The sequence below is a fragment of the Salmo salar genome, unplaced genomic scaffold (assembly GCF_965601325.2).
Source record: "Salmo salar unplaced genomic scaffold, fSalSal1 ptg000136l, whole genome shotgun sequence".
NCBI lineage: Eukaryota > Metazoa > Chordata > Actinopteri > Salmoniformes > Salmonidae > Salmo > Salmo salar.
In genome coordinates this window covers 1,720,021-1,792,109 of record NW_027675321.1, presented here as the reverse complement: position 1 = coordinate 1,792,109, position 72,089 = coordinate 1,720,021, and the positions used below count along the sequence as shown (strand labels likewise).

The following is a 72,089-nucleotide window of genomic DNA, read 5'->3' as shown; positions in this document are numbered from 1 at the left end:
GCAAATGTAAGGGATTAAAACGTCATAACGAATCATGCAAAAACATGTACAGTTGACAGGAATGTTAGTTAATGTAGAGACAAACGATTATGCTTTTTTTTTTTTATCGTAAAGTTCATTTACGAAAATCGCGATTTAGCAAGCTAGCTGACTAGCTAACATTAGCCAACTAGCTGACTAGCTAACATTAGCCAGCTTGCTGACTAGCTAACATTAACCAGCTAGCTGACTAGCTAACATTAACCAACTAGCTGACTAGCTAACATTATCCAGCTAGCTGACTAGCTAACAATAGCCAGCTAGCTAACATTAGCCAGCTAGCTGACTAGCTAACTTTAGCCAGCTAGCTGACTAGCTAACATTAGCCAGCTAGCTGACTAGCTAACATTAACCAGCTAGCTGACTAGCTAACATTAGCCAGCTAGCTGACTAGCTAACATTAACCAGCTAGCTGACTAGCTAACAATAACCAGCTAGCTGACTAGCTAACATTAACCAACTAGCAGACTAGCTAACATTAGCCAGCTAGCTGACCAGCTTTATGGGTGTTGTGACATGAGTATGAAATTGTCATTCTGGTTGTTTTAGGGACTCCTGAAACAACCAGCAAACCAGGCTGTCGTTTTGTGAAACAGTGGATGTATAGAATCTAGCTAGCTGAAGAATTTACTCCAAATTGAATGTACAATTGTGTTAACTTGCCTTGCTGATATTTGCCATGCAGATAGATGAAATAACGTAGCTAGCTATGTTCTTGCTTATTGTGCAGTGGATGATTAAAATACCTGTATGCCTATGGATGTGTAGCTAGCTATCTAGCCGATCTGTGTATGGACCCAAACGTTTGGTATACATATTAGTTCAGAACCTATGAACCTCAGCTATCATAGCCAGTTGTATCAACTTCAAAACAGCCTGAATGACATTAATGAAGCCTATGGATTGAGTAGAATATAATATAACTTTGTGCCAAGGATGCAAGTCGTATATACATGTAGTTATTACCATGCATGAGATCCCCACATTGTAGCCTGTACATTTAATATATTCACTGATCATGTACTCTACCTTGGCAAATAAAGGTGCAGTTTAGGTATGAATGTCTTTGAGATTATTTTTCAGTCATATCCAATACCAGGAGTATCAAATTCCAGTCTTTGAATGACGCTGTGTCTGCATGTATGTATTACAATTATACACTTCAACAGTGTTTACCAATCTTGGTCCTGGGACATCAATGGTTACACATTGTAACTAATAGACAAGAAACAGGATTTAACTAGTTAATTCATATATACAGAAATATAATGTTAAAAAACAGAACACTACACTTCCTATGCATCATGTAAATACTCTAACACTGGTTCATCTCAACATCTAATGTCCTTCATCTGCATTGATCTGATAAACACAGGATAGGTGGAGTATTTCATCACATTACACTTCATTTCAACCAGTAGAGAATGTGAAACGCTTTATTGAAAAGCTCATTATCCAAGTGTTATAAATACAAGTTTAATCTGTACTTCAATGCACATCTGTTGTGCATTATAAAAACAGAGGAAGAAAGAGGAGGTGGTGAGAGAGGTGTAAAAGACAGAAAGGGAAAGAGGTAAGCACATAGGAGCAGGGAAGGCAGCACATGATTAATGAATCACAGTGCTACATAAATATTCTCTCAGTTCATCACAATTACATAATAGTGTCTCTAGTCGGCCCAAAGGTTCTTAAAAGCAGGTGAGGTGGCGATGATGGGACTGGGGGTTGGTATCCTCTCACATCAAAACATATCTGCAGACGAGGGACAGATGGAGAGAGAAAGAGAGCATGTTTAAACCTTGTTTTTATTTTTTATTCTAACATTGTTAGTCATCAATCAGGAGGTGAAATGCAAAACTGACCTTGGATCATTAACTCTGGGACTACTGCATTTCTATCTGTATTTCAATGTAAAGCATCTCTTTAATAATACTTCCTGTATAATATAAACTGACCTGGGATCATTAACTCTGGGACTACTGCATCTCTATCTGTATTTCAATGTAAAGCATCTCTTTAATAATACTTCCTGTATAATATAAACTGACCTGGGATCATTAACTCTGGGACTACTGCATCTCTGTCTGTATTTCAATGTAAAGCATCTCTTTAATAATACTTCCTGTATAATATAAACTGACCTGGGATCATTAACTCTGGGACTACTGCATCTCTAGCTGTATTTCAATGTAAAGCATCTCTTTAATAATACTTCCTGTTGACCTGACCAAGTGACCTCTCACCTCTGATCATGCTGTGCCCTCTATGTAGCCAGTTCAAATCAAATCAAATTTATTTATATAGCCCTTTGTACATCAGCTGAAATCTCAAAGTGCTGTACAGAAACCCAGCCTAAAACCCCAAACAGCAAGCAATGCATGTGAAAGAAGCACGGTGGCTAGGAAAAACTCCCTAGGAAAAACTCCCTAGAAAGGCCAAAAACCTAGGAAGAAACCTAGAGAGGAACCAGGCTATGAGGGGTGGCCAGTCCTCTTCTGGCTGTGCCGGGTGGATATTATAACAGAACATGGTCAAGATGTTAAAATATTCATAAATGACCAGCATGGTCAAATAATAATAATCATAGTAGTTGTCGAGGGTGCAACAAGCACGTCCGGTGAACAGTTCAGGGTTCCGTAGCCGCAGGCAGAACAGTTGAAACTGGAGCAGCGGCATGGCCAGGTGGACTGGGGACAGCAAGGAGTCATCATGCCAGGTAGTCCTGAGGCATGGTCCTAGGGCTCAGGTCCTCCGAGAGAAAGAAAGAAAGAGAGAAAGAGAATTAGAGAGAGCATATTTACATTCACACAGGACACCGGATAAGACAAGAGAAATACTCCAGATGTAACAGACTGACCCTAGCCCCCCGACACATAAACTACTGCAGCATAAATACTGGAGGCTGAGACAGGAGGGGTCAGGAGACACTGTGGCCCCATCTGATGAAACCCCCGGACAGGGCCAAACAGGCAGGATATAACCCCACCCACTTTGCCAAAGCACAGCCCCCACACCACTAGAGGGATGTCTACAACCACCAACTCACCGTCCGAAGACAAGGCCGAGTATAGCCCACAACGATCTCCGCCATGGCACAACCCAAGGGGGGGGGGGCGCCAACCCAGACAGGAAGACCACGTCAGTGACTCAACCCACTCAAGTGACGCACCCCTCCCATGGACGGCATGGAAGAACACCAGTAAGTCAGTGACTCAGCCCCTGTAAAAGGGTTAGAGGCAGAGAATCCCAGTGGAAAGAGGGGAACCAGCAAGGCAGAGACAGCAAGGGCGGTTCGTTGCTCCAGCCTTTCCATTCACCTTCACACTCCTGGGCCAGACTATACTTAATCATAGGACCTACTGAAGAGATAAGTCTTCAGTAAAGACTTAAAGGTTGAGACTGAGTCTGCGTCTCTCACATGGGTAGGCAGACCATTCCATAAAAATGGAGCTCTATAGGAGAAAGCCCTACCTCCAGCCGTTTGCTTAGAAATTCTAGGGACAATTAGGAGGCCTGCGTCTTGTGACTGTAGCGTTCAGATGCAGGAGGGGTTCACCGACACAGCTGATATAACCTAGAGGATTTAGGGAGAAGAGGAGAGAGGGATGAAGTGAAGGAGAGAGACTGTTATTGAGAAAATAAGGTAGTTAAAGCGACAGTGTTCAACAGGAATCTGTGTGTGGCCTCACCTGGTGTCCACACCACACTAAGTGGCTGCAGAGTACTTTATGCTAAAAAACATGAACGGACACACGAGGACAAACAATACAGCGTAGTTATAGAAATAATGAAGTGTCTTACTATTCTCCATGGTTGGCCCTCTTGCCTATTCTTTGAAGGTGGAAGGAGCCACAGTTATACACCTGAACCTGCTTACTGCACAACACAATCCATCAATCAGATTGATACATGAGTGTGTAGGTGTGGGTTATAGGGTGTCTAATTGTTCTACATTTTTTCAATATGGGTGATTTAAAATAGCCTGTTTTGTTTCTGTACAGACATCACACCTTTACCTAAACAGCACCCTCACCTGAGAAGTAGAAATCAAAGGGAGAGAAATTGGGAATTGAATAACTGCAGTTGACATAGCTCAGTAAATGGAAGAATACTCTTATTGCAATGTGAATGGCTCTTAAAAGAGCTTTTGGTTGTGCATAGTGTAGTCTATGGTGTTGTCAGGGAACAACACCCTCTTTGAAGAAGTAGGAGGTGAAGATCTCCTGCACACGGATTGCCTCTCTTGCTGCGTTGTTGGACCCCATCCTTGAAACATCCTGCAGAGCAGCAGACTCCTCCTCTGGCACACGGCGGCGAGCTGCAGATCCCCTCCTGGTCCTCGTGTCCATCCTCATGAAGTTACGCAGGACACAGGTAGCCTTCACACACCTGAATTCCTCCAGGAGGCAGTCCCAGATGACCCTGGTCACCCAACCTTGCAGTGCCCTACACGGTAACTGTAGGCAATCGTTATGAAGGAATCTCCAGTTACAGGGTCTCTGTAGGAATATGGAAGACAATGTAATTATTAGACTGTTACATCACCAGGTCATTGTGGATTACTAAAGTATAATATCCCTGATAACAAATCATGATAACATTGGATTGATAGATGCATGGGCACACATATGTACATGTGTAGCATGTGACAATAACAGGATCATATCAAGGATGGCATCACAAATGAATACATAAATACCACTTGAAGCTTGAAGATGAGTTTGAATCATTTGAATCAGCTGTGCAGTGTGAAGGCAAAAACAACAATGTGCCCCTCTGAGTCCCCAGGACTGAGAACCACTGCTCTTCATTGGGACCTCTTCATATGTAGACTGGCTTTCATAGAGCTCTTTATCTGAGGACAGAAATCCTCACAAGAAACAGACTTCATTATTGTCAAATTACACCACACTGAATATTATGTTACTATTATCTCCGTCCTCACTTCTAGGGACAGGAACTACACACAAGTACCTGCTCTATCCAGAATAGCCTCCTCTCTCACTGACAGTTGGGGCTGCTATCCTTTCACCCTCCTCCATGGCTGTTAGCTAGCTACCTACAAATGCATGTGGAGTTTGTTTTTTACAATGATAAATACATCAAGATAGCTAGCTAAAATGAAGTTAGGTAGCTGGTGATATTTAATTCTATCTATACAGAATGTGATATTTAATTCTATCTAGCTATCTATCTATACAGAATGTGTAGTTGGCTAGATAGCTAGCTCATTTAGCAGCTCATTTGAGTTAGCCTGCACTGTAGCTAGTTAGCTAATAATACATCGGGTTTTTTTACATTTTCAAAATCTATTTACTTACTTACTTGAATAGGTTCTTCCAGCCATGTGGACAACTGGAAACAGGGCAGTAAAGTTTGTCACCAGAGCGTTTTAGAGGATATTACTATTGAACTATGTCCCCATTTAATAACCAGACCTTCATACAAACTTGCTCTGCTGAATTCTTGACGGAGTCACAATGGGTGGCCTAAGAGGCATCTAGTCCATCTGCTGACTGGACGCAGTTCAGTAAAATGTACATTTTATCTTCAGACAACAAGTTAAAGGGGTCAAATACTTATTTCACTCATTAAAATGCAAATCAATTTATAACATTTTTGACATGCGTTTTTCAGGATTTTTTGTTGTTGTTATTCTGTCTCTCACTGTTCAAATAAACCATTAAAATGATAGACTGATCATTTCTTTGTCAGTGAAAGTGTAAGTGGGCAAACGTACAAAATCAGCAGGGGATCAAATACTTTTTCCCCCCACTGTATCTCAGTCTATGCTGCTCTAGTAGTACTACACTTTAATAATGTTTACATATCATTTCTCATCTCATATGTATAAACTTTGTCTCAGTCTATGCTGCTCTGACATTGTTTATCCATATATTTATATATTCCTAATTCCATTCCTTTACTTAGATTTGTGTGTATTAGGTATTTGTTGTGGACAAGCATTTCGCTACACCCGCAATAACATCTGCTGAACACCTGTATGTGACCAACAACATTTGATTTATTATGAAGGTAATTTGTGTCAAATTTACTTTGCCCCTCATTCACCCCACCTCTTTACATTGCTTATGCATATGCAGTGGCCTGACTGTATCCAGACTATGTCAAAGGTCCATCCTGGTAGATCTGAACCTAATGCAGCTTGGAGTGATCAGAAGTCACATTTAGGTGCCAGGTGTAACTGAGGCTGTAGATGCTCCATATACATTACTTTGAGTGTTTTATATAATATGACTAAATGTGTTTCTGTGTTGCAGGGACAGTCAATAAATGGAACAGCAAGGCCACAGAACATGACATAATCAGAGCTGTGGGAGACCACCTCAAGCCCCTGGTAGAGCCGGGGGTGGTGTTTACCACTCCACCACGCCTTCAGCAGGCTGGAAACGTGGGATTGATACAGTTTTTCATACTAAGGTGGACCAATAGTTTGTTGATTGGTCAGTCATTGGGTTAATTTGTTTTACAATATGTTCAAATCAAATCAAGCTTTATTTATACAGCACATTTCAGACATGGATGGAACACAATGGCTTCACAGGAAAAAACTATGAAAATAATCAGAAATATTTAGTACACAAATATGAGGATAAAAAACAATAATAACAACTGAAAGACTAATGAGCATTGTAAGGAAATGCCATTGATTAAAATATCAACAATATGATGCAATATCCAACCCAAAATATAACTTGTTTTTTAGGAGGGGCTCTGAAAGACACTATGGGGGTGTCCACTGAAAGTTGACTAGTAACAACAACTGGGACATAAAAGACACCCACCATGAGACCCACTAAATCTGCCCAAGAAGAGGCAAACAAAAGAAAAACCCACACCAAACTTAAAGACAGGAAGCAAACCAAAAAGGTGGAGCAACTAAAGGTGTTGACTCTCCACATGTATCAAGACAACTGGAGCACTGGGCCAGACACTCTTAAATAGAACCTGGACCAGCTCAGGTGAAACACCTTCCCACTAACGAGATGGACAAGCCAGCACAGGTGTAACACATACTGACTAACGAGGTGACACCAATCAGTGCGTCCTACGTGCTAACGAGCTAGACGGGCTAACGAGCTAGACGTGCTAACGAGCTAGACGGGCTAACGAGCTAGACGGGCTAACGGAGCTAGACGGGCTAACGAGCTAGACGTGCTAACGGGCTAGACGTGCTAACGAGCTAGACGTGCTAAAGTCCAACCTCAAAACATAAATGGAAAAACCAAAGCCTGTAACACCTTTCCCTTTAAGACAACAAATATATCCTATATTTCTTTTGGACAAGTTTGCTCACCACCAACAGAAAACAACTTCCATTTCACATTATAATCAACTAAATGTATTCCCTTCTACAATATAAACATGGTGTCTACTGGCTGTCAACAATTAAAAACAAGAAAAAACATTTCTAAATAATATACAGTATCTTTTCTCCTTCATCTTTCGTTCTATACAATCCTTCCTTAGCTTCTAGAACTCTCGTCCTCTTGGAACGAGCCCAAACAAAACTCATCTCCAATAGGACACAGACATGTCTGATTTCAAGAGGAAACTCCTGCAATATCCGTAGTAACTTTCCACCTCACTGCAGAGTTTCTCTCTCTTTTCAGGGTTCACTAGATAGGCATGTTGTTGGATCGGGGCCCAGTCCCCAATGTCATGTTCTAGTACATTTGGTTTGGCACATCTGGGAATGAACTCTGATATTCTAAAAACAGGGCAACAATGTCAATATAATTGTACCAAAAAAATTGTCAGTTGGTTGCATAAATAATTATGATTACTAAATGTTACATGAAATGTAAATATGAAATAGCCCCAATGTCAAAACACAGTTTTAACGTGTCCAAATCAATAACCAATACGCAGAAACAGTTTGGGATGAATTGAAAACCTAAAAATAAAATGTGCTATATACACAAACATCTGCCACAATAATCATATTACTTGTATTTTTTTAAACAAGCACCTTATAAACTGCACAAGCACCAAAAACACTGTTGTTTTGACAAGTAGCAATAAATCACTGATATCCATTAGGGGGGAAATCAGGTTGTACGTGCTGTTGAAACTAACACAACTAAAAAACACACATGGAAATGGGAGATATATTTCACCTCACTGGTTAGAGGACAACCTGCAGAAGACAGTCAGCTACATTTTGGAATGATACATTTACATTTAGGGGTCGCTAAACAAAGGAACACTTACTTGTCATAACTCATCGATGTCATAACTCATCGATATCATGTTGAAATCAATTGCGCGAGAGGAGGGAGATGAGGTTGCACGTCCTGTAAAAACTAACAGCTCCAAAACCACACGGAATCTGGGAATAATGTGTACATCACTGGTTAGAGGACAATTTGTAGAAAACAGCTATCTACATTTTGATTCAAGTGGGTCACCAATGCTGTAAATGTAACACAGCTCTTTTTTTGTTAGTCACTTTTTGTTAAATCACATAAATAGTACTCCTCCAATTCAGAGCCTGGATTTCCCCCCTGAGGCTAATATCCATATCATGTTGAAATCAATAGAACAGGGGACAAACGTTTCGGCTTCTACATTGTGACATCATTAAAATATATTGATATCATTTAACAACTCCTTCATGTATTTTCTGATATTTGATCAGAGGTCTTTTATCAGATTATCTCTGGTCACAGCTATAAGGTTTCTCTCCTGTCTGTGTTCTCTTGTGTACTGTCAGCTCTCCAGATCGACCAAAACTCTTCCCACATTGATTACAGTTATAAGGTTTCTCTCCTGTGTGTATTCTCTGGTGCACTGTCAGAGAGCCAGACCTACTAAAACTCTTCCCACATTGATCACAGCTATAAGATTTCTCTCCTGTGTGTATTCTCTGGTGTCGAGTCAGTGTGCTAGGTGCAGCAAAACTCTTCCCACATTGATCACAGCTATAAGGTTTCTCTCCTGTGTGTGTTCTCTGGTGCACTCAGATCTCCAGATTGACCAAAACGCTTCCCACATTGACCACAGCTATAAGGTTTCTCTCCTGTGTGTGTTCTCTGGTGTAGAGTAAGATTTCTATACGTAGTAACACTCTTCCCACATTGATCACAGCTAAAAAACTTCTCTCCTGTGTGTGTTCTCTGGTGTACTGTCAGACCAGTAGATGAAACAAAACTCTTCCCACATTGAGTACAGCTATAAGGTTTCTCTCCTGTGTGAATTATCTGATGAATTTTAATGCCTGATGAGGAGGTGAATCTCTTCCCACAGTCAGAGCAGCAGTGAGTTCTCTTCCCTGTGGATCTCTGCAGGTGTTTCTTGAGGTGTTCTGATCTGGAGAGACTCTTCTCTTCCTCGTCAGCATCATGAGGTTGTTGAGGCTCCCCAGAGGATCCACGATAGTCCCATATCTCTCCTGTGTGAACAACAAAGTCAGACAGATGATTTAAAGGCCCACAACAGCGGTAATCCACTGTAAAAGGTGATGCCAACAGCATAGCCATGATGTTATACAACAATTGATATCTGTAATGAATGTTAACATGATTTAACAATTGTCTTAAAATGAGCAAGAATAGTCATATTTTGTCTTGTTTTCACATTAGTAGTAACATCTAAGATTGTAGGCTAGAAATAAGTTATTCATGTTGTTGAAACTCGAAGCAGTGTGCCAGACGACTTTTGGTCTCCAATATAGGCCCCTTTCTGTGTTAGCTAAAATTGCGGCATGAGGGCGATGCACATGCAATTTGGTTGTAGAAACTCCTCCCTGCTAATGAGGAAACCACTAGTTATGGATGTAGTATGTCTGGTAATGAGGAAACCACTAGTTATGGATGTAGTATATCTGGTAATGAGGAAACCACTAGTTATGGATGTAGTATATCTGGTAATGAGGAAACCACTAGTTATGGATGTAGTATATCTGGTAATGAGGAAACCACTAGTTATGGATGTAGTATATCTGGTAATGAGGAAACCACTAGTTATGGATGTAGTATATCTGGTAATGAGGAAACCACTGGTTATGGATGTAGTATATCTGGTAATGAGGAAACAACTAGTTATGGATGTAATATATCTGGTAATGAGGAAACCACTAGTTATGGATGTAGTATATCTGAAATGGTGAGCAAAGATTTTAGTTTTTCACAATGTATTCTGAATGTGAATGGGGGAAACTCAGGGGAGTAACCTCCATTACCAGGTTGCTTATGAGTTCATTTCACACTACTTTGGATTATAATTGTAAGGCTTGTTTGAATTTCCTGCTTAATATAATGTTTGTGTCGTCATCGCAAATCAACCACTTTGTACTTAAAAAACACTTCAACCAGTAAAATGCTCTTTGGCTTTTCCATCAGCCTGACAATGAGGGTTTGTACACTGTTTGCCAAATTGGCCCATAACTTCACCTAACAACAATCATACCTATGTAATGAACGAAGAAGCACTTTGGTTGTTGTTGCATGACATACATAGTGTCCTCTAGGACCCATAACAATAACATAGACCTGCTGTAGGACCCATAACTTCACCTAACAACAACATAGACCTACTGTAGGACCCATAACTTCACCTAACAACAACATAGACCTACTGTAGGACCCATAACTTCACCTAACAACAACATAGACCTACTGTAGGACCCATAACTTCACCTAACAACAACATAGACCTACTGTAGGACCCATAACTTCACCTAACAACAACATAGACCTACTGTAGGGCCCATAACAACAAATATAGGAAAATAGCTCTGTGTGTTGAACAATAGCCTATCCATCAAGGAACAGTTCTCTACACATTATGAGCAAAGTAGGGATGTTGGATCCAACGTGGAGCGTATCTCTGTGTCCAAACAGACTAACGAGACCCTACTGTAAATCAACCAGACAATAACACATTATAAACATCCATTTGTTAGGGATGTTGGATCCAACATGGAGAACGGCATAACTGTCTTTACCAGAGTAATGAATGAAGAAGCACTTTGGTTGTTGTTGCATGTTGTGGCTTCTGTCATGTGACTGTCATTCAGAAAATGATTTCCTGGATCAGCTGATGATAGTTGAACATGTGACTGTAACTAAACAGCTACAGTATTAAGAATGATGTGTAATTATTGAAGAACTGCGTTAATGACAGTATCCATTTGGGTGTTGTCAATAAAGTTAAGGTGACTCTCGGTTAGAACCATTGGATTTAGTAAACTCTGAAATGATTTAGTATTTCTGTGCCCATGAAAACTGTTTTCCCAGCGTAACATAAGGAGACACTAAATGTTACGTAGGTAGAGAGCATTTCAGAGATCTGAATACAAAAAAACTGTCCTAACAGGACAATAACCTAAACCACAAGGCAAAATCTACACTGGAGGAGCTTACCAAGATGACATTGAATGTTCCTGAGTGGCCTAGTTACAGTTTGGACTTAAATCATCTTGAAAGTCTATAGCAAGACTTGAAAACGGCTTTCTAGCAATGATCAACAACCAACTTGACAGAACAGGAAGGATTTTAAAAAGAATAATGAATATTCACATGAAGATCAGTCTCCTATTGGATGACATCACGACTTCCCATCAAGCCAACTCCTTGGAGACCTTACTATGACATCACTCACTCCTTCTAGTTTGCAGTTGTCTAAAAAAACACTATTTTGCTCAAAACATTTATTTGTTTCCCATTAGTGTGTTTATACTTTACTGTATTTATATATCACTTTTCAACAGGAAAAGTTAAAAAATCCCTGGAGGACGTCATGAACAATTCATACAGTACAAAAACATATTTGAGTGTAGAATGCCCTTTTAAAAATCACACATTAGTTCAACAACTGCAGAGTTTGTGTCCCTGTTATATAAGATATTACTCACTGTATTTACTGGTGTTAATCAGATCAATGTCCCTGTTTTATTAGATAGTACTCACTGTATTTACTTGTGTTAATCAGATCAATGTCCCTGTTTTATTAGATAGTACTCACTGTATTTACTGGTGTTAATCAGATCAATGTCCCTGTTTTATTAGATAGTACTCACTGTATTTACTGGTGTTAATCAGATCAATGTCCCTGTTTTATAAGATATTACTCACTGTATTTACTGGTGTTAATCAGATCAATGTCCCTGTTTTATTAGATAGTACTCACTGTATTTACTGGTGTTAATCAGATCAATGTCCCTGTTTTAAACTGTTGGGGATAGGGGGCAGTATTTACACGGCCGGATAAAAAAACGTACCCAATTTAATCTGGTTACTACTCCTGCCCAGTAACTAGAATATGCATATAATTATTGGCTTTGGATAGAAAACACCCTAAAGTTTCTAAAACTGTTTGAATGGTGTCTGTGAGTATAACAGAACTCATATGGCAGGCAAAAATCTGAGAAGATTCTTACCAGGAAGTGGCCTGTCTGACAAGTTGTTGTCCATCTTGCCTCTGTTTATTGAAGACTGAGGATCTCTGCTGTAACGTGACACTTCCTATGGCTCCCATAGGCTCTCAGAACCCGGGAAAAAGCTGAATGACGTAATTCAAGGCCCAGGCTGAATCACATTATCGAATTGGGCAAGTGCTCTATCAGAGGGCCATTAGACGAGGCTCGTGCATGAGGGGATAGCATGCTTTTACTTTCTCTCTCGTTGAATGTAAACAGACTTTGCCGGTCGGAATATTATCGCTTTTTTATGAGAAAAGTGGCATAAAAATTGATTTTAAACAGCGGTTGACATGCTTCGAAGTACGGTAATGGAATATTTAGAATTTTTTTGTCACGAAATGCGCCATGCTCGTGACCCTTATTTACACTTCAGATAGTGTCTTGAACGCACGAACAAAACGCCGCTGTTTGAACATAACTATGGATTATTTGGGACCAAACCAACATTTGTTATTGAAGTAGAAGTCCTGGGAGTGCATTCTGACGAAGAACACCCAAGGTAATCAAACTTTTCTAATAGTAAATCGGAGTTTGGTGAATGCTAAACTTGCTGGGTGTCTAAATAGCTAGCCCTGTGATGCCGGGCTATCTACTTAGAATATTGCAAAATGTGCTTTCACCGAAAAGCTATTTTAAAATCGAGTGCATAGAGGAGTTCTGTATCTATAATTCTTAAAATAATTGTTATGTTTTTTGTGAACGTTTATCGTGAGTAATTTAGTAAATTCACTGGAAGTGTTCGGTGGGAAGGCTAGTCACATGCTAGTCACCTGCTAATGTAAAAAGCTGGTTTTTGATATAAATATGAACTTGATTGAACAGACATGCATGTATTGTATAACATAATGTCCTAAGATTGTCATCTGATGAAGATCATCAAAGGTTAGTGCTGCATTTTGCTGTGGTTTGGGTTTATGTGACATTATATGCTAGCTTGAAAAATGGGTGTCTGATTATTTCTGGCTGGGTACTCTGCTGACATAATCTAATGTTTTGCTTTCGTTGTAAAGCCTTTTTGAAATCGGACAGTGTGGTTAGATTAACGAGAGTCTTGTCTTTAAAATGGTGTAAAATAGTCATATGTTTGAGAAATTGAAGTAATAGCATTTCTAAGGTATTTGAAAAACGTGCCACGGGATTCAACTGGCTGTTGAGTAGGTGGGACGCAAGCGTCCCACCTAGCCCAGAGAGGTTAACACAGTGTCCAATGAAGGGCCAGATGTATACAAAATGGTGTCGTCTGCGTAGAGGTGGATCAAGGAATCACCCGCAGCAAGAGCAACATCGTTGGTATATACAGAGAAAAGAGTCGGTCTGAGAATTGAACCCTGTGGTACCCCCATAGAGACTGCCAAAGGTCCGGACAACAGGCCCTCCGATTTGACACAATGAACTCTGTCTGAGAAGTAGTTGGTGAACCAGGCGAGTCAGTCATTTGAGAAACCAAGGCTATTGAGTCTGCCGATAAGAATACAGTGATTGACAGAGTCGAAAGCCTTGGCCAGGTTGATGAAGACGGCTGCACAGTACTGTCTTTTATTGATGGCGGTTATGATATCGTTTAGTACCTTGAGCGTGGCTGAGGTGCACCCGTGACCAGCTCGGAAACTGGATTGCACAGCGGAGAAGGTATGGTGGGATTCAAAATGGTCAGTGATCTGTTTGTTAACTTGACTTTCAAAGACTTTAGAAAGGCAGGGCAGGATGGATATAGGTCTGTAACAGTTTGGGTCTAGAGTGTCACCCCCTTTAAAGAGGGGGATGACCACGGAAGCTTTCCAATCTTTAGGAATCTCGAGAAGATGGAAGAAGAAGGAGATTTTGTGGAGGCTTGGGGAAGTAGCTGCGGGGGGTGGGGAGCTGTTAGTGCAGTACGCCACAGGATGTTTTTGTGCTGGTTGAGGGCAGTCAGGTCTGGAGTGAACCAAGGGCTATATCTGTTCTTAGATCTATATTTTTTGAAAGGGGCATGCTTATTTAAGGTGGTGAGGAAATTATAATTAAAAAAACAACCAGGCATCCTCTACTGACGGGATGAGGTCAATATCCTTCCAGGAGACCCGGGCCAGGTCGATTAGAAAGTCGTGCTTGCAGAAGTGTTTTAGGGAGCGTTTGACAGTGATGAGGGGTGATCGTTCGACCGAGAACCCATAACAGATGCAGGCAATGAGGCAGAGATTGCTGAGATTCTGATTGAAAACAGCAGAGGTGTATTTGGAGGGCAAGTTGGTCAGGATAATATCTATGAGGGTGCCAATGTTTACGGATTTAGGGTTGTACCTGGTGGGTTCCTTGATAATTTGTGTGAGATTGAGGGCATCTAGCTTGGATTGTAGGACGGCCGGGGTGTTAACCTGTTGGGGCTAGGGGGCAGTATTTTCACGGCTGGATAAAAAAACGTACCCGATTTAATCTGGTTACTAATCCTACCCAGTAACTAGAATATGCATATACTTATTATATATGGATAGAAAACACCCTAAAGTTTCTAAAACTGTTTGAATGGTGTCTGTGAGTATAACAGAACTCATTTGGCAGGCAAAACCCTGAGACATTTTCTGACAGGAAGTGGATACCTGATGTGTTGAATTACCTTTAAGCCTATGCCATTGAAACACACAGGGGTTGATTAATGTTTTGGCACTTCCTATTGCTTCCACTAGATGTCACCAGCCTTTACAAAGTGTTTTGAGTCTTTTACTGTGAGATCTGACCGAACAAGTGCCATGGAACGGTGATGGCCGATTAGACTCTGGCGCGCGAGTTCATGTTGGGTACCCTCGTTCCAATACGTTATAAAAGAGAATGCATTCGTCCACCTTGAATATTATTCATGTTCTGGTTAAAAAAGGCCCTAATGATTTATGCTATACAACGTTTGACATGTTTGAACGAACGTAAATATATTTTTTCCCCTCGTTCATGAAGTGAAGTCCGGCGGGCTTAGATCATGTGCTAACAAGACGGAGATTTTTGGACATAAATGATGAGCTTTTTTGAACAAAACTACATTCGTTATGGACCTGTGATACCTGGAAGTGACATCTGATGAAGAGAATCAAAGGTAATGGATTATTTACATAGTATTTTCGATTTTAGATCTCCCCAACATGGCGGCTAGTCTGTATCGCAACGCGTATTTTTCTGGGCGCAGTGCTCAGATTATTGCAAAGTGTGATTTCCCAGTAAGGTTATTTTTAAATCTGGCAAGTTGATTGCGTTCAAGAGATGTAAATCTATAATTCTTTAAATGACAATATAATATTTTACCAATGTTTTCTAATTTTAATTATTTAATTTGTGGTGCTGACTTGACTGCCGGTTATTGGAGGGAAACGATTTCCTCAACATCAATGCCATAGTAAAACGCTGTTTTTGGATATAAATATGAACTTGATAGAACTAAAAATGCATGCATTGTCTAACATAATGTCCTAGGAGTGTCATCTGATGGAGATTGTAAAAGGTTAGTGCATCATTTTAGCTGGTTTTATGGTTTTGGTGACCCTGTCTTTGAATTGACAAAACATTACACACAGCTATTGTCAATGTACTCTCCTAACATAATCTAACTTTATGCTTTCGCCGTAAAACCTTTTTGAAATCGGACAACGTGGTTAGATTAAGGAGATGTTTATCTTTCAAAGGGTGTAAGATAGTTGTATGTTTGAAAAATTTGAATTTTGACATTTATTTGTTTTCAAATTTGCCGCTCTTGAAATGCACCTGCTGTTGATGGAGTGCACCACGGGGGGGACGCTAGCGTCCCACCTAGCCCATAGAGGTTAAGCATATCCCAGTTTAGGTCACCTAACAGAACAAACTCTGAAGATATATGGGGGCAATCGATTCACATATGGTGTCCAGGGCACAGCTGGGAGCTGAGGGGGGTCTGTAACAGGCGGCAACAGTGAGAGACTTATTTCTGGAGAGATTCTTTTTTTTAATTAGAAGCTTGAACTGTTTGGGCATGGACCTGGGAAGTATGACAGAACTTTGCAGGCCATCTCTGCAGTAGATAGCAACTCCTCCCCCTTTGGCAGTTCTATCTTGACAGATAATGTTGTAGTTGGGAACGGAAATTTCAGAATTTTTGGTGGCCTTCCAAAGCCAGGATTCAGACATGGCTAGGACATCAGGGTTGGCGGAGTGTGCTAAAGCAGTGAATAAAATAAACTTAGGGAGGAGGCTTCTGATGTTAACATGCATGAAACCAAGGCTTTTACGGTTACAGAAGTTAACAAATGAGAGCGCCTGGAGACACACAGGGCCTGGGTTAACCTCTACATCACCCTAGGAACAGAGGAGAATGATGAGAGTAAGGCTAAAGGCTATCAGAACTGGTTGAATAGTGCGTTGGGAACAGAGAATAAAAGGAGCAGATTTCTGGGCGTGGTAGGATAGATTCAAGGCATAATGTACAGACAGGGGTATGGTAGGGTGCGGGTACAATGGAGGTAAACCTAGGCATTGAGTGATGATAAGAGAGGTTGGATCTCTGGAGGCACCAGTTATGAGGTCACCGCATGTGTGGGAGGTGGGACAAAAGAGTTCTCTGAGGCATGTTCAGTGGGACTAGGGGCTCCGCAGTAAAATAAAACAATGATAACTACCCTAAACAACAGTATACAAGGCATATTGACATTAGAGAGAGACATAAAGCGAGGCATAAAGCAATCACAGGTGTTGATTGGGATAGCTAGCTAAGACAACAACGGGTAAGACAACAACAGTTAATCAGCTAAGATAATAACTGGTAAAGTGGCGATGAATGAGCAGAGAGGGTCAGTTAACTACATACGGGGCCTGAGTTCGAGGCTGTGGCCGACAGATAAACAAAACAAACAAAATGGAGTACCGTGATATTTTTACATAGTTGACAATGGCAATAAAAAAAAAATCCCTCCCTCTAGTCAGGTTATAGTGATGACTGGCTCCCTCCCTCTAGTCAGGTTATAGTGATGACTGGCTCCCTCTAGTCAGGTTATAGTGATGACTGGCTCCCTCCCTCTAGTCAGGTTATAGTGATGACTGGCTCCCTCTAGTCAGGTTATAGTGATGACTGGCTCCCTCTAGTCAGGTTATAGTGATGACTGGCTCCCTCCCTCTAGTCAGGTTATAGTGATGACTGGCTCCCTCCCTCTAGTCAGGTTATAGTGATGACTGGCTCCCTCTAGTCAGGTTATAGTGATGACTGGCTCCCTCCCTCTAGTCAGGTTATAGTGATGACTGGCTCCCTCTAGTCAGGTTATAGTGATGACTGGCTCCCTCTAGTCAGGTTATAGTGATGACTGGCTCCCTCCCTCTAGTCAGGTTATAGTGATGACTGGCTCCCTCCCTCTAGTCAGGTTATAGTGATGACTGGCTCCCTCCCTCTAGTCAGGTTATAGTGATGACTGGCTCCCTCCCTCTAGTCAGGTTATAGTGATGACTGGCGCCCTCCCTCTAGTCAGGTTATAGTGATGACTGGCTCCCTCCCTCTAGTCAGGTTATAGTGATGACTGGCTCCCTCCCTCTAGTCAGGTTATAGTGACGACTGGCTCCCTCCCTCTAGTCAGGTTATAGTGACGACTGGCTCCCTCCCTCTAGTCAGGTTATAGTGATGACTGGCTCCCTCCCTCTAGTCAGGTTATAGTGACGACTCCCTCCCTCTAGTCAGGTTATAGTGATGACTGGCTCCCTCCCTCTAGTCAGGTTATAGTGACGACTGGCTCCCTCCCTCTAGTCAGGTTATAGTGACGACTGGCTCCCTCTAGTCAGGTTATATTGATGACTGGCTCCCTCCCTCTAGTCAGGTTATAGTGATGACTGGCTCCCTCCCTCTAGTCAGGTTATAGTGATGACTGGCTCCCTCCCTCTAGTCAGGTTATAGTAATGACTGGCTCCCTCTAGTCAGGTTATAGTGATGACTGGCTCCCTCCCTCTAGTCAGGTTATAGTGATGACTGGCTCCCTCTAGTCAGGTTATAGTGATGACTGGCTCCCTCCCTCTAGTCAGGTTATAGTGATGACTGGCTCCCTCCCTCTAGTCAGGTTATAGTGATGACTGGCTCCCTCCCTCTAGTCAGGTTATAGTGATGACGGGCTCCCTCTAGTCAGGTTATAGTGATGACTGGCTCCCTCCCTCTAGTCAGGTTATATTGATGACTGGCTCCCTCCCTCTAGTCAGGTTATATTGATGACTGGCTCCCTCCCTCTAGTCAGGTTATAGTGATGACTGGCTCCCTCCCTCTAGTCAGGTTATAGTGATGACTGGCTCCCTCCCTCTAGTCAGGTTATATTGATGACTGGCTCCCTCCCTCTAGTCAGGTTATAGTGATGACTGGCTCCCTCCCTCTAGTCAGGTTATAGTGATGACTGGCTCCCTCCCTCTAGTCAGGTTATAGTGATGACTGGCTCCCTCCCTCTAGTCAGGTTATAGTGATGACTGGCTCCCTCCCTCTAGTCAGGTTATAGTGATGACTGGCTCCCTCTAGTCAGGTTATAGTGACGACTGGCTCCCTCCCTCTAGTCAGGTTATAGTGACGACTGGCTCCCTCCCTCTAGTCAGGTTATAGTGATGACTGGCTCCCTCCCTCTAGTCAGGTTATAGTGATGACTGGCTCCCTCCCTCTAGTCAGGTTATAGTGATGACTCCCTCCCTCTAGTCAGGTTATAGTGACGACTGGCTCCCTCCCTCTAGTCAGGTTATAGTGATGACTGGCTCCCTCCCTCTAGTCAGGTTATAGTGACGACTGGCTCCCTCCCTCTAGTCAGGTTATAGTGATGACTGGCTCCCTCTAGTCAGGTTATAGTGATGACTGGCTCCCTCCCTCTAGTCAGGTTATAGTGATGACTGCCTCCCTCCCTCTAGTCAGGTTATAGTGATGACTGGCTCCCTCCCTCTAGTCAGGTTATAGTGATGACTGGCTCCCTCTAGTCAGGTTATAGTGATGACTGGCTCCCTCCCTCTAGTCAGGTTATATTGATGACTGGCTCCCTCTAGTCAGGTTATAGTGATGACTGGCTCCCTCTAGTCAGGTTATAGTGATGACTGGCTCCCTCCCTCTAGTCAGGTTATAGTGACGACTGGCTCCCTCCCTCTAGTCAGGTTATAGTGACGACTGGCTCCCTCCCTCTAGTCAGGTTATAGTGACGACTGGCTCCCTCCCTCTAGTCAGGTTATAGTGACGACTGGCTCCCTCCCTCTAGTCAGGTTATAGTGACGACTGGCTCACTCCCTCTAGTCAGGTTATAGTGACGACTGGCTCCCTCCATCTAGTCAGGTTATAGTGACGACTGGCTCCCTCCCTCTAGTCAGGTTATAGTGATGACTGGCTCCCTCCCTCTAGTCAGGTTATAGTGATGACTGGCTCCCTCCCTCTAGTCAGGTTATAGTGATGACTGGCTCCCTCTAGTCAGGTTATAGTGATGACTGGCTCCCTCTAGTCAGGTTATAGTGATGACTGGCTCCCTCCCTCTAGTCAGGTTATAGTGATGACTGGCTCCCTCCCTCTAGTCAGGTTATAGTGATGACTGGCTCCCTCCCTCTAGGTCAGGTTATAGTGATGACTGGCTCCCTCCCTCTAGTCAGGTTATAGTGATGACTGGCTCCCTCTAGTCAGGTTATGTTGATGACTGGCTCCCTCCCTCTAGTCAGGTTATAGTGATGACTGGCTCCCTCCCTCTAGTCAGGTTATAGTGATGACTGGCTCCCTCCCTCTAGTCAGGTTATAGTGATGACTGGCGCCCTCCCTCTAGTCAGGTTATAGTGATGACTGGCTCCCTCCCTCTAGTCAGGTTATAGTGATGACTGGCTCCCTCCCTCTAGTCAGGTTATAGTGATGACTGGCTCCCTCCCTCCCTCTAGTCAGGTTATAGTGACGACTGGCTCCCTCTAGTCAGGTTATGTTGACGACTGGCTCCCTCCAGTCATTTGTGTGTTTTAATTATTTAATCAAACAGCGTGCTTAAAGCATCAGACAAGTTCAGTACATATAGTTGATTTTATTAAAACACATGGGGTGATTGGTAGAAAGAACAGATGACTCTTGGTTGACCAAGATTTATTTTAGTTGGGGACAGCACTAGAACATGATGTTGGGGCTCCAGAGTGGCGCAGCGGACACTGCATCTCAGTGCTTGAGGCTTCACTACAGACACCCTGGTTCAAATCCAGGCTGTATCACAACCGGCCGTGATTTGGAGTCCCATAGGGCGGCGCACAATTGGCCCAGCGTTTTCCGGGGTAGGCAGTCATAGTAAATAAGAATTTGTTCTTAACTGACTTGCCTAGTTAAAGAAAGGTTACATTTAAATACATTTAAAAAATAGAGTTTCATGACAAACCATTTTTTACAAATCCGGCAAGGCACCAATTTTGAGAAGGGTTTAAAACAAAGGTTTCAAACCAATTCATGAATGTAATTGAATCTAGGTATGTCTTGGTAGCTTTTCGGTGAAAGCACATTTTGCAATATTTTGAGTAGATAGCCCAGCATCACAGGGCTAGCTATTTAGACACCCACCAAGTTTAGCCCTCACCAAAGTCAGATTTACTATACAAAAAATGTTATTACCTTTGCTGTTCTTCGTCAGAATACACTCCCAGGACTTCTACTTCAATAACAAATGTTGGTTTGGTTCAAAATAATCCATAGTTATGTTCAAATATCCTCTGTTTTGTTCGTGCGTTCAAGACACTATCCGAAGGGTAAATAAGGGTGACGCGCCCGACGCGTTTTGTGACAAAACATTTCTAAATATTCCATTACCGTACTTCGAAGCATGTCAACCGCTGTTTAAAATCAATTTTGATGCCATTTTTCTCGTAAAAAAGCGATAATATTCCGACCGGGAAACCGTGTTTTAGTTCAAAGACAGAGAAAATAAAAACATGGGGTCGCCTCGTGCACGCGCCTCAGTCTCATTGTCCTCTGATAGACCACTTACCAAAGGCGCTAATGTTTTTCAGCCAGGGGCTGCAAAGACATCATTCAGCTTTTTCCCGAGTTCTGAGAGCCTATGGGAGCCGTAGGAAGTGTCACGTTACAGCAAAGATCCTAAGTTTTCAATAAAGAGAGTCAAGAAGCCCAAGGAATGGTCAGAGAGGGCACTGTCTGTACAGAATCTTCTCAGGTTTTTGCCTGCTTTGGATAGAAAACACCCTAAAGTTTCTAAAACTGTTTGAATGGTGTCTGTGAGTATAACAGAACTCATATGGCAGGCAAAAACCTGAGAAGATTTCATGCAGGAAGTGGCCTGTCTGACAAGGTGTCGTTCATCTTGCCTCTGTTTATTGAAGACTGAGGATCTCTGCTATAACGTGACACTTCCTACGGCTCCCATAGGCTCTCAGAAGGCGGCAAAAATCTGAATCGTGGCAACAACAGAAAAGCAGATGCGGAAACGAAAAAGGCAGGTCTTAAACCGCAGCCGTCGACACAGCAGTTCTTAAAATTGGAAGTAAACATAGACAAAGCTATATTAAAATTGTCAGTCTAGAGCACCAGTGAAAGGGATTTCAAAATGGGAGAAGTTAGGAGCAATTTATATAAGGACGGTATTTGGTATCATGATAAGTTACCAATACTACCTAAGTCATTGTTTAGAAATGCGGCAAGATTGACACAAGGGCAGAGCCATGTGTCAACAGGGGGATAGTATAGCAGGTTCGGAAAAACTTTGTAGCCTATTGGATAACAAACTACTTAAAAAAAACATTTTTTTATAATAGATAAGTATATTAAATGGGAAGAAGCGGTCCCAACTTACTGGGTGGACACGATTAGGGTAGTTGGGATATAGATATATATATAGAAACAGATGGAGTATAATGAAGGCCAGGGTTTTTGACTGTAATCCAGAGCAAGGGAAGTATTGCTTGAAGATAGGAATGACCATTAAAAGCATAAAGAAAGAGGATTTAGGGTTAGGGTATGTTGGCCTTGACCAGATCATAGTCGACACTGCAGTACCATTCCGAGTAGTAGAGGTTAGGACAGGAGATAGTTCTACCGCCAGCCAGAATACCAGTAGTACCCCTGATAAAACGGACATTACCCGTGTAGTCATCCAGAGCCAAGGACCGGTGAGGATAGTTCAGACAAAAGATCTTAAGGAAGTGATTGAGGTGGAGACTTGGTTTGGGGATTCCAACCTATGGCTGGAATGGATTCAGTATACAGCTAGATCAGTAGCTAAAGAAGAAGGTTATGCCTGCGCAACAGCCAAACTTCAGTTGACAACCATCCCCTTTCTACTCGATGGAATTAATTTACCAAGGGGAATGGCCTGAATGGTAAAGCTGTTCATGAAGGCAAGGAAGCCAGACAGTTGCACTGATCTGCATTATCTGTATCCTATGCGCCCATTAGATCCAGACTTCCCCCTTTCACAGTCGCAGGAGGAGACTATTATTGTGTGGCTCGACACAACACACACGGATGGAACGTAGGGGAAGTAAGAACATGCAATAGGACAGAGAATGTTACAACTGACGAGACAATGAGGGACCTGACTGGGTGGTTGAGTTCCGAGGACTTTAGTAAGATAAAAAGGCAGAGAGCGAATGTCTGGTGGTTGTGTGGAGGTATGAAGCTGTGGCCAAACCTGCCTGCAAATTGGACTGGTATTTGTGCATTGGTACAGTTAGGCATGCCCTTCACCCTTATACAACACAAAGACCTAGTGCCAGGTGAAAGAGAGGGGAGGAGTGCTCCGTCAGGGTCCTTTGATGATATAATTTACATTGATAGGATTGGGGTTCCAAGGGGGGTGCCTGATGAGTTTAAAGCTAGGAATCAGATATGGGCTGGATTGGTATCAAGTCTTTTTTGGTGGTCGACTCTCAATAAAAATCTGGATTGGATAAATTACATTTATTATAACCAACAGCGTTTCATCAACTATACCAGAAAGGCAATTAAAGGGTTAGCAGAACAGACAGCTGTGACCACTTTGATGGTATTGCAGAATAGAATAGCTTCGGATATGCTTCTGGCTGAAAAGGGTGGTGTGTGTGTGATGTTCGGATCTGAATGCTGTACTTTCATTCCTGAGAACACAGCTCCAGATGGATCAGTGACCAAGGCCCTGGCCGGTCTAAACAATTTAGCTCAGGAGTTAGCAGAATATTCCGGGGTGGACACGGCACTCACGGGATGGTTTGATAGTACGTTCGGAAAATGGAAAAAGGTTGTAATCACTGTGTTGTGGGCTGCTTTCACCTGTATGACTGTGTTGATATTATGTGGTTGTTGTTTGGTCCCTTGTGCGAGAGGTCTCATTTCCAGGGCTCTGGAGAGATCGATGACGGAGCAGATGGTGAGATACGGACCGATTCCAAGTTCAGACCAGTGGGATGACAAATACCTAACGCCGAGCCTGGTGGAGGATTCATTCAATTACGAGGAGCCCATGTTAGACGAGACCATCTTTAATGTTTAGGAAGACTGTTTCTCTAAATGAAGGTCATAGCAAAAATCCTAATCCGAAGAGTTATGACTGGACATAGGCTTAGAACAGTCATTGATAAGTATGTAATGAAATACATGTATTTGTTTTTTTTGATTTAGTTTGATTTTGTGTGACATTTCTGAATCCAATAAAATTAGATGTGTTATAGTGTATGTGAAATATTTAGCCAATAGGGTGGATTGTAGTGGAAATAATATGATTAAAGGTTTGACTAAAGGATTTCACCCTGAAAAGGTATAACCGAGTGATTATAAGATGAATGTACTAATGTGTGTGTGTCGGAAAAGTTGAAGCTTAATGATTTAGCAATGTAAGCAACCAGACAGCAGACAACTTGTGACCACTGTGAAACTGATAACAGGAAGAAGGTCTCCCCACCCAGGGAGGGGAGAAACCTTTAGGCTTGCAGTAGATTATGTAACATGGGGCAGGATATGATAAGCAATGTATGAGATGGAGAAGACTTGTAAATAAGCATTGACAGTGTTAAAGAAGAGGAGGGGCATTTGTAAGGGGTATGACATATGGTATGACCAAATGTCAGGTATAAAAGGCTGTGTACATTGTATGATATTCAGAGCTCTCATAAATAAACATTCTGACCAATTGTAGGCTGGCTCTCCGTCTGCTTCATCCAACCAGAATCTTACACCCTCTGGGGGGCAGACTGAGTAGTTTAATTGAAGTTCGGTTTATGAACATTGGGAACAGAATTCCCATGACAATTTGGTCCTTCGAGCCGGATTCCAACATCTGTCCCTGTCTTCCTAAGGTAACACGCCGAAAACCGTGTACGGGCGGGTGATTGACTCGTAAATTGTCCTGTCCCCTGAAATTGGGGTTCCATATCAGGCCGGTAAATATCTAAGGTCGACAGGGACGGTGACGGAATCCAACCTACATTGCCTTTCCCAGCCTACAAGACAAAGGTCAGTAAATCTTTATTTACGCGGATTTGGGGGAATAATACCTGTATGATTGCATGTAGTGGATAAGGGAGTTAGTGTAGTCTAGGTGTTAAACGCCAAAATATCCGTTGGGGCATACTAACCTGGTGACCTGTCTTTAGAATATTGTGTGGAGAACCCTGATATAGGTAGTATTCTATGCAATTGGAAGAGAGGAATTGGGTGTAGAGCCATCCTAGGCAAGGTGTGGGGGGGTCCGTGATGACCCTAGGTATCTGTGGCCACTACCAATGTAAACTATCTAATGTTGAGACCTAAAGGTTAAACTGGTCGATATACATTAGGCAAGCTAATGCGCTTAGATCTAAAGGATAACTGATCTAGAGTATATTAGCGGGGAGGGTAGTCGAGATCTAACAGGGCGCAAAAATTGGTCTGACTATTCTATGGAAGGAGGAAGCACACACACATAGATTGTGAAAAGCACATACACAGAGATCGTGTGCATAGAGTGTGAGCACCCACACAGAGAGGAGTGATAAACACATAGATTGTGATACACATAGAAGGTTTAAATGGAAACAGAGTAAAAGTATATATACATAGATTTAAGATAATAACAGATTATAGAAACACACGCATAGATTGTGCAGCCTAATAATAAATAGTTATTGAATAACCATGGGTGGCAAACCCTCAAAGGAGGTGCAGGAATTAACTGGAGATGAGCAGTATATGGAGTTAAATGTTATAAAATAAATATTTATTTCAGTTTAATGTGGAGAAGGAAGTATGAATTTGATGGAAGTTTGGACATAGAAAAGTCGGGACTAATGATAAGAAAGATACATAAGGTATGTGGGGACAAGACAGGGAAACAGCAGGTCGAGGGTTAGACATAGCCAGGGTGTGGCTGTCTGAAGCCTGGAGAAGAAGGTGAGAAGGCAAGTCTAGAGAAAGAGAGAGAGAAAGTTGAAGAAGGATATCAGCAGCGAAAAAATTATGTCCGTTTGAGATAGGTTTACTGACCAGTTAAAAGTAACTTGTGTATGTGTGAGACCTAATAACTTATCAAAAGTCACAATAGTAATTATTCCTAAATTCTGAGAAGGGGAAAAAGAGACAGAAACAACGAGGAAGAGAGCAGAGGGTGAAAAGAAAAAGGAAGTTACTAAGAAAGTTGAAAAGTTGGTTTGGCAATTTACATGTTACTTTTAACCTGTTGGGTCTAGGGGGCAGCATTTGCACGTCTGGATAAAAAAAATGTACCCGATTTAATCTGGTTACTAATCCTACCCAGTAACTAGAATATGCATATACTTATTATATATGGATAGAAAACACTCTAAAGTTTCCAAAACTGTTTGAATGGTGTCTGTGAGTATAACAGAACTCATTTGGCAGGCAAAACCCTGAGACATTTTCTGACAGGAAGTGGATACCTGATGTGTTGTATTGACTTTAAAGCTATCCCATTGAAAGACACAGGGGTTTAGGAATATTTTGGCACTTCCTATTGCTTCCACTAGATGTCACCAGCCTTTACAAAGTGTTTTGAGTCTTCTGGAGGGAGATCTGACCGAACAAGAGCCATGGAACGGTGATGTCCCATTAGACACCTGGCGCGCTACTTCATGTTGGGTACCCTCGTTCCAATACGTTATAAAAGGCTATGCATTCGTCCACCTTGAATATTATTCATGTTCTGGTTAAAAAAGGCCCTAATGATTTATGCTATACAACGTTTGACATGTTTGAACGAACGGAAATATATTTTTTCCCCTCGTTCATGACGAGAAGTCCGGCTGGCTTACATCATGTGCTAACGAGACGGAGATTTTTGGACATAAATGATGAGCTTTTTTGAACAAAACTACATTCGTTATGGACCTGTGATACCTGGAAGTGACATCTGATGAAGAGAATCAAAGGTAATGGATTATTTACATAGTATTTTCGATTTTAGATCTCCCCAACATGACGTCTAGTCTGTATCGCAACGCGTATTTTTCTGGGCACAGTGCTCAGATTATTGCAAAGTGTGATTTCCCAGTAAGGTTATTTTTAAATCTGGCAAGTTGATTGCGTTCAAAAGATGTAAATCTATAATTCTTTAAATGACAATATAATATTTTAACAATGTTTTCTAATTTTAATTATTTAATTTCTGACGCTGACTTGACTGCCGGTTATTGGAGGGAAACGATTTCCTCAACATCAATGCCATAGTAAAACGCTGTTTTTGTATATAAATATGAACTTGATAGAACTAAAAATGCATGCATTGTCTAACATAATGTCCTAGGAGTGTCATCTGATGGAGATTGTAAAAGGTTAGTGTATCATTTTAGCTGGTTTTATGGTTTTGGTGACCCTGTCTTTGACTTGACAAAACATTACACACAACTCTTGTAAATGTACTGTCCTAACATACTCTAAATTTATGCTTTCGCCGTAAAACCTTTTTGAAATCGTAAAACGTGGTTAGATTAAGGAGATGTTTATCTTTCAAATGGTGTAACATAGTTGTATTTTTGAAAAATTTGAATTTTGACATTTATTTGGATTCAAATTTGCCGCTCTTGAAATGCACCTGCTGTTGATGGAGTGCACCACAGGTGGCACGCTAGCGTCCCACCTAGCCCCAAGAGGTTAAGTCTTGGACATTTCATAATTGTGAAGTCGAAAGAGAAGAGAAAGTTGAGAAGTTGGTTTTACTCTTACGATAGAGGAAAGGCAGAACGTTGTTGGAGTAGAGGTTATATATTTTTTAGATTGTTTAGTTAACCTGTTTAGGATAGGGGGCAGTATTGACACGGCTGGATAAAAAACATACCCGATTTAATCTGGTTACCACTCCTACCCAGTAACTAGAATATGCATATACTTATTACATATGGATAGAAAACACCCTAAATTTTCTAAAACTGTTTGAATGGTGTCTGTGAGTATAACAGAACTCATTTGGCAGGCAAAACCCTGAGACATTTTCTGACAGGAAGTGGATACCTGATGTGTTGTATTACCTTTAAACCTATCCCATTGAAAAACACAGGGGCTGAGGAATATTTTGGCACTTCCTATTGCTTCCACTAGATGTCACCAGCCTTTACAAAGTGTTTTGAGTCTTCTGGAGGGAGATCTGACCGAACAAGAGCCATGGAACGATGATGTCCCATTAGACACCTGGCGCGCGAGTTCATGTTGGGTACCCTCGTTCCAATACGTTATAAAAGAGTATGCATTCGTCCACCTTGAATATTATTCATGTTCTGGTTAAAAAAGGCCCTAATGATTTATGCTATACAACGTTTGACATGTTTGAACGAACGTAAATATATTTTTTCCCCTCGTTCATGACGAGAAGTCCGGCTGGCTTAGATCATGTGCTAACAAGACGGAGATTTTTGGACATAAATGATGAGCTTTTTTGAACAAAACTACATTCGTTATGGACCTGTGATACCTGGAAGTGACATCTGATGAAGAGAATCAAAGGTAATGGATTATTTACATAGTATTTTTGATTTTAGATCTCCCCAACATGACGTCTAGTCTGTATCGCAACGCGTATTTTTCTGGGCGCAGTGCTCAGATTATTGCAAAGTGTGATTTCCCAGTAAGGTTATTTTTAAATCTGGCAAGTTGATTGCGTTCAAGAGATGTAAATCTATAATTCTTTAAATGACAATATAATATTTTACCAATGTTTTCTAATTTTAATTATTTAATTTGTGACGCTGACTTGACTGCCGGTTATTGGAGGGAAACGATTTCCTCAACATCAATGCCATAGTAAAACGCTGTTTTTGGATATAAATATGAACTTGATAGAACTAAAAATGCATGCATTGTCTAACATAATGTCCTAGGAGTGTCATCTGATGGAGATTGTAAAAGGTTAGTGCATCATTTTAGCTGGTTTTATGGTTTTGGTGACCCTGTCTTTGAATTGACAAAACATTACACACAACTATTGTAAATGTACTGTCCTAACATACTCTAAATTTATGCTTTCGCCGTAAAACCTTTTTGAAATCGTAAAACGTGGTTAGATTAAGGAGATGTTTATCTTTCAAAGGGTGTAAAATAGTTGTATGTTTGAAAAATTTGAATTTTGACATTTATTTGGATTCAAATGTGCCGCTCTTGAAATGCACCTGCTGTTGATGGAGTGCACCACGGGTGGCACGCTAGCGTCCCACCTAGCCCATAGAGGTTAAGAAGGGGAGGTTCATAGATTTGAAGTACAGTGAAATTATCATCATTATTAGGTTTTGTTTGTAGTGAACTTTTTGGTTATACACACACATGGAATCGTTGAAGTTTTATTTTCTGAGTTTTAATTAAATATGTGATAAGGGAATGTCTGGGAACCTGGGATCCAACATGTATAAAATGTCTGATGGTTTTTCTTTAATTTGTCTAATATAATAAGAAACACCATTTTGAAAGGGTGGTATGACTTTTGACCTCTTTCATGGCACCCCTTTGTGGTCTGATCAGCCTCATGGGAGGGCCATTTGGATGATGAATTTAAGGTCATTTGTAATATTGGTTTTAAGGAAATTTGTATAATTGATAATGATGATGGAGTTTAAAGTTCTTAGACACATTGGTAATTTGAACCAATGAGAAGACAGAATGACGATAAGGGTACAATAATTTTTCTTTGTGGAGTAGTTCAGATTAGTGAATTTGATCTGATTATGTTATTTGAATATCTTTTGACCAGTAGTGGTATTTTTATACATTATAAAGCTACGTTTATCTGTGGTTGGAAGCAGTGTAAGGAATTTAACACAACAAGGTTGTGAAATTGCCATAATATTATTATTATATTTAGCCAGAATAAGCGTAATAACGGTAGACTTAGGTTAACCTCTTACATCTAGACGTTCCGCTAGCGGAACACCTGCTCCAATATCCAATGATAGGCGTGGCGCGAATTACAAATTCCTCAAAAATACAAAAACTTCAATTTTTCAAACATATGACTATTTCACAGCATTTTAAAGATAAGACTCTCCTTTATCTAACCACACTGTCCGATTTCAAAAAGGCTTTACAGCGAAAGCAAAACATTAGATTATGTCAGCAGAGTACCAAGCCAGAAATAATCAGACACCCATTTTTCAAGATAGCATATAATGTCACAAAAACCCAGAAGACAGCTAAATGCAGCACTAACCTTTGATGATCTTCATCAGATGACACACCTAGGACATTATGTTATACAATACATGCATGTTTTGTTCAATCAAGTTCATATTTATATCAAAAAACAGCTTTTTACATTAGCATGTGACGTTCAGAACTAGCATACAAACTTCCGGAGGAATTTGCTAACATTTTACTAAATTACTCACGATAAACGTTCACAAAAAGCATAACAATTATTTTAAGAATTATAGATACAGAACTCCTCTATGCACTCGATATGTCCGATTTTAAAATAGCTTTTTGGTGAAAGCACTTTTTGCAATATTCTAAGTACATAGCCCAGCCATCACGGGCTAGCTATTTAGACACCCGGCAAGTTTAGCCTTCACCAAAATCAGATTTACTATCATAAAACTTTGATTACCTTTTGTTGTCTTCGTCAGAATGCACTCCCAGGACTGCTACTTCAATAACAAATGTTGGTTTGGTCCAAAATAATCCATCGTTATATCCGAATAGCGGCGTTTTGTTCGTGCGTCCCAGACACTATCCGAAATGGTAAATCAGGGTTGCGCGCATGGCGCAATTCGTGACAAAAAATGTCTAAATATTCCATTACCGTACTTCGAAGCATGTCAACCGCTGTTTAAAATCTATTTTTATGCAATTTATCTCGTAAAAAAGCGATAATATTCCGACCGGGAATCTCCTTTTCGGCAAACAGAGGAAAAATCACAAAGACGGGGGCGGCCAGGTCACGCGCCTAAACCCACAGTCCCTTGATCGGCCACTTGAGAAAGGCGATAATGTGTTTCAGCCTGGGGCTGGGATGACGACATTCTGTTTTTTCCCGGGCTCTGAGCGCCTATGGACGACGTAGGAAGTGTCACGTTAGAGCAGAGATCCTTAGTAAAAGATAGAGATGGAAAAGAAGTTCAAGAAATGGTCAGACAGGCCACTTCCTGTAAAGGAATCTCTCAGGTTTTGACCTGCCATTTGAGTTCTGTTATACTCACAGACACCATTCAAACAGTTTTAGAAACTTTGGAGTGTTTTCTATCCAAAGACAATAATTATATGCATATTCTAGTTAATGGGCAGGAGTAGTAACCAGATTAAATCAGATATGTTTTTTATCCAGCCGTGAAAATACTGCCCCCTAGCCATAACAGGTTAAGAAGGTAGAGCAGGGCTTTATTATGGACAGACTTCTCCCCATCTTAGCTACTGTCGTATCAATATGTTTTGACCATGGCAGTTTACAATCCAGGGTTACTCCAAGCAGTTTAGTCACCTCAACTTGCTCAATTTCCACATTATTCATTACGAGATGAACAGGTGAGCAGTACGCGTCTATGAAATGAGAGCATGAACAGTGTGAGGACCGTTAAAACGTCTTAGGGCTAGGGGGCAGTTTTCGGAAGTTCAGAGATTCTTGCGAGCCCAAAGTAAAATGCCTGTTACTCAGGCCCAGAAGCTATGCATAGAATTGGTAGATTTGGAAAGAAAACACTCTGACGTTTCCAAAATTGTTCAAATAATGTCTGTGAGTATAACAGAACAGATATGGCAGGCGAAAACCAGAAGAAAATCCGACCAGAAAATAAATAAATAAAATCACAGGCTCATAGTTTGTAAAGCTATTGAAAACTCCTATGTCCGTCACCCAGATTGCAATTCATAATAGCTTCCACTAGATGTCAACAGTATTTATTCATGGTTTTGAGGCTTCTATTTTTAAAAATAAATAAATATTTACACTTTCAGTGAGCTGACTGCTTGGGTCACATCAGTGTTTTTGTGCGCGATGGAGAGGGTGCACACTTGCGTATTTGTCATTCCTATTGAACACAGTACTTTCCGTATGAAATATTATAGTTTATTTACATTTTAGACAACCTGAGGATGATATAGACACATTATTTGACTTGTTTGGACGAAATTTACTGGTAGCTTTTAGAACTTCTTTGTCTGCATGTTGAAGGAGTGGATTTCTGAAGTCACGGCGCCTGGGCTCTGGGCCCCAGGGCAAAATTATTGCCCCCCCCCCACTCTGGGACCTATGGTTGCCACCAGTCTGCTTGCCGTTCTCAGTTATCGTCAGGTACTGTATGTGGATGATCAGGGCTTTATTCAGAAAAAGTTTCTTGGGCTACCTTGATTTGCCAAGTGGGCGAGATTTGAATTCCGTGTTTATCTTCATGGACAAACTTGTTGTTCAAACCTACGATGGCTCAGCTTCAAGGGAACGTATCTGCTGTTTGTATTTCCAGCTGAGTCCTCTCCTGTTCCATGATTTAACAAGCGATGACCACTCCACTACCATTGTCAACTACCTCCTCACATGAACTGGAAGCCACGTCTCATGTGGCCCACTCATCCACTGGCACATTGAATGTTTCCTCTCCAAGCACTGTGAGGGAACCCCTGTCAATTTTCTCTCATTACTTTATGTAGAGTCAATCACAAACACAATCACATTATTACACGTCTATGATTTTACTCCTTGCTTGGACTAACTCATTCTTAGCTCTTTTGTCTCACTGTGTAGTGTTTTTGTGTTATTGTCTTCCCAATCCTGTCCTGCACTGGTCAAGCCTCTGAACACCTCAACTCATGCCTCATACCCTCATTCAATCACTGCTGTGATCCCTTCCCAAAATGGTGTAAGTAGCCCTCTCATTCCTATTCCCCATAATATTGTACTATAAGTGTCTTTATTAAATGCTTTAGGTTAAAATAATTACTCTTTGACAATTTTAGAAACACATTTTGACGTCTCTGTGGGTCTCCCATCCTCCTCAACAACAGAAATGTCTAATAACGTCTAATACAATTCATCATTAATAATTCTGCAAGTTTTCTGTGTTCAGAAGCCTGATTCTACTCACTGTGGTAGTGTGGAAGTGTTGAGCTGTATTATTTGACCTGTGGTCCTGTTGTCCCCAGTTCCAGTGGTGAAGATAATGTCTTAATTGAGCTTCTTGTCTGTGACTGAGATACGTAATCTGCACATTTACTAAAACGTCAGCTCTCATCTCTCCCAATGTTCTCAATGTCAAACCATGAAGGCCGGGTAGTTTTTTTTCATGATTGCAACCCAGGTCGTTTTAGTCGGCTGGCCCTCGCTAAATATTCGTCGCCAGACCCACTGGCTCCAGGTCATCTACAAGTCTATGCTAGGTAAAGCTCCGCCTTATCTCAGCTCACTGGTCACGATAACAACACCCAACCGTAGCACGCGCTCCAGCAGGTACATCTCACTGGTCATCCCCAAAGCCAACACCTCCATTGGCCGCCTTTCCTTCCAGTTTTCTGCTGCCAGTGACTGGAACGAATTGCAAAAATCGCTGAAGCCGGAGACTTATTGCTCCCTCACTAACTTTAAACATCAGCTATCTGAGCAGCTAACCGATCGCTGCAGCTGTACACAGCCCATCTGTAAATAGCCCATCCAATCTACCTACCTCATCCCCATATTGTTTTTATTTACTTTTCTGCTCTTCTGCACACCAGTATCACTACTTACACATCATCATCTGCTCATCTATCACTCCAGTGTTAATCTGCTAAATTGTCATTACTTTGCTACTACGGCCTATTTATTGCCTTACCTCCTCACTCCATTTCCACACACTGTATATAGACTTTCTTTTTTCTTTTGTGTTGACTGTACGCTTGTTTATTCCATGTAACTCTGTGTTGTTGTTTCTGTCGCACTGCTTTGCTTTATTCTTGGCCAGGTCGCAGTTGTAAATGAGAACTTGTTCTCAACTGGCCTACCTAGTTAAATAAAGGACTTGTTCTCAACTGGCCTACCTGGTTAAATAAAGGTGAAATAATAAAAATAAAAAGATCCTATATCATAATGAATCAGATTACATGGAGAGGGGGGACCTGATCCTAGATCGTAATGAATCAGATTACATGGAGAGGGGGGACCTGATCCTAGATCATAATGAATCAGATTACATGGAGAGGGGGGACCTGATCCTAGATCATAATGAATCAGATTACATGGAGAGGGGGGACCTGATCCTATATTATAATGAGTCAGATTACATGGAGAGGGGGGGACCTAATCCTATATCATAATGAATCAGATTACATGGAGAGGGGGGACCTGATCCTAGATCATAATGAATCAGATTACATGGAGAGGGGGGGACCTAATCCTAGATCATAATGAATCAGATTACATGGAGAGGGGGGGACCTGATCCTATATCATAATGAATCAGATTACATGGACAAAGGGGACCTGATCCTAGATCATAATGAATCAGATTACATGGAGAGGGGGGACCTGATCCTAGATCATAGTGAATCAGATTACATGGAGAGGGGAGACCTGATCCTAGATCATAATGACTCAGATTACATGGAGAGGGGGACCTGATCCTAGATCATAATGAATCAGATTACATGGAGAGGAGGGACCTGACCCTAGATCATAATGAATCAGATTACATGGAGAGGGGGGGGACCTGATCCTATATCATAATGAATCAGATTACATGGAGAGGGGGGACCTGATCCTAGATCATAATGAATCAGATTACATGGAGAGGGGGGACCTGATCCTAGATGATAATGAATCAGATTACATGGAGAGGGGGGACCTGATCCTATATCATAATGAATCAGATTACATGGAGAGGGTGGATCTGATCCTAGATCATAATGAATCAGATTACATGGAAAGGGGGGGACCTGATCCTATATCACCTTCCCTATACCCCCTCCTCTCCCCTACCTTCCCTATACCCCCTCCTCTCCCCTACCTTCCCTATACCCCCCCCTCCCCTATTATGTTGCATTATCATGTTTATTTGTTTGAATCTTGTCTTTGTTTGTGATCAGGTTAGACGAGAATGACTCCTCAACCCAAGAGGCCCTGGAGCAGCTGTGATCAGGTTAGAAGAGAATGACTCCTCAACCCAAGAGGCCCTGGAGAATCTGTGAGAGAGCATCAGTGTTGAAGCATTTGGGGAAATTTAAAGAAGGTTTCCTGGAAAAGAGGATTGACTGTTACGTAAAGGGTCAGAGCCACTGAGTGGACAAAATATTAAGGATACCTTCCTAATATTGAGGTACGCCTGGTCAGTTTGTCATGAAAAGAAAGGTGTCCTTAATGTTTTGTGTAAATTACATAATAATTATACATTTATGGATTGTTTTATGTAGCCTATTGTTTTCTATTTATTCAACCTGCCATCTACCCACCTGGGGACTGAGGGTTATGAGAGAACCCCCACATCACTAGCTTCTCTTTATTCAACCTGCCATCTACCCACCTGGGGACTGAGGGTTATGAGAGAACCCCCACATCACTAGCTTCTCTTTATTCAACCTGCCATCTACCCACCTGGGGACTGAGGGTTATGAGAGAACCCCCACATCACTAGCTTCTCCATATTCAACCTGCCATCTACCCACCTGGGGACTGAGGGTTATGAGAGAACCCCCACATCACTAGCTTCTCTTTATTCAACCTGCCATCTACCCACCTGGGGACTGAGGGTTATGAGAGAACCCCCACATCACTAGCTTGCATGTTCTGCAGCCTTGTAAAGATAAGGAGGGGACGACTGGGAGGCAGGTTGGCATTTATTGTCATGAATCTTGACCTGGAGGCAGGTTGGCATTTATTGTCATGAATCTTGCCCTGGAGGCAGTTCAGCAAAGTATCCCCTATTTGGAACAGGTACAAAGTAATACAATCCGATTTTAATCCTAACCTCAACCACACTGCTAATCCTTCCCTTAAATTAAGACCATAAAACAACATTATTTTCCACAGCCAATTCTGACTTTGCAGCTGACATATCTAGAGGAAATCCCACAGTTCTGCCTCCAGGTCAAGATTCATGACAAACGTCAACATGAGACAGGGAGAAGCAATGTAAAATCAATAACAAAATTGTTTCCACAATTAACATGCTTTTTCTTGTTTCATGTATGTTTTATTATGAAAAGTACAATATATCCATGTATACTTGTACAACTATGGAGCGTATGTCCACATATAACTGTACAATTTATTTTTCCAACATAAAAGACAAGAAATGTTCACATTGGTATTTTAACAGTGTTATTGTAAGAGTTTAAATGTTTAAACAGAGTATACATCTAAAACAGGAAAGTACATACCAGAGGAGGCTGCTGAGGGGAGGACGGCTCATAATAATGTCTGGAACAGAGTGAATGAAATGGAACACATGGAAACCACGTGTTTAATACCATTCCACTTATTCCACTCCAGCCATTACAAGCCTGTCCTCCCCAAATAAGGTCCCACCAACCTCCTGTGGTACAAACACAAACAGTAAAATATATAGTGCTGGAATGTCTGTTTGATGGTCCTCATTTGAAGGTCCTGTGTCAAGGTCCTCACAAATATAGGGAGACGAGTATGCGTGTGTGTGTCCTGTGTGTGTGTCCTGTGTGTGTGCCCTGTGTGTGTGTGTGTCTGGTGTGTGTGTCAAGTGTGTTTGTCCTGTGTGTGTACAGTGAGTGTCCAGTGTGTGTCTGTGTCTGGTGTGTGTGTCAAGTGTGTTTGTCCTGTGTGTATGTGAAAGTGTGTTTGTCCAGTGTGTGTGTGTGTGTGTCCAGTGTGTGTGTGTGTGTGTGTGTGTGTGTGTGTGTGTGTGTCAGGTTATTATTTACAGGGACACTGAGGAGTCGTAATCAACCCAAAACCCTGGATAGAGGGGCTCAATGAATGCGGAGGTGAATGTGATCAGGTGGGTCAGTGTGTCAGAGGAGGCTCTATAGAAGGACAGAGTGCCGGCTGACCAGTCCAGATACACTCCTACTCTGTGGGAGCTGGAGGAGGGGACGTCTATGGTAGTGGGATTATTATTGTGCCAGGCAATGTAACTGTTGTCAGAGCAGGACAGACTCCAGGACTTGTCATTGTGTCCAAGCCAACAGTCATCACCCCATCCTCTCCTGTTGATTCCTTTATATGTCACTCCTATACCAGCCCATCTCCCACTCCACTCTACCTCCCAGTAACAGCGCCCAGTCAGACTCTCTCTACACAGCACCTGTCTACAGTAGTCAAATCTCTCTGGGTGATCAGGATACGGCTGCTCCTCTCCCCTACATGTCACCTTTCTGTTCTCCTCAGACAGAGAGAGGTGTCTGTCTACTGTGTTTAGGTCCAGTGTGAGATCACAGACATCTGATGGATGAAACCAGACACAATATTAGAAATCATCATCATTCACATTAGAATATTAACTCACTTTTCACTAATTCATTTAATGTAGATGTTTCTAGGTATCAAAAGGAGAAGTTAAGGTAACTTGAGACTTGTTGAATGATCATATGTTATACTGTATGGTAATATAAAACACACTTATTCACACACACACACACACACACACACACACACACACACACACACACACACACACACACACACACACACACACACACACACACACACACACAGACACACACACACACACACACACCTGTATGCATACATGAACACAAACACACATTTCTTATGTAAGACAAACACACCACACACACACACACAAACAGTGAACACACACACACACACACACACACACACACACACACATTGTCATATCAACTCTTTGTAAACGTTGGTGTCCCTGATTTGTGCTTCTGTAGAACTACAGATGATATTTAATATGACCAAGTCAGTAATGATGGTGGTCTTTGACTTAACTTGAATTAAGACTTATTCTTAGTCATATTCTTCACAGCAGTCAACACTCACATTTTCTAAGTCCAGGTTTCATTCTGTTCTCTCCACCATGTTCCACACTGTAGCGGTAAGCAGAAGAACAGACAGTCATTGAGGGATACACCTGAACTCACACACACACACACACACACACACACACACACACACCACACACACACACACACACACACACACACACACACACACACACACACACACATTCACACTTTAAGCGTTGGTAAGAATGGTTGTGTGTGTGTGTGTGTGTGTGTGTGTGTCCACTGTGTGCGTGTGTGTCCAGTGTGTGTGTGTGTGTCCAGTGTGTGTGTGTGTGTGTGTGTCCAGTGTGTGTGTGTGTGTCCAGTGTGTGTGTGTGTGTCCAGCGTGTTTGTGTGTGTGTGTCCAGTGTGTGTGTGTGTTTGTGTGTGTGTGTCCAGTGTGTTTGCGTGTGTGTGTGTGTGTGTGTCCTGTGTGTGTGTGTCCACTGTGTGTGTGTGTGTCCAGTGTGTGTGTGTCCAGTGTGTGTGTGTCCAGTAAGTGTCTCCAGTATGTGTGTGTGTCCAGTGTATGTCCAGTGTGTGTGTGTCTAGTGTGTGTGTCTCAAGTGTGTGTGTGTGTCCAGTGTGTACAGCAAGTGTTTCCTGTGTGTGTGTGTGTGTGTGTGTGGACACTGGACACACACAGGACACACACTAGACACCCACACACACTGGACACACACACAAACACACTGGACACACACACTGGACACACACACAAACACACTGGACACACACACTGAACACACACACACACACTGGACACACACAAACACACACTGGACACACACAAACACACATTGGACACACACAAACACACACTGGACACACACTGGACACACTGGACACACTGGACACACACAGTCAGCATATAACTTTGTCCATGTGGTGGAAAGAATGTTTGTCTTAACTATCCTGATAAGTCAAACATGTCTGATATGAACATTGAACAAAATAAATAAATACAGTAGGGGAAGAGGTAGTTGTTTGGGCTAAATTATAGATTGGCTATGTACAGGTGCAGTGATCTGTGAGCTGCTCTGACAGATGGTGCTTAAAGCTAGTGAGGGAGATAAGTGTTTCCAGTTTCAGAGATTTTTGTAGTTCGGTATGCTCTGGTCTGAGTCGCGCTGTACAAAACTGGCGATAGCTTTTCGAGCTAAGGGATAGCTGATGACCGCCAACTCCAACGTAAACTGGCCAACCTCTGGCTAACCTCTGGCTTCTGTTGTGGATTTCAGAGTTGAGGTAAATAATATATATATTTTATATATTTTCTTTAATTGGTTGCAGAGTGTTTTGACATTGAGTTTTTAGAAAAAAATATATAAAAAGATATGCGAAGAAAATATGTAACTATATATATATATATATATATACACGGGACACGACAAGAGGAGGGTAAAGGACGTCTGACTGCCATTTTGGAATGAACATTGACATAAACCCTCTACATACTTGAGTTTCTCCAGTCTGCAGTGTGGATCCTCCAGTCCAGCAGAGAGCAGTCTGACTCCTGAGTCTCCTGGGTGATTGTAGCTCAGGTCCAGCTCTCGCAGGTGTGAGGGGTTTGACCTCAGAGCTGAGACCAGAGAAGCACAGCCTTCCTCTGTGACTCCACAGCCTGACAGCCTGCAAAGAGTCAAATCATATTAAAATCAAACTGCTATTCTTTGGTGGTGAAAATAGTGGCAGTATATTTGTTTCTACATTTTCAGATACATCAGTGTCCTGAAACCTTCCATATCTATTCGTAAATGGATGTTTCATTATTAGAAATGACAAATTATCAACGTTTTGCCTGCAGATAAAAACATGTATAGTATGAATATTTGAGTAGACTGACCAGACCAGTTTAAAAGCAGTATCAGTCAAAAGACAGACTATATATCAATTTCAATAGACATTCCATCCCATTTAACTATCTGAAACACCTATTTAATTCTATTAACATTTTTTTTTGTTTTATTGTGAATTTAGATTTAGATTTATTGTGAAGATAGATTTATCAGATTTAGATTGTATTGAGTATACAGTCCACACCATATCTATTTTGACAGTGAAGATAACATTTTAAATGTGGCTCTAAACTCCAACATTTTGGATTTCAGATCAAATGTTTCATATGAGGTGACAGTATATAATGTAACATTTTATTTGAGGGTATTTTCATACATATCTGTTTCACCATTTAGAAATGAAAGCACTTTATGTATCTAGTCCCCTTTTTTGAAGAAGTCATAAGTATTCAGACCAATTCACTTATAGTGTATTAAAGTAGTCAAAAGTTTAGTATTTGGTCCCATATTCTTTGACTGCAATGGCAACATCAAGCCTGTGACTGCCATGATTGAGAAAGATCATGAAAAATAATGAAAAATAATGAGTGAGAGAGTTACAGAGGCTACAACAAAACATACTAACCTCTCACCATTACCAATAACAGAGGCTACAACAAAACATGCTAACCTCTCACCATTACCAATATCAGAGGCTACAACAAAACATGCTAATCTCTCACCATTACCAATAACAGAGGCTACAACAAAACATGCTAACCTCTCACCATTACAAATAACAGAGGATACAACAAAACATGCTAACCTCTCACCATTACCAATAACAGAGGCTACAACAAAACATGCTAACCTCTCACCATTAACCTCAAATAAAAGGTGACATTCTGTACTGTCACCTAATATAAAATGTTTTATCTCAGATCTAAATTGCTGGAGTATAGAATCAACTTGAAAACTGTAAGCTTCACTGTCCAAACACATATGGTGTGGACTATGTGTGTCTGGTAAACACATGTGGATCTGGTGAACAGTTATCACTTGTTGACCAACTACAGGAATACTGACCTCAGAGTCTCCAGTTTACAGTGGGGATTCCCCAGCCCAGCAGAGAGCAGCTCCACTCCTGAATCCTTCAGGTCATTGTTACTCAGGTCCAGCTCTCTCATGTGTGAGGGGTTTGAACTGAGAACTGAGGCCAACACTTTACAGGATGTGTTTCTGAGTTTACAGCCAGTGAGTCTGCCAACACAGAAGAAATACAATAACAGACAGGTTGTATTAAAATGATACGTTTAGCTTTCTCTGTTTACGCTGTTACCCGTTTACAAATAATGTGTTGGGTTTGACCTCAGAGCTGAGACCAGAGAAGCACAGCCTTCCTCTGTGACTAGACAGCCTGACAGCCTGCAAAGAGTCAAATCATACTAAAATCACACTGCTATTCTTTGGTGGTGAAAATAGTGGCAGTATATTTTTTCAACATATTCAGATATATCAGTGTCCTGAAACCTGCCATATATATTCATAAATGGATGTTTCATTATTATAAATGATCATAATATTACTTGTAGAGAGAAAATGTATAGTACAAATATTTGAGCACTGACCAGACCAGTTTAAAAGCAGTATCAGTCAGAAGACAGACAGTGAGGTATCAGATTTAGATTGTATTGAGTATACAGTCCACACCATATCTATTTTGACAGTGAAGATAACATTTTAAATGTGGCTCTATACTCCAATATTTTGGATTTCAGATCAAATGTTTCATATGAGGTGACAGTATATAATGTCACCTTTTATTTGAGGTTATTTTAATACATATCTGTTTCACCGTTTAGAAATGAAAGCACTTTATGGATCTAGTCCCTCTATTTGAAGAAGTCATATGTTTTCTGACCAATTCACTTATTTTTATTTATTTATTTCACCTTTATTTCACCTTTATTTAACCAGGTAGGCTAGTTGAGAACAAGTTCTCATTTTCAACTACGACCTGGCCAAGATAAAGCATAGCAATTTGACACATACAACAACACAGAGTTACACATGGAATAAACAAAACATACAGTCAATAATACAGTAGAACAAAAGAAAACATAATGTCTATATACAGTGAGTGCAAATGAGGTAAGTTAAGGCAATAAATAGGCCATGGTGGCGAAGTAATTACAATATAGCAATTAAACACTGAATACTGGGGTGCAAAGGAGCAAGATAAATAAATAAATACAGTATGGGGATGAGGTAGGTAGATTTGATGGGCTGTTTACAGATGGGCTATGTACAGGTGCAGTGATCTGTGTGCTGCTCTGACAGCTGGTGCTTAAAGCTAGTGAGGGAGATATGAGTCTCCAGCATCAGAGATTTTTGCAGTTTGTTCCAGTCATTGGCAGCAGAGAACTGGAAGGAAAGATGACCAAAGGAGGAATTGGCTTTGGGGGTGACCAGTGAGATATACCTGCTGGAGCACGTGCTACATGTGGGTGCTGCTATGGTGACCAGTGAGCTGAGACCAGGCGGTGTTTTACCTAGCAGAGACTTGTAGATGACCTGGAGCCAGTGGGTTTGGCGACGAGTATGAAGCGAGGGCCAGCCAACGAGAGCGTACAGGTCGCAGTGGTGGGTAGTATATGGGGCTTTGGTGACAAAACGGATGGCACTGTGATAGACTGCATCCAGCTTGTTGAGTAGGGTATTGGAAGCTATTTTGTAAATGACATCGCCGAAGTCGAGGATTGGTAGGATGGTCAGTTTTACGAGGGTATGTTTGGCAGCATGAGTGAAGGATGCTATGTTGCGATATAGGAATCCGATTCTAGATTTACTTTTGGATTGGAGATGCTTAATGTGAGTCTGGAAGGAGAGTTTACAGTCTAACCAGACACCTAGGTATTTGTAGTTGTCCACGTATTCTAAGTCAGAGCCGTCCAGAGTAGTGATGCTGGACGGGCAGGCAGGTGCGGGCAGCGATCGGTTGAAGAGCATTCATTTAATTTTACTTGCGTTTAAGAGCAGTTGGAGGCCACGGAAGGAGAGTTGTATGGCATTGAAGCTCGTCTGGAGGGTTGTTAACGCAGTGTCCAAAGAAGTTCCAGAAGTACACAGAATGGTGTCGTCTGCGTAGAGGTGGATCAGAGACTCACCAGCAGCAAGAGCAACATCATTGATGTATACAGAGAAAAGAGTCAGCCCGAGAATTGAACCCTTTGGCACAGCCATAGAGACTGCCAGAGGTCCGGAAAACAGGCCCTCCGATTTGACACACTGAACTCTATCAGAGAACTAGTTGGTGAACCAGGCGAGGCAGTCATTTGAGAAACCAAGGCTGTCGAGTCAGCCAATAAGAATGTGGTGATTGACAGAGTCGAAAGCCTTTGCCAGGTCGATGAATACGGCTGCACAGTAATGTCTCTGTTCGATGGCGGTTATGATGTCATTTAGGACCTTGAGCGTGGCTGAGGTGTACCCATGACCAGCTCGGAAACCAGATTGCATAGCGGAGAAGGTACGGTGGGATTCAAAATGGTCGGTAATCTGTTTGTTAACTTGACTTTCAAAGACCTTAGAAAGACAGGGTAGAATAGATATAGGTCTGTAGCAGTTCGGGTCTAGAGTGTCCCCCCCTTTGAAGAGGGGGGTGACCGTTTCAGCTTTCCAATCTTTGGGGATCTCAGACAATACGAAAGAGAGGTTTAACAGGCTACTAATACGGGTTGCAACAATTTCGGCAGATAATATTAGAAAGAGAGGGTCCAGATTGTCTCGCCCGGCTGATTTGTATGGGTCCAGACTTATAGTGTATTAAAGTAGTCAAAAGTTTAGTATTTGGTCTGATATTCCTTGAACGCAATGACAACATCAAGCCTGTGACTCTACTCAAGGTTGTAAACTCATTGGTTGCATTGGCAGTTTGTTTTGGTTGTGATTTGTAGAATCACAAGCTTGATGTAATCACTGCAGACATGGAATATGGGACCTATACTAAACTTATGACTACTTTAATACAATATCAGTGAATATGTCCAAATATGTAAGACTTCTTCAAATGGGAGAACTAGATACATAAAGTGCTTTCATTTCTAAATGGTAACACAGATAAATATGAAAATACACTCAAATAAAAGGTGACATTCTGTACAGTCACCTAATATTTATCTTTTACCTTTATTTAACTAGGCAAGTCAGTTAAGGACAAATTCTTATTTTCAACGACAGACTAGGAACAGTGGGTTAACTGCCTTGGTCAAGGGAAGAACAACAGATGTTTACATCGTCAGCTCGGGGATTCGATCCAGCAACCTTACGGTTACTAGTCCAACGCTCTAACCACTAGGATACCTGCCTAGCACTCTTATCTCAAATCCTAAATGTTGGAGCATAGCACCAACTTTAAAACTGTAAGCTTCACTGTCCAAACACATATGGTGTGGACTATGTGTGCCGGGTAAACACATGTGGATCTGGTGAACAGTTATCACTTGTTGACCAACTACAGGAATACTGACCTCAGAGTCTCCAGTTTACAGTGTGGATCCTCCAGTCCAGCAGAGAGCAGTCTGACTCCTGAGTCTCCTGGGTGATTGTAGCTCAGGTCCAGCTCTCTCAGGTGTGAGGGGTTTGACCTCAGAGCTGAGACCAGAGAAGCACAGCCTTCCTCTGTGACTAGACAGCCTGACAGCCTGCAAAGAGTAAAATCATATTAAAACCACACTGCTGTTCTTTGGTGTTGAAAATAGTGGCAGTATATTTTCTCAACATATTCAGATATATCAGTCATGAAACCTTCCATATCTATTCATAAATACATTAATGTATCATTATTAGAAATGACAAATTATCAAAGTATTGCTTGTAGATAGAAACATGTATAGTACAAATATTTGAGTAGACTGACCAGACCAGTTTAAATGCAGTATCAGTCAAAAGACAGACAGTGAGGTATCAGATTTAGATTGTATTGAGTATACAGTCCACACCATATCTATTTTGACAGTGAAGATAACATTTTAAATGTGGCTCTAAACTCCAACATTTTGGATTTCAGATCAAATGTTTCATATGAGGTGACAGTATATAATGTCACCATTTTATTTGAGGATATTTTCATACATATCTGTTTCACCATTTAGAAAAATAATAGCACTTTATTTATCCAGACCCCCTATTTGAAGAAGTCATAAGTATTCAGACCAATTCAGTATTAAAATAGTCAAAAGTAGAGTACTTTGTTGTACACTCATTGGTTGCATTTGCTGTTTGTTTTGGGTTATGTTTTGCCCAATAGTAACTGAATATTGGATGAATACTGGAGTAATTTTATGTCTAAGTGAGTAGATAACATGTTTCTAAACACTACAAAATTAATTCTGATGATAACATGATTAATACAAATCATGAATGAATCATGAATAATAATGATGAGAAAGTTACAGAGGCTACAACAAAACATGCTAACCTCTCACCATTACCAATAACAGAGGATACAACAAAACATGCTAACCTCTCACCATTACCAATAACAGAGGATACAACAAAACATGCTAACCTCTCACCATTACCAAAACCAGAGGCTACAACAGAACATGCTAACCTCTCACCATTACCAATAACAGAGGCTACAACAGAACATGCTAATCTTTCACCATTACCAATAACAGAGGCTACAACAGAACATGCTAACCTCTCACCATTACCAATAACAGAGGCAACAACAAAACATGCTAACCTTACACCATTACCAATAACAGAGGCTACAACAAAACATGCTAACCTCTCACCATTACCAATAACAGAGGCTACAACAAAACATGCTAACCTCTCACCATTACCAATAACAGAGACTACAACAAAACATGCTAACCTCTCAGCATGACCAATAACAGAGGCTACAACAAAACATACTAACCTCTCACCATTACCAATAACAGAGGCTACAACAAAACATGCTAACCTCTCACCATTACCAATAACAGAGGCTACAACAAAACATGCTAACCTCTCACCATTACCAATAACAGAGGCTACAACAAAATATGCTAACCTCTCACCATTACCAATAACAGAGGATACATCAAAAAATGCTAACCTCTCACCATTATCAATAACAGAGGCTACAACAGAACATGCTAACCTCTCACCATTATCAATAACAGAGGCTACAACAAAACATGCTAACCTCTCACCATTACCAATAACAGAGGCTACAACAAAATATGCTAACCTCTCACCATTACCAATAACAGAGGCTACAACAAAACATGCTAACCTCTCACCATTACCAATAACAGAGTCTACATCAAAACATGCTAACCTCTCACCATTACCAATAACAGAGGCTACAACAAAACTTGTTAACCTCTCACCATTACCAATAACAGAGGATACAACAAAACATGCTAACCTCTCACCATTACCAATAACAGAGGATACAACAAAACATGCTAACCTCTCACCATTACCAATAACAGAGGATACAACAAAACATGCTAACCTCTCACCATTACCAATAACAGAGGATACAACAAAACATGCTAACCTCTCACCATTACCAATAACAGAGGCTACAACAAAACATGCTAACCTCTCACCATTACCAATAACAGAGGAGGTTAGCATTTTATCTGATCTTTGTTCCTCTATAACTTTGTTATTCGGGCCTCTCGAGTGGCGCAGTGGTCTAAGGCACTGCATCACAGTGCTAGCTGTGCCACTACAGATTCTGGGTTTGAGTCCAGAATCTGTCGCAGGAGGCCGCGACCGGGAGACCCATGGGGCGGCGCACAATTGGCCCAGCATTGTCCTGGATAAGGGGCCAGCAGGGATGTCCCTGTCCCATTGTGCTCTAGAGGTTTCTGTGGCGGGCCGGGTGCAGTCCATGCTGACACGGTTGCCAGGTGAATGAGGTTTCCTCCGACACATTGGTGCAGCTGGCTTCTGGGTTAAGTGGGCATTGCATCAAGAAGCAGTGTGGCTTGGCTGGGTTGTATTTTGGAGGACACACGGCTCTTGACCTTTGCCTCTCTCGAGTCCGTACAGGAGTTTCAGCGATGAGACAAGTTTTGGATACCATAAAAGGGGTAAAAAAAATGTTTAAGAACCAATAACAGAAGGTTTTTTTCTGATCCTTGTGCCTCTATAACTTTCTCATTCATCATTTCATGATTATTCATAATCATGGTAGCATCCACATGAATGTAGAAGTGTTCAGAAACATCTTCTATTCTTACTGACAATACAAGTGAAGTGACTCCAAAATGACAGGACATTATTCACCATTCAGTTTCTATTAGGAAAAACATCATCCAAAACACAACCAAGACAAACTGCAAATGAATTCAACAAGTTAGTAGAATCACAAGCTTGATGTAATCACTGCAGGCATGGAACATGGGACAAAATACTAAACTTATGACTACTTTAATACAATATAAGTGAATTTGTCCAAATAATTAAGACTTCTTCAAATGGGAGAACTACATACATGATTTGCTTTCATTTCTTATCAGTAACACAGCTATGTATGAAAATACCCTCAAATAAAAGGTGACATTCTGCACTGTTGCCTGATATGAAACATTCTATCTCAAATCCAAAATGCTGGTGCATAGCACCACATTTAAAACTGTAAGCTTCACTGTCCAAACACATATGGTGTGGACTATGTGTGTCTGGTAAACACATGTGGATCTGGTGAACAGTTATCACTTGTTGACCAACTACAGCAATACTGACCTCAGAGTCTCCAGTCTGCAGTGGGGATTCTCCAGTCCAGCAGAGAGCAGCTCCACTCCTGAATCCTTCAGGTCATTGTTACTCAGATCCAGCTCTCTCAGGTGTGAGGGGTTTGAACTGAGAACTGAGACCAGAGAAGCACAGCCTTCCTCTGTGACTAGACAACCTGACAGCCTGCAAAGAGTAAAATCATATTAAAATCACACTGCTATTCTTTGGTTGTGAAAATAGTGGCAGTATATTTTTTCAACATATTCAGATATATCAGTGTCCTGAAATCTGCCATATCTATTCATAAATTAACTTATTATTATTATTATAAATTATCATAATATTACTTGAGTAGACTGACCAGACCAGTTTAAAAGCAGTATCAGTCAAAAGACAGACAGTGAGGTATCAGATTTAGTATTTGGTCCCATATTTTTTGAACACAACTACTACATCAAGCCTGTGACTGCCATGATTGAGAAAGATCATGAATAATAATGAGTGAGAAATGTTACAGAGGCTACAACAAGACTGTAAAATCTCCTTCCAGACTCACTATAAGCATCTCCAATCCAAAGTTAAATCTAGAATTGGCTTCCTATTTCGCAACATAGCATCCTTCACTCATGCTGCCAATCATACCCTCGTAAAACTGACCATCCTACCGATCCTCGACTTCGGCGATGTCATTTACAAAATAGCTTCCAATACCGTACTCAATAAACTGGATGCAGTCTATCACAGTGCCATCCATTTTGTCACCAAAGCCCCATATACAGTGGGGGAAAAAAGTATTTGATCCCCTGCTGATTTTGTACTTTTGCACACTGACAAAGAAATAATCAGTCTATAATTTTAATGGTAGGTTTATTTGAACAGTGAGAGAAACAATAACAAAAAAATCCTGAAAAACACATGTCAAAAATGTTATAAATTGATTTGCATTTTAATGAGGGAAATAAGTATTTGACCCCCTCTCAATCAGAAAGATTTCTGGCTCCCAGGTGTCTTTTATACAGGTAACGAGCTGAGATTAGGAGGACACTCTTAAAGGGAGTGCTCCTAACCGCAACTTGTTACCTGTAAAAAAAAAGGACACCTGTCCACAGAAGCAATCAATCAATCAGATTCCAAACTCTCCACCATGGCCAAGACCAAAGAGCTCTCCAAGGATGTCAGGGACAAGGTTGTAGACCTACACAAGGCTGGAATGGGCTACAAGACCATCGCCAAGCAGCTTGGTGAGAAGGTGACAACAGTTGGTGCGATTATTCGCAAATGGAAGAAACACAAAAGAACTGTCAATCTCCCTCGGCCTGGGGCTCCATGCAAGATCTCACCTCATGGAGTTGCAATGATCATGAGAACGGTGAGGAATCAGCCCAGAACTACACGGGAGGATCTTGTCAATTATCTCAAGGCAGCTGGGACGATAGTCACTAAGAAAACAATTGGTAACACACTACGCCGTGAAGGACTGAAATCCTGCAGCGCCCGCAAGGTCCCCCTGCTCAAGAAAGCACATATACATGCCCGTCTGAAGTTTGCCAATGAACATCTGAATGATTCAGAGGACAACTGGGTGAAAGTGTTGTGGTCAGATGAGACCAAAATGGAGCTCTTTGGCATCAACTCAACTCGCCGTGTTTGGAGGAGGAAAGCTGCCTATGACCCCAAGAACACCATCCCCACTGTCAAACATGGAGGTGGAAACATTATGCTTTATGCTTTGGGTGTGTTTTACTGCTGAGGGGACAGGACAACTTCACCGCATCAAAGGGACGATGGACGGGGCCATGTATCGTCAAATCCTGGGTGAGAACCTCCTTCCCTCAGCCAGGGCATTGAAAATGGGTCGTGGATGGGTATTCCAGCATGACAATGACCCAAAACACACGGCCAAGGCAACAAAGGAGTGGCTCAAGAAGAAGCACATTAAGGTCCTGGAGTGGCCTAGCCAGTCTCCAGATCTTAATCCCATAGAAAATCTGTGGAGGGAGCTGAAGGTTCGAGTTGCCAAACATCAGCCTCGAAAAATTAATGACTTGGAGAAGATCTGCAAAGAGGAGTGGGACAAAATCCCTCCTGAGATGTGTGCAAACCTGGTGGTCAACTACAAGAAAAGTCTGACCTCTGTGATTGCCAACAAGGGTTTTGCCACCAAGTACTAAGTCATGTTTTGCAGAGGGGTCAAATACTTATTTCCATCATTAAAATGCAAATCATTTTATAACATTTTTGACATGCGTTTTTCTGGATTTCTTTGTTGTTATTCTGTCTCTCACTGTTCAAATAAACCTACCATTAAAATTATAGACTGATCATTTCTTTGTCAGTGGGCAAACATACAAAATCAGCAGGGGATCAAATACTTTTTTCCCTCACTGTACTAACCTCTCACCATTAACCTCAAATAAAATGTGACATTCTGTATATTCACCTAATATGAAACATTCTATCTGAAATCTAAAATGCTGGAGCATAGCACCAAATGTAAAACTGTAAGCTTCACTGTCCAAACACATATGGTGTGGACTTTGTGTGCCTGGTAAACACATGTGGATCTGGTGAACAGTTATCACTTGTTGACCAACTACAGGAATACTGACTTCAGAGTCTCCAGACATAAACCCTCTACATACTTGAGTTTCTCCAGTCTGCAGTGTGGATCCTCCAGTCCAGCAGAGAGCAGTCTGACTCCTGAGTCTCCTGGGTGATTGTAGCTCAGGTCCAGCTCTCTCAGGTGTGAGGGGTTTGACTTCAGAGCTGAGGCCAGCGAAGCACAGCCTTCCTCTGTGACTAGACAGCCTGACATCCTGACAAAGAGATCATCATGACTTCACAGACACACTGCTAATTTAACACCGGTAGCATAGAAGGACAAAGGAAAATGCATTTGGTTTAATCTCTCTAACAACATATAGATTAATCTTCTGTCTCCTAGAATTGTGTGGTCATTCTGTTATACTAATGGGAAAATCAATGCATTTATTCAATATGTTTTTAAACATAATATTATATACAAATTATAATACGTATTATTCTCTAAACTGAATATTTCTTCCTGATGATTAATTCTTATATGTCATTTTATGTACTCACAGAGCAGCTCTGGAGGCTTTGACCACTGGCAGCAGCCTCAGAAGACCTTCCTCTGATCTGGAGTATTTCTTCAGGTCAAACACATCCAGCTCCTTTTCTGAAGTCAGCAACACAAAGACCAGAGCTGACCACTGTGCAGGTGACAGGTTGGGTTTTGAGAGACTTCCTGATCTCAGGTAGCTTTGGATCTCCTCCACTAGAGAATGGTCATTCAGTTCATTCAGACAGTGGAACAGATTGATGCACCTCTCTGGAGAGGGATTCTCCCTGATCTTCTCCTTGATGTACTTGACTGTTTTTTCATGGCTCTGTGAGCTGCTTCTTGTCTTTGTCAGTAGACCTCGTAAGTGCTTCTGATTGGACTCCAGTGAGAGGCCCAGAAGGAAGCGGAGGAAAAGGTCCAGGTTTCCTGTCTCACTTTGTAAGGCTTTATCCACAGCACTCTTGTAGACAGTAACTTCAGGCTTGTCTTTTGTTTGCAGTTTGTCCATTAGATTCTCATTGTTGTTGATGAATGAGAGGAACACATAGACAGCAGCCAGAAACTCCTGAATGCTCAGATGAACGAAGCAGTACACCTTGTTCTGGTACAGAACACATTCCTCTTTAAAGAACTGTGTGCACAATCCTGAGTACACTGAGGCTTCAATGACATCAATGCCAGCCTCTTTCAGGTCTTCTTCATAGAAAATCAGATTGCCCTTCACTAGCTGTTGAAAAGCCAGTTTTCCCAGTGACAGAATGCTCTCTTTATTCCAGTGTGGACCTGTCTCTTCTTTCCCAAGATACTTTTCATTCTTCTGTTTGGTATGAAACACCACAAGGTGTGTGTACATCTCAGTCAGAGTCTTGGGCATCTCTTCTCTCTTATGTTTCAGCATGTGTTTGAGGACTGTTGCAGAAATCCAACAGAAGACTGGAATGTGGCACATGATGTGGAGGCTCCTTGATGTCTTTATGTGTGAGAGGATTCTGCTGGCCAGGTCCTCATCACTGAATCTCTTTCTGAAGTACTCCTCCTTCTGTGGGTCATTGAACCCTCGTACCTCTGTTACCTGGTCAACACACCCTGAAGGGATCCTATTGGCTGCTGCAGGTCGGGTAGTTATCCAGAGGAGAGCAGAGGGAAGCAGATTTCCCTTGATGAGATTTGTCAGCAGAACATCCAGTGAGGTTGACTCTGTGACGTCACAACAGATCTTGTTCTTCTGGAAGTCTAGGGGCAGTCGACACTCATCCAGACCATCAAAGATGAACAGAACTTTGTACTTGTTGTAGATGGAGATTCTTGATTGTTTGGTTTCCATTGAGAAGTGATTAAGAAGTTCAATGAAAGTGTGTTTGTCCCCTTTCATCAAATTCAGCTCCCGAAAAGGGAATGAAAATACAAATTGAACATCCTGATTTGCTTTTCCTTCAGCCCAGTCCAGAATGAACTTCTGCACAGAGACTGTTTTTCCAATGCCAGCGACTCCCTTTGTCAGCACAGTTCTGATAAGTTTGTCTTGTCCAGTTAAGGGTTTGAAGATGTCGTTACATTTGATTGCAGTCTCTGGTCTTGCTTGTTTCCTGGTTGTTGTCTCAATCTGTCTCAGCTCATGTTCATTATTGACCTCTCCTGTTCCACCCTCTGTGATGTAGAGCTCTGTGTAGATCTTATTGAGAAGTGTTGGGTTTCCTTGTTTAGCGATCCCCTCATATACACATTGAAACTTCTTCTTTAGATTAGATTTGAGTTCACGTTGGCAAATCACAGCAAGCTCATCTGAATCTAGAAATAACACAGAAGATATTAATATTACGTCTGTTTTAATGCCTACAGTATTGTAGGACTGTTATAACATTTGAAATTATAATCATTTATTCTCTTAACTGTCTGTATAAATGTGTAAATGTTTTCATAATGCATTACAGACTGGTGTGACTGATTGTATTATTATTGGTGTTATTGATGGTATTATTAATGTTGTCTCTCTCTCTCTCTCTCTGTCTCTGTCTCTCTCTCTAAATTAATCACCACAACACATCCCTTCTGCTACTTGTTGAGGCCACTAGGTGTTGTGTTAAGGCTGCTACAATATCATTGAGTTACACAGCTACTTTAGCTGTACTTTAGCCACAGCTTTTAAATGTTATAAAACAGCATTCAACATGAGGCAGACAGATCTTACATTTCTCCAGTGTGTCAGCAAGCTCCTTCTGGTTCATTTTCCTCAGGACGTGCAGTGTGATCTTCAGAGCCCCCTCTCTGGCACTGCTCTCCTGCTTCTCATCTTCAGCGTCCACCACTTCCTCATCCTGCTTCTGACTCTCAAAGCCTTCTGGGAGTTCTGGACTAAGAATCCTCTTGAACATCTTCAGCTCGTTCTTCACAAATGTCATCATTTTCTCTTCAAGCAACTGAAATAAATCAAGTAAATAAGTTAAGCAAGAGAAGAAATGCTTTCTCATTAACACAATAATGAATAATTGACAGATCAACTTTACTTGAGGTAAACAAAAACAAATGTACATAACAGGACCACATACACTGAATATAGAGTCCAGGTCTGTTTGATGACTCTGGGAAGACTGACCACTGAGAATCTCTGACTCTGATCTCTCCTGTTGGTTTCTGTGGACAAAACATGAGATTACACACCACACACACACACACACACACACACACACACACACACACACACACACACACACACACACACACACACACACACACACACACACACACACACACACACACACACACACACACACACTGAGGGAATGTTGTGTTTGTTTAATATTGTTTTAGGACTATGAAAATGGACTAAAGTATTAGCCTGTGGATTATGAAAACAACAAAAATAAATGGGAAAATGGGAGAGGAGAAATGACTAGAGACAGTGTTGTTTAACTCACTGACCATGACCCATGAGTTCTTCTTACCTTTGTTCAGTAGAAAAGTCTCCCTCCCTAAAATGTATAGGATGACCCATGGACTGGTCACTCTTCATGGACACACAGCTGGGTACAGGGGAGGCTGGTCTCTCCTGCTTGATTGGACTTCAACACAACAGAGAAAAACATTACATCTCTCATCTACTCTGATCTCAGATGGGGAAACATAAGAAGAGTTTCATTCCAAAACGCAACATATCACTTTACAGAAATGTTCGGAAATTAGCTTTTATGTCTTAAAGACATTATGAAAGAGATTGGTGTGTTTTTTCACTATCTAATCATGGCATGGGGTTGTTCAATGACAGACATTTATTTGTTTAAAATCTATCACTTGATGGTTTCATTTAAGAAACAAATGCTTTTTTGTGCATAATGCTATGTATCTGCCTCACTCTCAGAGAAATCAGTAGTACTGCTAGGTTTAATACAGTAATAATATATATCTGCCTCACTCTCAGAGAAATCAGTAGTACTGCTAGGTTTAATACAGTAATAATATATATCTGCCTCTCAGAGAAATCAGTAGTACTGCTAGGTTTAATACAGTAATAATATATATCTGCCTCTCAGAGAAATCAGTAGTACTGCTAGGTTTAATACAGTAATAATATATATCTGCCTCTCAGAGAAATCAGTAGTACTGCTAGGTTTAATACAGTAATAATATATATCTGCCTCTCAGAGAAATCAGTAGTACTGCTAGGTTTAACACAGTAATAATATATATCTGCCTCTCAGAGAAATCAGTAGTACTGCTAGGTTTAATACAGTAATAATATATATCTGCCTCTCAGAGAAATCAGTAGTACTGCTAGGTTTAACACAGTAATAATATATATCTGTCTCACTCTCAGAGAAATCAGTAGTACTGCTAGGTTTAATACAGTAATAATATATATCTGTCTCACTCTCAGAGAAATCAGTAGTACTGCTAGGTTTAATACAGTAATAATATATATCTGCCTCTCAGAGAAATCAGTAGTACTGCTAGGTTTAATACAGTAATAATATATATCTGCCTCTCAGAGAAATCAGTAGTACTGCTAGGTTTAACACAGTAATAATATATATCTGCCTCTCAGAGAAATCAGTAATACTGCTAGGTTTAATACAGTAATAATATATATCTGCCTCTCAGAGAAATCAGTAGTACTGCTAGGTTTAACACAGTAATAATATATATCTGTCTCACTCTCAGAGAAATCAGTAGTACTGCTAGGTTTAATACAGTAATAATATATATCTGCCTCTCAGAGAAATCAGTAGTACTGCTAGGTATAATACAGTAATAATATATATCTGCCTCTCAGAGAAATCAGTAGTACTGCTAGGTTTAATACAGTAATAATATATATGCCTCACTGTCAGAGAAATCAGTAGTACTGCTAGGTTTAACACAGTAATAATAGTATATTTCTGTCTCACTCTCAGAGATCAGGCTATACGGATAGTTAGAGGTATGAGGCTATAAGGAGTACCAGTACTGAGTCAATATGCAGGGGTACCAGGTAGTTGAGGTAATAATGAGACTATAAGGAGGACCAGTACTGAGTCAATGTGCAGGGGTACCAGGTAGTTGAGGTAATAATGAGACTATAAGGAGTACCAGTACTGAGTCAATGTGCAGGGGTACCAGGTAGTTGAGATAATAATGAGACTATAAGGAGTACCAGTACTGAGTCAATGTGCAGGGGTACCAGGTAGTTGTGGTAATAATGAGACTATAAGGAGTACCAGTACTGAGTCAATGTGCAGGGGTACCAGGTAGTTGAGGTATTAATGAGACTATAAGGAGGACCAGTACTGAGTCAATGTGCAGGGGTACCAGGTAGTTGAGGTAATAATGAGGCTATAAGGAGTACCAGTACTGAGTCAATGTGCAGGGGTACCAGGTAGTTGAGGTAATATGTACATGTAGGTAGGGGTAAAAGTGACTAGGCAATCAGGATAGAGATTATATCTCTTCATCCAGGGAGTGCGCACACACACACACACACACACACACACACACACACACACACACACACACACACACACACACACACACACACACACACACACACACACACACACACACACACACACACACACACACACACCCACACACACACACACACACACACACACACACACAGGGAGGGAATATTGTGTTTGTTTAATATTGTTTTAGGACTATGAAAATGGACAAAAGGATTAGCCTATGGATTATGAAAACAACCAAAAGAAATGTGAAAATGGGAGAGGAGAAATGACTAGAGACAGTGTTGTTTAACTCACTGACCATGACCCATGAGTTCTTCTTACCTTTGTTCAGTAGAAAAGTCTCCCTCTCTAAAGTCTATAAGAGGATCCATAGACTGGTCACTGGTTTCATTACAAAACGCTATATATCACTTTACAGAAAGCAGCTTTTATTGTTTAAAGAAATTATGTATTAATTATTACATCTCTCACAGACAAGGATTTGTTTAAAATCTATCACTTGATGGTTTCATTTCAGAGACAAAAATCATGTTTTTTTATGCAAAATGCTATATATCTCCCTCACTCTCAAATGTGACCGACCGGCTCAATTTGGTAATTAACTAAATAACTACATATATAGTGATTTTGGTTTATGTCAGTTTAATTGTTTGTTATGGTATAAGTTGTTATTTTATGATTGTAAGTGATAAAATTAACTAGTAATTCTGAGTAATTACTACTTTAGTAAGGAATAACACATTTTTCAGTACTACTGCAGTTGCTAAATAATTCCAATAGATGGAAGCATAAGACCACAATGACATTTCAGAAGGTTAGTTTAGTTTTCTCCCTGGATACACCACCACTCCCTGCGCTTCTTTCTGTCCCTTTCCACACTGCTAACACAAGAGGAAGGACTGAAAAAACATTTAACACATTACTGTGAAGTAATATAACGATGATTCATGTTTATTATGACCTGTTTTATGCTCATGTTTTACACTTCATTAATATAACGATTATCATTAAGCCTGAACATTAATTCAGTCACCTCTGGTCGAGAAAAACATATTTTCCCAGTACATTCATTCTCTAATTCATCAACCAGCATCGACCTGCTTTGTCTTCTCGCGCAGCCAATGGGCATGTTGAGGTAAATTTAATTTAAAGGTCAAATGTTGAGGTAAATTTAATATAAAGGTAAAATGTTGAGGTAAATTTACTAACCGGGAGGGTTGAATGATGTAATTGATTGGAGGGCTGGAAGATGCACTCTTGTCTTTTCTATTCCGAGGTTGTTTACTCGCAATATCAGATATTAAGATTACTTTTTATAATGCATGTAATGTTATACTAAGGTTGAGGGTCTGACTAGTAATTATTTACCCAGGGTTCAATACCTGCTATAATCACTATTTGTTGCTCTCCCAAAAGCAACACAGCCCTAACACGAGATATATAACTAACTAAAGTAATGAGTGACCATTTTAGAAAATCATGGGACACATAGTCAGTGGTTGCATGCTATTTTATGTCAATCATATTGCTGCTTGTAGCCTATAACTGATGCTTCGTGGTCTTATGCTGCCATCTATTGGAAATATTTACCAATTAAAAGTTATTAATTCACGTAAGGACATTGGTGAGGCAGCTGAGAAATAAAGTGTATTTTTCCCATTAATTCCTTAGATCAGTCTCAAACCTGCCCCACCTATCCTACACCAATTGTTGCACTTTCAAATAGAGATTACTAGGTCACCCAGTTCAAACCACATTTTTGAAAAATAAAACGAATGTGGCTTGTTTATAATAAATAATAAATGTAATAAAATAACAAAACAATAAAAGCAAAATGCTTATACAGGTTTTGAATAACAAAATAATCAAAATGCTATTTAGTACTATAATAGTTTCTAGAAGTGTTCTACGCTACCCTAGAAACAGGGTTAGGGGTTAAGGCTAAAATAGGTTATACGTAGGGTTAGAGTTTCTGTACAGCACTTTGTGACATCTGCTGATGTAAAAAGGTCTTCATAAATACATTAGATTGATTGTTAGGTTTCGGGTTTTAAAGGTATAAAACATTCTGGGTTTATAGCTCTCTTGCTCCTCCCTGTGGTCTTCTGTGGGAACTACATACCTCATTCACCACACTTGATAGGCTCATAATCTGAGGTAGCAACTGAGTCAGAGCTACAAATCAATGAGCTAGACCTGTCCATTTGGTTTGCAACTCAGTGAACCTGAGCAGCAATCACTCAATTCGATGCCTACAAATGAAGATTTCGATGCATATCAAATTTCAAGCAGCCATTTAGAAACAAGATGTCGTAAAAAAAAAAATCTAATTTTAAAAATAGCATTTTGGCTGTTTAAATGGGCCACATCACATCACAACAAAAAGAGGACATGCAGTAATAATAATAATAATAATAATTACAAAAATATATACCCATCAAAAATCTATTAGTTGAAAATCTGAGAACAGTAATATTGAAGGTACCCATAAACAACCATTTCTGATTAAAAAACAAATGTGAATATTTTGGAAATAAACTCTTAATAATTATTTCAAAAATTGTCATCTCACCTCTTGGCTTTGGTGTCATGTTCCCTAGAGAGTCTCATTTTAGAGGCAGGGCCCCCCTCCTCTCTCTCCCCAGAGAGACTCCTTTTAGAGGCAGGGCCCCCCTCCTCTCTCTCCCCAGAGAGACTCCTTTTAGAGGCAGGGCCCCCCTCCACTCTCTCCCCAGAGAGACTCATTTTAGAGGCAGGGCCCCCCTCCTCTCTCTCCCCAGAGAGACTCATTTTAGAGCACTGTCCCCTGTAAACAGAGATCCAGCATGATGGTTGTGGTTAACACAGTAACAACTAAACAGAGATCCAGCATGTTGGTTGTGGTTAACACAGTGACAACTAAACAGAGATCCAGCATGTTGGTTGTGGTCAACACAGTGACAACTAAACAGAGATCCAGCATGTTGGTTGTGGTTAACACAGTGACAACTAAACAGAGATCCAGCATGTTGGTTGTGGTTAACACAGTGACAACTAAACAGAGATCCAGCATGATGGTTGTGGTTAACACAGTGACAACTAAACAGAGATCCAGCATGTTGGTTGTGGTTAACACAGTGACAACTAAACAGAGATCCAGCATGTTGGTTGTGGTTAACACAGTGACAACTAAACAGAGATCCAGCATGTTGGTTGTGGTTAACACAGTGACAACTAAACAGAGATCCAACATGTTGGTTGTGGTTAACACAGTGACAACTAAACAGAGATCCAGCATGTTGGTTGTGGTTAACACAGTGACAACTAAACAGAGATCCAGCATGTTGGTTGTGGTCAACACAGTGACAACTAAACAGAGATCCAACATGTTGGTTGTGGTTAACACAGTAACAACTAAACAGAGATCCAGCATGATGGTTGTGGTTAACACAGTGACAACTAAACAGAGATCCAGCATGTTGGTTGTGGTCAACACAGGGACAACTAAACAGAGATCCAGCATGTTGGTTGTGGTTAACACAGTGACAACTAAACTGAGATCCAGCATGTTGGTTGTGGTTAACACAGTGACAACTAAACAGCGATCCAGCATGTTGGTTGTGGTCAACACAGTGACAACTAAACAGAGATCCAGCATGTTGGTTGTGGTTAACACAGTGACAACTAAACAGAGATCCGGCATGTTGGTTGTGGTCAACACAGTGACAACTAAACAGAGATCCAGCATGTTGGTTGTGGTTAACACAGTGACAACTAAACAGAGATCCAGCATGTTGGTTGTAGTTAACACAGTGACAACTAAACAGAGATCCAACATGTTGGTTGTGGTTAACACAGTGACAACTAAACAGAGATCCAGCATGTTGGTTGTGGTTAACACAGTGACAACTAAACAGAGATCCAGCATGTTGGTTGTGGTTAACACAGTGACAACTAAACAGAGATCCAGCATGTTGGTTGTGGTTAACACAGTGACAACTAAACAGAGATCCAGCATGTTGGTTGTGGTTAACACAGTAACAACTAAACAGAGATCCAACATGTTGGTTGTGATTAACACAGTGACAACTAAACAGAGATCCAGCATGTTGGTTGTGGTTAACACAGTGACAACTAAACAGAGATCCAGCATGTTGGTTGTGGTTAACACAGTGACAACTAAACAGAGATCCAACATGTTGGTTGTGGTCAACACAGTAATTCTTTAATGTCAATTGTTATCATTAATTAATTATCTCCTATAAAACATTTCCTAACAGACATAGAAACAGTCAGGTGATTTAATGCATCAAGTGAACATGTAGTTGTGAAATGACATCTCCATGGTAACTGTCAATAATAATAATAAGTCACTGTTTGTTAAAGTAGTTCTAGACAGTACAGCAACAATAACAATAATAATAATAATAATAATAATAATAAGTCACTGTTTGTTAAGGTAGTTATAGACAGTGCAGCAACAACAATAATAATAATAATAATAATAATAATAATAAGTCACTGTTTGTTAAGGTAGTTATAGACAGTACAGCAGCAACAATAATAATAATAATAATAATAATAATAATAAGTCACTGTTTGTTAAGGTAGTTATAGACAGTGCAGCAACAATAATAATAATAATAATAATAATAAGTCACTGTTTGTTAAGGTAGTTATAGACAGTACAGCAACAACAATAATAATAATAATAATAAATCACTGTTTGTTAAGGTAGTTATAGACAGAACAACAACAATAATAATAATAATAATAATAATAATAATAATAATAAGTCACTGTTTGTTAAGGTAGTTATAGACAGTACAGCAACACAAGGCCATGTCTCACAATTATTTGTATTCACTAACAGTAGACTATTTATTGTCTTTCAATCTGTTATTTTCTAAATGTATCTGAGAATGTAGACAGAAGGGCTAAAACGGACATGATTGATCTGAGGGGGATCTTTGATCCTGGAGCGCTACCCTCCGGTAGGGTCTCACTCCAACCCTGTTCCTGGAGCACTACCCTCCGGTAGGGTTACACTCCAACCACAGCTGTAACTAACCTGATTTATCTTATAAACCAAATAATTATTTTAATCAGGTGACTAGTTTTGAATAGGAATGAAAACCTACAGGATGGTATCTCTCCAGGAACAGGATCGGGAGCCCTGTTTTAAAAGATGCATGAAATCCATCCTCCAATTTTTTCTGACTATTCAGCTTCAGCTAACCGTGCTAAAATCTTATTAGAAATCAGTTTTTTTTTTGTAACAGTAACGTTACCATTTACCTGGTAATTAAATATAATTTATTTAGAATTGATCAGAATAATGTTTATTGTATTCTCAAATTGAAAGTGCTCCCTCGCGCTCCTCAGCACTACACCCATGGTGATAAGAGATCATAGATCAAACCTACTCTTGACTATTAAATGTCTGACTACGACCTAACTTTATAATAGTGTGTAAGTAGCTTCTAGACTTACCAGTCTGCTCGTCTTTCCTTCAAATCAATACTTTTACCCGACTTCTGTTGCCGAGAAATGTGCGCCACAGTTTCAACATCCATTTCGTACGTGCATTAGCCCACGAACTTCCTTTCAACTTCATGAGGAAATGACATAACAGAATTCCTAAACCCAGAGACCAACATCCCGAGTCTACTGGGACCGCTGGGGAAGCAGACTGTAGGAAGTAGACCGATGCTGTGATTTGGGGTTTGAGAAGTCAGAAGTGAAAAATTCCTCCTTAGTTGTACATTTTCTCTAAATCTAAAGGCAAAACCTAGATTGGAGCCAATGTCTTAAGTATTTCAACATGTTATTACTCCAACTTCGTGAAAGAGACAAACTGACACGTTATTATTTTAGTCAAAAACGACTTTATATCGAAGGAGTGTCTTTGGTTTGACTGCCTGCACATGCTCAGTTCTACATACTTTTGTATATCTAGTGTGTGTGTATATATATATATATATATAAAAATAAAAAATAAAATATATATATATATATATATATATATATATATATATACACACACACTAGATATACAAAAGTATGTAGACACCCCTTCAAATTTGTGGATTCGACTATATCAGCCACATCCGTTGCTGACAAGTGTATAAAATTGAGCACACAGCCATGCAATCTCCATAGACAAACATTAGCAGTAGAATGCTCAGTGACTTTCAACGTGGCACCATCATAGGATGCCACCTTTCCACAAAGTCAGTTCATCACATTTCTGCCCTGCTAGAGATTCCCTGGTCAACTGTAAATGCAGTTATTGTGGAGTGGAAACATCTTGGAGAAACAACGGCTCAAGCGTGAAGTGGTAGGCCACACAAGCTCACAGAACGGGGCAGCCAAGTGCTGAAGCGTGTTTTCTGGAGTGATGAATCACGCTTCACCATCTGGCAGTCCGACTGTCACGTCTGGGATTGGCGGATGCCAGGAGAACCCTACCTGCCCCAACGTATACTGCCAACTGTAAAGTTTGGTGGAGGAGGAATAATGGTCTGGGGCTGTTTTTCCATGGTTCGGGCTAGTCTCCTTAGTTCCAGTGAAGGGAAATCGTAACGCTACAACATACAATTACATTCTAGATGATTCTGTGCTGGCAACTGTGGCAACATTTTGGGAAGGCCCATTCCTATTTCTGATTGACAATGTCCCTGTGCACAACGCGAGGTCCATACAGAAATTGTTTGTCGAGATTGGTGTGGAAGAAATTGACTGTCTTTCACAGAGCCCTGACCTCAACCCCGTTGAACACCTTTGGGATGAATTGGAACGTCAACTGCGAGCCAGGCCTAATCACCCAACATCAGTGCCCGACCTTCCTAATGCTCTTGTGGCTGAATGGAATCAAGTCCCCGCAGCAATGTTCCAACATCTAGTGGAAAGCCTTCCCAGAAGAGTGGCGGCTGTTATAGCACCAAAGGGGGGACCAACTCCATATTAATGCCCTTGACTTTGGAATGAGATGGTCGGTGAGCAGGTGTCCACATACATTTGGTCATGTAGTGTATATTTGATGCTGTTTGTAAAAATCATGACACCATTTTAGTTGTAGTTATAACATACTGTAGTCTAAAACCATTTTAGTTACAGTATAACATACTGTAGTCTAAAACCTTTAACTAGTACATTTGGGAACAGGACATAATGTCATATTTTCCAAATGGTTTCGTTATCAGAAATGACCAACTTCATGACATGACACTGACATGGGTGACTTCCACGTCTCCTTTTTCCGTTAAATTCATAATCTATGCTGGAGATCCCCCTTAACAAAGCCTTGCCTTAGTCTATCCAGTGGACAAGCCTTCTGCCATGCCTGGATATTTTCAGAAAAAAGTACCAACACTTCAAAATTAAATATCACTTGGGATAATCTTCCAAAGACATTGACTTTTATTCAAATAACAGATTGTACCTGTCCAGCTCCAGGTTCCCCAGAAGGACCAGACACCACCATCTCCTCAGACCAGGCTGAAGGACCAGACACCACCATCTCCTCAGACCAGGCTGAAGGACCAGACACCACCATCTCCTCAGACCAGGCTGAAGGACCAGACACCACCATCTCCTCAGACCAGGCTGAAGGACCAGACACCACCATCTCCTCAGACCAGGCTGAAGGACCAGACACCACCATCTCCTCAGACCAGGCTGAAGGACCAGACACCACCATCTCCTCAGACCAGGCTGAAGGACCAGACACCCCCATCTCCTCAGACCAGGCTGAAGGACCAGACACCACCATCTCCTCAGACCAGGCTGAAGGACCACACACCACCATCTCCTCAGACCAGGCTGAAGGACCACACACCACCATCTCCTCAGACCAGGTATATCAGGCTGAAGGACGAGAACAGTCACAATGCATTTCCAATTGCTCATTTCGAGAATCTGTAAATTCTAAATTAATACCTTTTCTGCATTTGACATAATACCACTTACGATCAAGTAATCAAATGGAGTGTCTGTGGCAAAATATCATGTGTACTGGAAAGAAAACACATAATGAATAAAACACAATGTTAATTACTCATTATAAATGTATGTTAGTGAAACATATTGTAAAGCGTGCGTGTTGGTGGCAGGGAAGTCAGGCGCAGGAGAACGAACTTGGTATAAACGGAATCGTTTAATAAGTGCTCGCAAATTCCGAAAACCAACATATACAAAATAAAGGAAGTGGGTAGAAAACCCGTCGCACACCAGAGCATAAATGCACCATTACATACAACAAACAATCTCCGACAAGGACATGAGGGGAAACAGAGGGTTAAATACACAACATGTCATTGATGGGATTGGAACCAGGTGTGATGGAAGACAAGACAAAACCAATGGAAAATGAAAAGTGGATCAATGATGGCTAGAAGGCCGGTGACGTCGACCGCCGAACAAGGAGAGGGACCGACTTCGGCGGAAGTCATGACAATAATGAATAAACAATGTTAATTACTCATTATAAATGTATGTTAGTAAAACATAATGTTAATTACTCATTATAAATGAAGGTTAGTAAAACATAATGTTAATTACTCATTATAAATGTATGTTAGTAAAACATAATGTTAATTACTCATTATAAATGTAGGTTAGTAAAACATAATGTTAATTACTCATTATAAATGTAGGCTAGTAAAACATAATGTTAATTACTCATTATAAATGTAGGTTAGTAAAACATAATGTTAATTACTCATTATAAATGTAGGTTAGTAAAACATAATGTTAATTACTCATTATAAATGTAGGTTAGTAAAACATAATGTTAATTACTCATTATAAATGTAGGTTAGTAAAACATAATGTTAATTACTCATTATAAATGTAGGTTAGTAAAACATAATGTTAATTACTCATTATAAATGTAGGTTAGTAAAACATAATGTTAATTACTCATTATAAATGTAGGTTAGTAAAACATAATGTTAATTACTCATTATAAATGTAGGTTAGTAAAACATAATGTTAATTACTCATTATAAATGTAGGTTAGTAAAACATAATGTTAATTACTCATTATAAATGTAGGTTAGTAAAACATAATGTTAATTACTCATTATAAATGTAGGTTAGTAAAACATAATGTTAATTACTCATTATAAATGTAGGTTAGTAAAACATAATGTTAATTACTCATTATAAATGTAGGTTAGTAAAACATAATGTTAATTACTCATTATAAATGTAGGTTAGTAAAACATAATGTTAATTACTCATTATAAATATAGGCTAGTAAAACATAATGTTAATTACTCATTATAAATGTAGGTTAGTAAAACATAATGTTAATTACTCATTATAAATGTAGGTTAATAAAACACAATGTTAATTACTCATTATAAATGTAGGTTAGTAAAACATAATGTTAATTACTCATTATAAATGTAGGTTAGTAAAACATAATGTTAATTACTCATTATAAATGTAGGTTAGTAAAACACAATGTTAATTACTCATTATAAATGTAGGTTAGTAAAACATAATGTTAATTACTCATTATAAATGTAGGCTAGTAAAACACAATGTTAATTACTCATTATAAATGTAGGTTAGTAAAACATAATGTTAATTACTCATTATAAATGTATGTTAGTAAAACATAATGTTAATTACTCATTATAAATGTAGGTTAGTAAAACATAATGTTAATTACTCATTATAAATGTAGGTTAGTAAAACATAATGTTAACTACTCATTATAAATGTATGTTAGTAAAAAATTATGATATTAGAACAGTGAAATCTGACCATGAGCATAAAGACACCACAATCACTGCTTTATGGTTCCAGGAAGTACCTGTTTCAAGAGTTAACACTTACAGTTACAAAATATACAACAAAATATTTATGGTTCGGCAGATGGGGGCATGGTGGCAGGTAGCCTAGTGGTTAGAGTGGAGGGGTGGCAGGTAGCCTAGTGGTTAGAGTGTTGGGGGTGGCAGGTAGCCTAGTGGTTAGAGTGGAGGGGTGGCAGGTAGCCTAGTGGTTAGAGTGGAGGGGCGGCAGGTAGCCTAGTGGTTAGAGTGGAGGGGCGGCAGGTAGCTTAGTGGTTAGAGTGGAGGGGTGGCAGGTAGCCTAGTGGTTAGAGTGGAGGGGTGGCAGGTAGCCTAGTGGTTAGAGTGGAGCGGTGGCAGGTAGCCTAGTGGTTAGAGTGGAGGGGTGGAAGGTAGCCTAGTGGTTAGAGTGTTGGGGGTGGCAGGTAGCCTAGTGGTTAGAGTGGAGGGGTGGCAGGTAGCCTAGTGGTTAGAGTGGAGGGGTGGCAGGTAGCCTAGTGGTTAGAGTGGAGGGGTGGCAGGTAGCCTAGTGGTTAGAGTGGAGGGGTGGCAGGTAGCCTAGTGGTTAGAGTGGAGGGGTGGCAGGTAGTCTAGTGGTTAGAGTGTTGGGGGTGGCAGGTAGTCTAGTGGTTAGAGTGGAGCGGTGGCAGGTAGTCTAGTGGTTAGAGTGGAGGGGTGGCAGGTAGACTAGTGGTTAGAGTGGAGGGGTGGCAGGTAGCCTAGTGGTTAGAGTGGAGGGGTGGCAGGTAGTCTAGTGGTTAGAGTGTTGGGGGTGGCAGGTAGTCTAGTGGTTAGAGTGGAGCGGTGGCAGGTAGTCTAGTGGTTAGAGTGGAGGGGTGGCAGGTAGCCTAGTGGTTAGAGTGTTGGGGGTGGCAGGTAGTCTAGTGGTTAGAGTGGAGGGGGTGGCAGGTAGTCTAGTGGTTAGAGTGGAGGGGTGGCAGGTAGTCTAGTGGTTAGAGTGGAGGGGTGGCAGGTAGCCTAGTGGTTAGAGTGGAGGGGGTGGCAGGTAGTCTAGTGGTTAGAGTGGAGGGGTGGCAGGTAGCCTAGTGGTTAGAGTGGAGGGGGTGGCAGGTAGTCTAGTGGTTAGAGTGGAGGGGTGGCAGGTAGCCTAGTGGTTAGAGTGGAGGGGGTGGCAGGTAGCCTAGTGGTTAGAGTGGAGGGGTGGCAGGTAGCCTAGTGGTTAGAGTGGAGGGGGTGGCAGGTAGCCTAGTGGTTAGAGTGGAGGGGTGGCAGGTAGTGTAGTGGTTAGAGTGTTGGGGGTGGCAGGTAGTCTAGTGGTTAGAGTGGAGCGGTGGCAGGTAGTCTAGTGGTTAGAGTGGAGGGGTGGCAGGTAGTCTAGTGGTTAGAGTGGAGCGGTGGCAGGTAGTCTAGTGGTTAGAGTGGAGGGGTGGCAGGTAGACTAGTGGTTAGAGTGGAGGGGTGGCAGGTAGCCTAGTGGTTAGAGTGGAGGGGTGGCAGGTAGTCTAGTGGTTAGAGTGTTGGGGGTGGCAGGTAGTCTAGTGGTTAGAGTGGAGCGGTGGCAGGTAGTCTAGTGGTTAGAGTGGAGGGGTGGCAGGTAGCCTAGTGGTTAGAGTGTTGGGGGTGGCAGGTAGTCTAGTGGTTAGAGTGGAGGGGGTGGCAGGTAGTCTAGTGGTTAGAGTGGAGGGGTGGCAGGTAGTCTAGTGGTTAGAGTGGAGGGGTGGCAGGTAGCCTAGTGGTTAGAGTGGAGGGGGTGGCAGGTAGTCTAGTGGTTAGAGTGGAGGGGTGGCAGGTAGCCTAGTGGTTAGAGTGGAGGGGGTGGCAGGTAGTCTAGTGGTTCGAGTGGAGGGGTGGCAGGTAGCCTAGTGGTTAGAGTGTTGGGGGTGGCAGGTAGTCTAGTGGTTAGAGTGTTGGGGGTGGCAGGTAGTCTAGTGGTTAGAGTGGAGCGGTGGCAGGTAGTCTAGTGGTTAGAGTGGAGGGGTGGCAGGTAGCCTAGTGGTTAGAGTGTTGGGGGTGGCAGGTAGTCTAGTGGTTAGAGTGGAGGGGGTGGCAGGTAGTCTAGTGGTTAGAGTGGAGGGGTGGCAGGTAGTCTAGTGGTTAGAGTGGAGGGGTGGCAGGTAGCCTAGTGGTTAGAGTGGAGGGGGTGGCAGGTAGTCTAGTGGTTAGAGTGGAGGGGTGGCAGGTAGCCTAGTGGTTAGAGTGGAGGGGGTGGCAGGTAGTCTAGTGGTTAGAGTGGAGGGGTGGCAGGTAGCCTAGTGGTTAGAGTGGAGCGGTGGCAGGTAGCCTAGTGGTTAGAGTGGAGGGGTGGAAGGTAGCCTAGTGGTTAGAGTGGAGGGGTGGCAGGTAGCCTAGTGGTTAGAGTGGAGGGTTGGCAGGTAGCCTAGTGGTTAGAGTGGAGGGGGTGGCAGGTAGCCTAGTGGTTAGAGTGGAGGGGTGGCAGGTAGCCTAGTGGTTAGAGTGGAGGGGTGGCAGGTAGTCTAGTGGTTAGAGTGGAGGGGTGGCAGGTAGCCTAGTGGTTAGAGTGGAGGGGGTGGCAGGTAGCCTAGTGGTTAGAGTGGAGGGGTGGCAGGTAGCCTAGTGGTTAGAGTGGAGGGGTGGCAGGTAGTCTAGTGGTTAGAGTGGAGGGGGTGGCAGGTACCCTAGTGGTTAGAGTGGAGGGGTGGCAGGTAGTCTAGTGGTTAGAGTGGAGGGGGTGGCAGGTAGCCTAGTGGTTAGTGTGGAGGGGTGGCAGGTAGCCTAGTGGTTAGAGTGGAGGGGTGGCAGGTAGTCTAGTGGTTAGAGTGGAGGGGAGACAGGTAGTCTAGTGGTTAGAGTGGAGTGGTGGCAGGTAGTCTAGTGGTTACAGTGGAGGGGTGGCAGGTAGCCTAGTGGTTAGAGTGGAGGGGGTGGCAGGTAGCCTAGTGGTTAGAGTGTTGGGGGTGGCAGGTAGCCTAGTGGTTAGAGTGGAGGGGTGGCAGGTAGCCTATTGGTTAGAGTGGAGGGGGTGGCAGGTAGCCTAGTGGTTAGAGTGGAGGGGGTGGCAGGTAGCCTAGTGGTTAGAGTGTTGGGGGTGGCAGGTAGCCTAGTGGTTAGAGTGGAGGGGTGGCAGGTAGCCTAGTGGTTAGAGTGGAGGGGGTGGCAGGTAGCCTAGTGGTTAGAGTGGAGGGGTGGCAGGTAGCCTAGTGGTTAGAGTGGAGGGGTGGCAGGTAGTCTAGTGGTTAGAGTGGAGGGGGTGGCAGGTAGCCTAGTGGTTAGAGTGGAGGGGTGGCAGGTAGTCTAGTGGTTAGAGTGGAGGGGGTGGCAGGTAGCCTAGTGGTTAGAGTGGAGGGGTGGCAGGTAGCCTAGTGGTTAGAGTGGAGGGGTGGCAGGTAGTCTAGTGGTTAGAGTGGAGGGGAGACAGGTAGTCTAGTGGTTAGAGTGGAGGGGTGGCAGGTAGTCTAGTGGTTAGAGTGGAGGGGTGGCAGGTAGCCTAGTGGTTAGAGTGGAGGGGGTGGCAGGTAGTCTAGTGGTTAGAGTGGAGGGGTGGCAGGTAGTCTAGTGGTTAGAGTGTTGGGGGTGGCAGGTAGTCTAGTGGTTACAGTGGAGGGGTGGCAGGTAGTCTAGTGGTTAGAGTGGAGGGGTGGCAGGTAGTCTAGTGGTTAGAGTGGAGGGGTGGCAGGTAGTCTAGTGGTTAGAGTGGAGGGGGTGGCAGGTAGCCTAGTGGTTAGAGTGGAGGGGGTGGCAGGTAGTCTAGTGGTTAGAGTGGAGGGGGTGGCAGGTAGCCTAGTGGTTAGAGTGGAGGGGGTGGCAGGTAGCCTAGTGGTTAGAGTGGAGGGGGTGGCAGGTAGTCTAGTGGTTAGAGTGGAGGGACAGCAGGTAGCCTAGTGGTTAGAGTGGAGGGGTGGCAGGTAGCCTAGTGGTTAGAGTGGAGGGGTGGCAGGTAGCCTAGTTGTTAGAGTGGAGGGGCTGCAGGTAGCCTAGTGGTTAGAGTGGAGGGGTGGCAGGTAGCCTAGTGGTTAGAGTGGAGGGGTGGCAGGTAGCCTAGTGGTTAGAGTGTTGGGCCAGTAACTGAAAGGTTGCTAGATTGAATCCCCAAGCAGACAAGGTAAAAATATGTTGTTATGCCCCTGAACAAGGCAGTTAACCCACTGTTCCTAGGCCGTCATTGTAAATAAGAATTTGTTCTTAACTGACTTGCCTTGTTAAATAAAGGTACAATTATTATTTTTTACATCAACAGAGCATGTGATTCTGCAGAGAGTAGACATCATCTGTAACAAACATGCAGAGAACACTATAAACAAGGTTAATGTCACATGACCAGAAAAAATAAATAGATTAGATCCTGCAACCATGGAGAGGTAAATACTTGTCTATTTATGGAAAAATGCCCTGATTAACTCCTTAGTCTTATCTCGGTTTATGCCCCTGCTACTCCTGATGATTTGTTTTTCAAATCCAATGAGCAAAAAAATATTTTCTTTATCTGGGATGCTAAACCAGACAAAATAAAGCGTGACTATCTATATAATGAATATGATTTGGGTGGGTCGAGATGATTAAATATAAAAGCACTAAACCTCTCTCTAAAAGCTTCACTTATTCAACAGTTTTACTTGAACCCTAAATGGTTCTCCAGTAGATTACTAAGAAAAGCTCATCCATTGTTTAAAAATGGCCTTTTTGCCTTTTTGCAGATTGCCATGTCTCATTTTAGATGAATTGAGAATTATACTTTTTTCAAAGTATCTCTTTTTCAAACGAGCATTACAGAGCTGGATACAATTTCAATGTCATCACCCCTGAAAAGATAAAACAAATATTATGGCTGAACTCAAATGTGCTGGTTGATAAAATACTTGTATTTATGGGAAAGATGTTTGAAAAGGGTATTCTGTTTTTAAATTATATTGTAAATTGGAATGGTAGAGTTATGTCCTTCATAGAGTTATCAGAATTGTTTGGGAAGGTCTGTTCAATCCAAGATTACAACCAATTGATTACAGCATTACCCCCAAAAATGGAGGAGGCGGGTGCCAGTGGGAGGATGTAGGGAACTGGTCTGTCTGACCAATATAAAGGATCAAAACTGGCGGAGGAATAAAACTGGCATAAATAGGAAAGTATACCAGTTTCATTTGAGGACCAGGATGTTGTGCCATACAGATTGCAAAATAGTTGGGAAGAGATTTTTGATGTACCGATTCCATGGTACAAGGTGTAGGAGTTGATATATAAAACGACGCAAGATTCAAGACTTCATGGTTTGAGCTGAAATTATTATTTAGAATTCTTGCTACCAACAAAATGTTGAATATTTGGGGCATATCATCAAATCAATCATCAAAGCTCTGCAGATTTTGTTGTGAGACTACATATTCAATAGACCATTTATTTTGGTATTGCCCTCAGGTAGCCTGTTTCTGGTCTCAGGTTCAGGAATGGCTGAAAATGCATAGCATTGATCTAAAATTGAGCCTAGAAATAGTACTGTTAGGAGATCTGGAGAGACCGGGTCAGTCAATTACTAATACTCCTCGTAAAAGTATTTATCTTCAATACGCATTCTGTAGATTATATTCGATAGAAATGGTATGTTTGTAACGGCTGTCTGAAGTAGTAGACCAAGGTGCAGCATCCCTGTAACGGCTGTCTGAAGTAGTAGACCAAGGTGCAGCGTGGAATTTGTTCATCTTTTATTTTAGATGAAAAAGGCACTTCACAAAGAAAAACAGACGACAGCCAACCAGTCCTGTCAGGTATCCTAACACACTAAACAGAAAACATCTACCCACAAAACCCAAAGGAAAAACATGCTGCCTAAGTATGACTCCCAATCAGCAACAACGATGTACAGCTGTTCCTGATTGGGAGCCATACCCGGCCGAAACAAAGCAATCCCCCAACATAGAAATACAGACATAGAATGCCCACCCAAATCACACCCTGACCAAACCTAAATAGAGACATAAAAAGGCTCTCTCAGGTCAGGGCGTGACAATGTTAAACATCATCATTGAAAGATATATGTTGCGTAGAAATCCGAAGAGGCTGGCCTGCAGAGATAGGTGGGATGGGCTGAGGGAAGCTGAGACAAGTGGGAGTGGAGTTGCAGGGTACCGGGATAGAATGACGGTCAAAGATAAAAGTATAAAAAATAAAGTCAAAATAAACATAACAAAAAGCCAGTTTGAATGACACTGAGGGGCAGTGTTGTTACAGCTAATGTTGGTTTGTCTGAGGCTGATGCCGTGCAGGTGTTTGTACACATGTATATATACACACTCTCATTCAAATGCACACATGTGCACAAACACAGACACACACACACACATGTAAATAGTGCCATACATGCACAACATATTCAGTTTGACTGCTGTTGTGATTGTTGTTGTCCTGGATGTCTTTTGTTTTTTGACTGGTGGTTTTCTGTTTTCCTTTGTCTTTCTATTTTTTCTCTTTTGTTCATTTTGTTGGTTGTTGGTGAATGAGGGGGTGGAGATCTTGGGGTGGGGAATGGAATATATATATATATATATAGTATTTTATTTTTCTTTGGGGGGGCTGTGGGTGGGTCTTGGATGGTTGAGGGGCAGCTCTTGGGGAACTGTGGGGGGGGGATCTTGGAGGGCTGGTGGCCTGGCGGTTGGGAGCTTGGGCCAGTTGCTAATGGATGGCTGGTTCGGGTCCCCGTTTTTGACCCTGTGGGAGATCTGTCAACGTGCCTCTGTGTGTCGCTCTGGATGGGAGTCTGTTAGATGACCAATATGATGTAGTTGTTGAGCTGCTTCACTGCAAGTATATTGTGTTAAAAAAAAAACTCTATATACTTATGAATATAATTAAAGGTTTAAAAGAATACTGGATCCAATGCAATTCAGGCCTGCTTCTCCACAAAGTCTTCAGACTTTGTTCCTCTGCTGTGTTGATCCTGAAAATCCCACACAGCTGATCTCCACTTCTCCCTGAGCTTTGAAGGCAGCTTGGAGACAATGGTTCTGAGAAGGTCTGGATTATCTCCTCCATGTGCTTAATGTCCTGCACTGGTTAGAGCATTGGGCCAGTAAC

The 72,089-nt window shown here is 41.4% G+C and overlaps 3 protein-coding genes and 2 long non-coding RNA genes across 5 annotated transcripts; 1 reads left to right on the top strand and 4 right to left on the bottom strand.

Moving 5' to 3' along the window:
* The first annotated feature begins 23,467 nt into the window (after positions 1-23,467).
* LOC145866925 (uncharacterized) lies at positions 23,468-32,687 on the top strand. Its single transcript, XR_014383162.1, has 4 exons — positions 23,468-23,933; positions 31,996-32,115; positions 32,285-32,426; positions 32,563-32,687. It is a non-coding gene; the product is annotated as an uncharacterized LOC145866925 (long non-coding RNA).
* Positions 32,688-35,951: 3,264 nt separating this feature from the next.
* Positions 35,952-39,544, bottom strand: LOC145866918 (stonustoxin subunit beta-like). The gene is made up of 4 exons (XM_082970991.1): positions 39,513-39,544; positions 39,233-39,406; positions 37,770-37,816; positions 35,952-37,199 (listed from the first exon to the last, which is right to left on the bottom strand). Exons 1-4 carry the CDS (start codon positions 39,542-39,544, stop codon positions 36,676-36,678), a joined length of 777 nt encoding a protein of 258 aa, XP_082827117.1. The 3' UTR covers positions 35,952-36,675.
* Positions 39,545-40,643: 1,099 nt separating this feature from the next.
* Positions 40,644-47,478, bottom strand: LOC145866953 (uncharacterized). Its single transcript, XM_082971013.1, has 2 exons — positions 44,082-47,478; positions 40,644-40,812 (listed from the first exon to the last, which is right to left on the bottom strand). Exon 1 carries the CDS (start codon positions 46,492-46,494, stop codon positions 44,968-44,970), a length of 1,527 nt encoding a protein of 508 aa, XP_082827139.1. The 5' UTR covers positions 46,495-47,478; the 3' UTR covers positions 40,644-40,812; positions 44,082-44,967.
* Positions 47,479-49,556: 2,078 nt separating this feature from the next.
* LOC145866951 (NLR family CARD domain-containing protein 3-like) lies at positions 49,557-52,873 on the bottom strand. Its single transcript, XM_082971012.1, has 3 exons — positions 52,572-52,873; positions 50,401-52,171; positions 49,557-50,114 (listed from the first exon to the last, which is right to left on the bottom strand). The coding sequence occupies exons 1-3, from the start codon at positions 52,849-52,851 to the stop codon at positions 49,892-49,894; spliced, it is 2,274 nt and encodes a 757-aa protein (XP_082827138.1). The 5' UTR covers positions 52,852-52,873; the 3' UTR covers positions 49,557-49,891.
* A 37-nt stretch (positions 52,874-52,910) lies between these two features.
* Positions 52,911-60,999, bottom strand: LOC145866952 (uncharacterized). Its single transcript, XR_014383178.1, has 4 exons — positions 60,796-60,999; positions 57,896-58,129; positions 53,326-53,442; positions 52,911-53,014 (listed from the first exon to the last, which is right to left on the bottom strand). It is a non-coding gene; the product is annotated as an uncharacterized LOC145866952 (long non-coding RNA).
* Positions 61,000-72,089: the final 11,090 nt, after the last annotated feature.

Excerpts from the sequence above, each read along its gene's own strand:
- LOC145866951 (XM_082971012.1), bottom strand. The coding sequence starts at position 52,851 with ATGAGAAAGCATTTCTTCTCTTGCTTAACTTATTTACTTGATTTATTT. Across the intron at positions 52,172-52,571 it reads TGCTGACACACTGGAGAAAT|ATTCAGATGAGCTTGCTGTG; the intron begins GTAAGATCTGTC and ends TGTTATTTCTAG. Across the intron at positions 50,115-50,400 it reads AAAGCCTCCAGAGCTGCTCT|GATGTCAGGCTGTCTAGTCA; the intron begins GTGAGTACATAA and ends TCTCTTTGTCAG.
- LOC145866953 (XM_082971013.1), bottom strand. The coding sequence starts at position 46,494 with ATGTGTCGGAGGAAACCTCATTCACCTGGCAACCGTGTCAGCATGGAC.
- LOC145866918 (XM_082970991.1), bottom strand. The coding sequence starts at position 39,544 with ATGAAACATCCATTTACGAATAGATATGGAAG. Across the intron at positions 39,407-39,512 it reads TTTACGAATAGATATGGAAG|GCTGTCAGGCTGTGGAGTCA; the intron begins GTTTCAGGACAC and ends GACTCTTTGCAG. Across the intron at positions 37,817-39,232 it reads TGCAGACTGGAGAAACTCAA|TGTGGAACATGGTGGAGAGA; the intron begins GTATGTAGAGGG and ends TTACCGCTACAG.